General features: G+C 42.3%; 1 protein-coding gene across 1 annotated transcript; it reads right to left on the bottom strand.

The window, feature by feature from the left end:
- Positions 1–25,670: 25,670 nt before the first annotated feature.
- On the bottom strand, positions 25,671–48,412 carry LOC117399315 (diacylglycerol O-acyltransferase 1-like). The gene is made up of 17 exons (XM_033998409.3): positions 48,035–48,412; positions 45,264–45,351; positions 44,190–44,230; positions 42,848–42,933; positions 42,328–42,380; positions 37,450–37,555; positions 36,591–36,719; positions 35,225–35,299; positions 35,026–35,129; positions 34,735–34,773; positions 34,361–34,402; positions 34,018–34,062; positions 33,115–33,227; positions 30,842–30,907; positions 30,423–30,510; positions 29,784–29,846; positions 25,671–26,293 (listed from the first exon to the last, which is right to left on the bottom strand). Exons 1-17 carry the CDS (start codon positions 48,229–48,231, stop codon positions 26,132–26,134), a joined length of 1,497 nt encoding a protein of 498 aa, XP_033854300.3. The 5' UTR covers positions 48,232–48,412; the 3' UTR covers positions 25,671–26,131.
- Between the last annotated feature and the right edge of the window lie 23,677 nt (positions 48,413–72,089).

Genomic DNA, 72,089 nt, shown 5'->3' with positions numbered 1-72,089 from the left:
TCACTTGAAGCCCCTCTCCAAAACTCATAGGCATTCTAGTATTAGGCATAGCATTAATGGGTCATTAGTTCAGTGTCTCATCGGTGTCTCTCGGATGGCTAGATTATTACAGGTTATTTTTAAGCATACAACATACTTGAAGTGTAACCCCAAGTCAATTAAAGCCTATTGGACATTTTAAAAAGTGTTTTTAAAGTGCATAATATATAGAAACATAACATAATAATAATGTTTATTTTATTATATTTCATTGAAACATACTTGAATGCAAAGATTTCTACATATACATCCATATATATTTTTATTAAAAAAAAAAAAAAAATGCATATTACATATATGAGTTGGTGGTCGCGAGCCGGGACCTCTGGATTGAGATTGATTACTTGATCTCACTAAACTTGTAGAGCCACCATGGATCCCACAGTCATAACACAAACATCAACAACATATGGTGCTTTAAGGTGTAATGGTGTGTTTTCAATAGCATAGCAATTTGATATTTATAAATTATATTTATTTTGTTGATGTATCACAATGAAATAATATTGAATTCAAGACTTATTTGACAAAGGTTTGAAAACACATTTTATTAACAATTATTTCTGGAAAACATCTAAAAAAATCATTACATTTATTTTTATAATAATTAACAATAATTAAACTACGTCAATGAAGCATTATTGATTTGAAGTAAAGCGTTGTATTGGTGGTTTGTGTCTTCTTTTGTAAATATACCATCAAAACGTTTCAATAGTGCACATACAACACCGTCAGCAAGATTTTACTCCGTGAGCATGCGTGACTGAATATCCCGAGCGTCTGCAGCTTCAGAGGATCCCTAGAACTGCTGGCGCTTGTGTCACGTGATGTATTGCTTCATGCGAACCAATTGAACCTTCAATCCACAACACTGTTTGCTTCTAATGGTTTGAGACGGGTCGAAGCGGGTGAGGCTTTGTACCCATCACTAGTGTTTTGTTCTGTTTAAATCTTTTGGTTTATTTAGTTAATAAAACGATGAGCGCCGTTGCGTTCAGCTTCACCTGCCATTGTTTTGTTTCTGTTACTTCCTGGTCCGTGACATCACCTCACACGCCACTCAACAGCATATAAGAAATATTGCTTTTACACTTCATTTTTTTATGGAATTTAATCTAGCACATAAAGTCAGTAGATGTATGTCTTTATGATGGTATAGGAGAATCTCAAAGTTACAAACACATGAGGACTGGAAATTGGAAATAGAATGCATTGTTAAGTGGGTAAACCCTGAATCTGGCATAAAAAAATCCATTAATCGATGGTACTGTAACCCACACGATATTCTGTCTTTCATTCTTTCGACAGTGCCAGGGACAAAAAAGTAGACTTAAAATAATTTAATTGCCTTTGTGCCTCTAAGCAAAACAGCCCCCATATTTCCATAATGACACAAGGACTCGCTAGAATTCCCTCTGGCCTTTCATCCTGGAGCAGGATAAGGACACAAGGAGCCACTAGAATTCCCTCTGGGCTTTCATCCTGGAGCAGGATAAGGACACATGGAGCCGCTAGAATTCCCTCTGGGCTTTCATCCTGGAGCAGGATAAGGTCACAAGGACCCGCTAGAATTCCCTCTGGGCTTTCATCCTGGAGCAGGATAAGGTCACAAGGACCCGCTAGAATTCCCTCTGGGCTTTCATCCTGGAGCAGGATAAGGACACAAGGAGCCGCTAGAATTCCCACTGGGCTTTCATCCTGGAGCAGGATAAGGACACAAGGAGCCACTAGAATTCCCTCTGGGCTTTCATCCTAGAGCAGGATAAGGTCACAAGGACCCGCTAGAATTCCCTCTGGGCTTTCATCCTGGAGCAGGATAAGGACACAAGGAGCCGCTAGAATTCCCTCTGGGCTTTCATCCTGGAGCAGGATAAGGTCACAAGGACCCGCTAGAATTCCCTCTGGGCTTTCATCCTGGAGCAGGATAAGGACACAAGGAGCCGCTAGAATTCCCTCTGGGCTTTCATCCTGGAGCAGGATAAGGACACAAGGAGCCACTAGAATTCCCTCTGGGCTTTCATCCTAGAGCAGGATAAGGTCACAAGGACCCGCTAGAATTCCCTCTGGGCTTTCATCCTGGAGCAGGATAAGGACACAAGGAGCCGCTAGAATTCCCACTGGGCTTTCATCCTGGAGCAGGATAAGGTCACAAGGACCCGCTAGAACTCCCTCTGGGCTTTCATCCTGGAGCAGGATAAGGACACAAGGAGCCGCTAGAATTCCCTCTGGGCTTTCATCCTGGAGCAGGATAAGGACACATGGAGCCGCTAGAACTCCCTCTGGGCTTTCATCCTGGAGCAGGATAAGGACACAAGGAGCCGCTAGAATTCCCTCTGGGCTTTCATCCTGGAGCAGGATAAGGACACATGGAGCCGCTAGAATTCCCTCTGGGCTTTCATCCTGGAGCAGGATAAGGACACAAGGAGCCGATAGAATTCCCTCTGGGCTTTCATCCTGGAGCAGGATAAGGACACAAGGAGCCGCTAGAATTCCCTCTGGGCTTTCATCCTGGAGCAGGATAAGGACACATGGAGCCGCTAGAATTCCCTCTGGGCTTTCATCCTGGAGCAGGATAAGGTCACAAGGACCCGCTAGAATTCCCTCTGGGCTTTCATCCTGGAGCAGGAACAAGGAACCTCTAAAGACTTGCTGGGTCAGCTTTTGATTTATTGACGTCAAGTCTGTGGTTTCATTAAAAACAAGATCATGCATTTTCAACATACAGTACAGCTCAATACCACACTGCTTGAGGAATATGGAATTTAAAAGAACATGGGGAACAGGGTTGAGTCAAGGGTGGTCTGATCCAGATGTTAGCAGCATTGCCACAGAAACCCATTCTACACTGCATTTAACTGCATGACTCATCCTTCAACCACAACAGCTTAATAACTAGGAAGGTTATCACTGGTTCATCAATATTAATACACTGTACAGTACTGAAAGCCAGGTGAATTGTTGATGGTAAACTCCTGGAAAGCGATGTGTAAGGTGAGCAACACATTTCACTTTGTCAGGGGAAATGACTGTCTGGCTAGAGAAAGAAGATGAATATTTTTAATGTCATTTGGACCACCATCACAAAGCGCTTTACAAGATGCAGTAACAACAAGAAAATCCATAATACAGTGCAGTCCATTTATAAGAATCACTGATATAAGAATCAACTGCATATAGTGATCAAAACCACTGGGACCAAATCATTCCTATGCCAACCAATGTAAAATACTCTGCTTGTAAGAATCAAGCAATCCGCTTATGAGAATCATTTCGGGTCAAACTGACTGCATGTAATACAATACTGTATGAAGTGCAATGACATGTACAACCTATAAAAGCTGTTTTTAAATTTTAATTGGATCACATCTCGCGTGTTTAGGCACGTACGCAGCGTGGATATTGCAATGATGCAGGAAACACTGCATTGTTTGCAATCAAACATGACGGCACCACTGCATTGTGCAGGTATGTTTTTTGTGTTCTCTCTTAGTGAAAATGTGTTTCAATAAAGTGAATACACGTTCATTGAATACATACTGAGTACAGCAGTGTTATTGTGTGATATGCATGTATAGGGGGGGTTGTGGCACAGTGAGGAGGGGGGGGGGGTTGTGGAGCTTTGAATCTACATTTAATGAAAAATTGTGAGATTTGCATCGCAACAGGAAATAAGTAAGTCATAGATGTTTAAATGCAGTGGTAGCCCTGACAGTAAAATACTGTACTGTAATGTCATTTTAATTCAAAGGCCATTGCAAGTAACACCGCACGGCAGTTAAACTAGGCACCCTCACGGGACGATCGCTTCTCAAGTATACTGTAGTAAAATAGGATTCTGCAGCCTTGAGTTAACATAATTGTGATCATATAACAAGCTGCTTACCCACAAGGACTTGTTTTGAATTGTCCTTAATGATTGAGCACCACTGACATCTGTATACTCTATTTAAACTGCTGATGGCACGCTTTTGTTAATTGTAATGTGACAGAGTGGCCGAGGACAGTGTAAATTATCAGGCTGGAGTCTTGATTTAGAGTTTTAAACTGGTGTGAGTTTTATTTTTCTTACACTGTGGTGGCGAAACAACCGCTAATAAAACAAACACAATAAACCTAGCTCTAGCTGGCGCACTACACTAACTAACAGTACTTCATGTGGAACAAACACTAGATCTCTTACTCGAGTTCTGGTTTCTTTTAGTTCCTTCTGCTTCCTTATGCCTCTATACCCCCCCCCCCATCACAAAGCTATCAGCTAAGCCATTTCTATCGAGGTGTCATTAACTTTAACAAGCAGTTAACCAAAGCTGGGAGAGAGTTCCAGGTTGTTAGTTGCTTATTGATCTCAGAATCTCATCAAGGAGCTTCTTGAAGGATCCCAGGGTGTCAGCTTCAACAACATTACTGGGGAGTTGGTTTCAGACCCGCACAATTCTCTGAGTAAAAAAGTGCCTCCTATTTTCTCTTCTGAATGCCCCTTTATCTAATCTCCATTTGTGACGCCTGGTCCTTGTTTCTTTTTTCAGGTCAAAAAAGTCCCCTGGGTCGACATTGTCTATACCTTTTAGAATTTTGAATAAGATCACAGCGTAGTCTTCTTTGTTCAAGACTGATACGACATGCCTTTTAAACCCAGGATAATTCTGGTCGCTCTTATTTGCACTCTTTCTAGAGCAGCAATATCCTTTTTGTAACGAGGTGACCAGAACTGAACACATTATTCTAGATGAGGTCTTACTAATGCATTGTAAAGATTTAACATTACTTCCCTTGATTTAAATTCAGCACTTTTCACTATATATCCGAGCATCTTGTTGGCCTTTTTTATAGCTTCCCCACATTGTCTAGATGAAGACATTTCTGAGTCAACATAAACTCCTAGGTCTTTTTCATAGATTCCTTCTTCAATTTCAATATCTCCCATATGATAAGGGCAGATTTTTTTTTTCTATTGGAACTACATTATGCAAATTGCCAATCAAATCATGCTGGGATCCAGATTAGCAGCAGGTAGCAAACTTCAGAATCAACCTGTAAGTGAAGGGGCAGTATTATACATCCCAAATCCATGTTATGTGTGTGTGTTATAAACTTGGCATATTTAGAAACGCAACTGCATTCTACTTGCAAAGCTTGTCAGTGCAGACACTGCATTGCAATCCAGGGACATGGTTAAACAGCTTGTCACAATGACAAAGTACAGGGGTCTTTTGTATACTAAGGGCTATAAAAACCCAGATCTCCAACGGTCATCTTTTTAATTGATCTCATTTGTAACACGTGAGGTTTACATGTAGTTTCTTGTCGTATTGTGACCTTGTCATGAACATTCCACATTCCACATTCCACATTCCACATTCCACATGGCATTTTCATAATATGAATATTTTTCATGCTTGGAAGTGGTGGGTAAATTTCCCCTTTTCACTGAGAGGAATGGTAGTTCCTCGAGCCAAGTTATCAGCGAAGCACAAGAACTGCCAGACTCTCTATCCTCCTTTTTCTCCTGTTTTTTTGCAGATTTCTACAGACCCCAGGTACTTTTACCCACACATATGTATATTACAGGACATCCGAGTTTAATGACAATTAACTTGTTTTTGTCAACGTGGCAATATACTAGGGAACACACTTATTGTGACATCTATATCATTTATATAAAATTATTTATTTCAGTTTTAATTTTATATTTTATTTATTTCACTGAAAAGGAATGAAGCATTATTTCTCTTTTGCTTCAGCCTCGTAGGATTGAGCTGGTAAATTTTTTCTCTCTGAGAGATTATTTTCACTGATTGTACTCCTCAGCCTTGAGCTTGAGAAGCTGGCTACTGCCCCTTCTCCGAGTTTATTTCAGTGTTTGCTCTGTTGAGCATTAAAAAAAAAAAAAAAAAAAAATTCATTTTGTGATATATATATTTTTCCTCTCACTTTGCTTCGGCATTGCGTTCTCCTGGCGTCTTCGCGCCCGTCTTTCTTCTTATTATTATTATATTTATTATTGTTGTTGCATATTTTGGGTTTTTTGTATTGTCTATTCTTCCTGTTTTAGTGTAGAATAGAGTTTAGAGGATGCGTTGCGCGTTGGCTTAGGCCGCGCAACTCCTTGCAGCCTCGGTCTTGCATGCTGCTAGACCCAGTGTGTAGTCTGCTCTTGCAATTACTATAAGCACCACCCGCGGATATTCATCGTGTGATCGCTGTAGGGTTTCGCACATATTACAGCTTTGTTACCTAGTGCTACTGCAGTCCTTTGAAAAATAATAATAAATAAAAAAGACGTTTTTTTCCTATATAGTGTATAAGGAAGACGACCGCCAACGTGCACTTTCCTATTGCCCCTTACTGAGACACTGTACTAGCACCTAGCGTCTCCGCTCTGCGGGTCAGCTGACGTTGCGGCGTCTGATGCATATCGTTTCGGCGCTTTCGGTGTCAGTGCCTTGGCGCTTTGGTGTAGTGCTTCGACGCCTAGTGCTTAGTGCTTCGGCACTTGAGGCTCAGTGCATGCACCTCGACGCTCGGTGCTCGGTGCCTCGGTGCCTCGGTGCTCGCACCTCGACGTTCAGTGCCTCGGTGCACGCACCTCGACGCTCGGTGCTCGGTGCCTCGGTGCTCGCACCTCGACATTCAGTGCCTCGGTGTACACACCTTGACGCTTTGACGCTTGGTGCTCAGCGCTTCGACGCTCGGCGCTCGGTGCACGGACCTCGACGTTCTGCTTTTGACGCTCGGCACCAAACGCTTTATCGGCACGGTACGCTTCGGCGACCAACGTGCCGTACCATGTCTGGGTTTCACCGCTGTGTCACCTATGGAACAAAATTGCCGGCGAACGACCCACATGAGGACTGCATGGCCTGCCTGGGGCCGGAGCATGTGGCGTCGGCCTTAGCAGACAGAACGTTCTGCTTGTTGTGTGTGAGTTTTCAAACGCGCACTCTGCGTCGCAGGGTGAGGAAAGCAGTTGGGGATCATTCCCCTTCGTCAGGGTCTTCACACACCCTATCCGCCCCGCCGTCTTTCTTGGCATCCCCGCCAGTGAAGCTGCAGTTGTCCAGGAGTCCGTCTTCCCAGCTCACCGCTGGCCGAAGATCTCCGGACACTAGGCGCACAAGGGAACGCTCCCGCAGTCCACCTATAGCGTGAGGTCCCTCCCCTTGCAAGGAACGCTCCCGCCGGACTTCAAAGTCCCGTTCTGGGTCACCTCAACCGAGAGGACGTTCCCGTTCTCCTCGTCGGGACAGGCGAGGCGGTGACAGGTCGAGCGTCACAGAGCTCACGTCCAAGATGTGCCAGTTTATGGACATGATGATGGGGCAGCAATAGCTGCTCATGTCCCTCGCTACAGCTCGGGCCGCGGATGAACCGGTCGGGCCGGTTACCAACCAGCCGATGGTCCTGCCACAACCCCTGTCCGTTCCAGTTGCGCAACAAGATGCATGGGACGTGGATGCTATCTCTCGGGATGCATCAGAAGGGGAACCTCTCCCTGGAGAGGACAGTGTGGAGGCAGAGTTGGCGTCCCACCACTCAGAGTCTGAGATGGAGGTGCTGGACGTTGATGACTCCTTATGGTCACTGGTGGAGCGGGCAACTCGCCATCTGGGGATCGAATGGCCTGCCGTAGACCAACCTCGGTGGTCTCTCTTTGAGTCGCCTTCGGCGCAATCCCAGCAGTCCAGGGTGCTCCCGGCCTTCCCCGATTTTATTAAGGAGGTGCAGTCCACTTGGGGGACTACGCCGTCCGCCCCGGAAACTTCGCGTAAGGCTTCCGCCTTTACTATGCAGGGAGCGAGCGAGGTGGGTTTGGTGTCTTTTCCACCAGTTGGCGCTGCGTTCGCAGCCTTGGTGAAGACACCAACGCTCTCCGGACTGACAAGGGATCCTGCGTGTCCTAACAAGCAGTGCAGGATCACTGAGGTGCACCTCAGGAAGGGCTATTCAAGCTATCAAGCTGCACTGGTGAAAGACCTCCCGGAGTACCCTTCGGTGTCTCTGCGAACAGAGTTGGGGCTAATTGCTCAGCTCTTGGTTAAGCTAGCCCAGCTCAATGCATGGGCTCAGGGCAGGAGTATTGCGTCCCTGGTAGTGGCCAGGCGACAGCTCTGGCTCTCGCAGGCGAAAGTCAAGGAGCCTGACAAAGCTCCCTTGTTAGATGCTCCTATTGCACCGGGGCACACGTTTGGCCCAGCGGTGGAGGAGATGCTGCAACGCTCGGCTAAGGCTCGAGAAGCATCGCAGCAGTTGGTTAAGATGTGGCTACATAGGCCTTTCCAGCCCAAGCACCCACAAGAGCATCAGTGGCGTAGGACACCACCGCAGCACCAGCCGCGCCCAGGGGGTACTAAGACCTCCTCGGCGAGTACAGCAGCGCACGGCCAATTCCCAATTGGGAGACCGCAGTGCACAGGGTGGCGCCCTAGAGGAGGTGGCATACAGCGTCCTCGTGGCTCTGGCCAGGCCCCTCGCGGATGAGCACAGCCAAAGCAGCCCTGAGGAACCCAGGCAGCTGTTGACCCGCCCTTACACTGTCCCACAGCTCCAGTTCTGGCAACATTGCACCGACGACATCTGGGTGCACAAAACTATATTCACCGGGTACATCCTTCAGTTCCGGTTAAAACCACCCCGTATACTGTGACCTAGTAGAGGGCACTCTCGCACTCTGAATTGTCGATATAACCGCCGTCGAAAGCCCTAAGGCTGACATGCAGCATATGTTGACGGTTATTTTCTCTTTCAGGGAACCGGGGTTCCATCCGCAACCTATCATTTGCAAGCGTGTTGTGTTATACTGTCATCAGTGCTACACGATTAGCTGAGACAAACAGCATTTTGAAAGATAAGAATTCTCGAGATTTATATTTTGGCGATGTTTCGAGTCATCGTCATCATCATCATCATCATCACCATCATCATCATCATCATCATTCTGAGATTCTGATCTTGCTCTGAAAAATGTTGGTTTCCTGTCAGTGTAACGCTCATTGTGGTCCCTATTGGCGGAAGGAAGTCTGGTTCCTCTCGATACTGGTTGATGAGAGTAACGCTATTTGTGGTCCCCACTGGACAAAAAGGAATGTTCATTTCTGAGAATTAGCCTATATATTTGGAAAAAGTAAAACATAAATAAATAAACACATACATTAATAAATATTGAAATAAATTAATACATAAATGAATACATAGGCATGTATTTCTTTATTTATTTATCTTGATATTTATTTATTTTGCACATCATATAAACACTGTCATTTAATACTGTATGAAATGAAAATAAATACTCAACAGTTCTTTTTCAATTGTGTATTAGTGAAGATTTTTGTACATAAAGGTCGTCGTGCTTTCGTATAATGATACTTTCAAATTAAAAAATATATTATAACGACCCGGACAATTGCTTTGTCGCAGGACTTGTTGTCTGTTCCGTTTGTCTCGCCTATCTTTTATGTTACACGTATTGTAAGGGGAACGGGTCACTCACGTCATTACTTAGCATGGGAGGGGGGAGTGAGTGAGTGTGTGTTGCTGTTCTCGGGGGTTGCAGAGCATGGGTGTGACTGGTTGATGCGCCCTACAGCGGTGGGAAACGACGGGTGGTTACATAAGGAGGTGCATGAGCCTGGGGACTGGAGACAGTCCAACGCTGAACTTGAAAGAGAAACTGTGGGTGCGACCGAGCGAGCATGTGAGCTGTGACCGGAGAGAATATGTAGTGAAAGTGCCAAGACTAAAACGCAGGGTTATTATTTTGGTGCCGTGAATTCCAGCCCGACAGGAATTCTCTGTAGTTTCAAATAAAACAAGCATTTTGAGAATTCAACACTGTCTCCTAAACATGAAAACTTTACAATATACTAAATGAACGGATCAAGCTTATTATGATAGTTTGCAAAATCGGAAGAAAGCTTTCAATACAATCGTGATACATAATCATTATTTACAAAATGTTGCTCGTCTCGTTACTTGTTAAAAACTGTAACTTTACTGCTGTACTACTTGCAAATGTTGTAAAATGGAAGGACAAACTTTGTGGCGTGAAAGCTATGGCCTCTGCATTGCAAGCTGCAATAGAAGCAGGTCGTGGGTTCAATGAAAGCGAGGGCGTCTGTATTGCAAGCTGCAATAGAAGCATGTCTTGGGTTCAATGAAAGCTATGGCGTCTGCATTGCAAGCTGCAATAGAAGCATGTCTTGGGTTCAATGAAAGCTATGGCCTCTGCGTTGCAAGCTGCAATAGAAGCAGGTCGTGGGTTCAATGAAAGCGAGGGCGTCTGTATTGCAAGCTGCAATAGAAGCAGGTCTTGGGTTTGATTTCCACACAGGGTTTATATTGCAAACTTAAAAAAAAAAAAAAAAGTATTTTATTTATGTGTAACAAACTGTGACAGGGTCTCATGCCACGTGTGTGGGTCACGCTACTTAAGCAACACAGAGAGACATTGGCGGTGGAGTTGAAACGCCGCACAGGCGCGCATGATTTATTAATAATAAACAGAAAGTAAATAAAGGAGGTCATGTGACATTACCAGCCATGGTAACGCACAGAGGACACATACAGCAAGCTGTACAAAAGGCAAAATAAAACACAGTACAAAAACTACAAATAAAGGGTGCCCCAGAGGGCGAGCGCTTGCCTTATAAACGAGGCGTCCCGCTCCAGGAACCGGCTACACTACGTAACCCTCGCTATACATCACATGGGATCACAATCCCCTAACTAACCTACTCATGAGCCGGTATTCATACAACGACTCGTGCTGCTTCATACGGCCTTGGATGGGCATTGCCTTCACAAGCACCGCTTGCATTCGTAGGGTTGCGTAGCAGTCGTTCCTGCAGAGCGGACCCTCCCCTCTGGCATGGCGTTGCAGTCGCACCGAGCCAGCTCCCTGTGGCAATGTGCCCCGTCCCTGTGTGCATTTGTGTGTATGCGTGCGTGTGTAAATGTTGGTGTATAGATTGGTACACGGGATATAAACGGGTCTGTGTTTCACGTGTATTTAAAAAGTGTAGATTTGTATTTAGGCACGAGGAGAGCACAAATCACTTCACGTGCTGGTTAAATGTAATATGTGAGCACGGGGTTGCACAGAATTAATTCACGTGCTGGGATTCAAGTGAATAATTAATTAGTAATTGAATCCCAGCACAATAGTATATATAGACGCACATTTCTTGCACTCAGGGTTGGGTGTTCGGAAGAGGAGAACGGGTGAGAGAGAGAGAGAGGAGTAATTAAAAGCGTAACTATAATAGTTGTTTGTACTCACCGTGTTTGTTTGTCTCCGTGCACCGTTTGTTAAGTGTTTAGTCCGTTTTGTTTGTCTATTTATTTTGGCGCAAGTGCCGTGTCCTGTTTTTGTACTGTTAAACCTTTTTATTTTGTTAATAAACGCTGAGTGCACCACCGTCTCTGTCTGTGTATTCCTGTCTGGTCTGACGCCACCCACTCTGGCCGTCTTTGTGACACTCCCGCAGATGTTTTTTAATTGACGGACACTCGTTCAAGACCCGCCCACCTGCTGATTGAGGACCAGCACAGCCAATCATTGCTGCCCTTCCCCTCAACCAAGCCGAGCAGGCAGCAAGTCTCAATCGAGCGCCAGTCTGTAAACAATAATTCAATCATACAAATCAACTCCAAAAAGACACACAATAAACCCATTTCCCCAAACAAATTATACCAACACTAATTCCCCATGTGCAGGGCAATCACCCTGCTACACAAACACATTTTTAATGTGAAAAACATTTAGTTGATATGAATGACACTTTCATTGACCATACATACATTTGCACACATAACTTTAACGTGCATATATACGTATCAATATCAGTATTGATTTATGTAATATTATAACAGACCAGATATAATTAAGGGCTGCCTTTTAAAAATATGCATTATTATTAATGGTATATGAAGTGGTCACAAACATTGCATAATAAGTATCTGTTACTACAGTATGTTGGCTAGCGTGTGCTGTTATTGAACGGCCAGGTACTGCACAGTAAATGGAAATAGCAATCGAAACCCTTCGTAAGGAGACAGTAGGAATTGTATCTATGTGATTTTGTGATAGATCTGTGTTATGATGTTCTTTTAAAATACCTCCAGACCAGATGTATTAAGCACAGATATGATTCAGCTTAAAAATGAGCGAAGTTTATTAAGTCATGCTATTTTAGTGAGGTGGCAATGACATCATCATAGCCTAGCTTTGCTCTTTCAAATATTCACTTGTAAACCCCTGTTTTGAGCAAATGAAAATATTTTCATGGTACTCAATTCTTAATAACTCAGACTCATTTGCATAAGATCATGGTAAGCAGCAGAAACGGGGGTCTCCATGGAAAGCAGTTTTATCATGAGAAAGGGATGTATAAAATGAAATGTAGCACTGCAATTCTACTGTTAACCCTCATCAGCAATTAGTGCTTGTAATGAAATCTGTTCAGAGAGCGGCCTGGGCTCTTAACATGGTCCCTGGTAAGTGTCAGAGCGTCAGAGCGGCCTGGGCTCTTGACATGGTCCCTGGTAAGCGTCAGAGCGGCCTGGGCTCTTGACATGGTCCCTGGTAAGCGTCAGAGCGGCCTGGGCTCTTGACATGGTCCCTGGTAAGCGTCAGAGCGGCCTGGGCTCTTGACATGGTCCCTGGTAAGCGTCAGAGCGCCCTGGGCTCTTGACATGGTCCCTGGTAAGCGTCAGAGCGGCCTGGGCTCTTGACATGGTCCCTGGTAAGCATCAGTAATTGGTGCATCATCTTTGATGTCCAGTAGAAGCGCGTTCCCACCGTGTGCTCCTGCAATCCTTTGTTAAAGGATCAGATCTGCTGCCTTGAACAAGGAACCAGATACAGGGCATTACAAACCACTGCCACTGTACTGCCAGTTCAAACAAAGCGGAAGCGAGTATAGTTACAATATGAAGTTGGGTGCCTTATGGGGTGTCAGATCTTAATTCCCTCATCACTAACAACTAACAGCTCCAACAGTTTAAGTAACCTTTTTTCAGTGTATCTCTTTCTGTTACAGCATTAACAGAAATACAGCAAGAAAACACTTCTGGAGCAGTTTTGTTTTTATTGATTTGAATGGAGTGGTATTAAGATCTCCCACTGTTTGGATGGATGACATGTATTAAATCTACCCTCAGTGTGTTTTTGCAAAGCTTTGTTTGTATATGAATGATCTCCGTTGTGTCCCCCCAAAAGCTGCTTTCCAGCTAAAGGGTGAACCTGTGTCAGAATCGAGGCCCCTCCATTATAAGGAACCTGGAGACTTTATCTTCTGATCCAGATGGAACTTGTCAAAGACATTTTCCTTTAAATAAACTATTTAGAGCAGGGAGACAGATGAAGAGAGATGGGAGGTGAAGTGAACAGGATGAAATGTAAATTTTCTCTCAGACACAGACTGGGACGGGCTGACTGCATCAAGAGCTGCATCAGGTAGGAACTAAGAAGGACTTGGAAAACCAGGCCAGTGCTTTTAAATCAAAAAGCTTCCATATAAGGGGATAAGGATGTGCACAATGGGGAAACCTGAATACAATGTGCACAGAGCAATGGGGAAACCTGAATACAATGTGCACAGAGCAATGGGGAAACCTGAATACAATGCGCACAGAGCAATGTGGAAACCTGAATACAATGCGCACAGAGCAATGGGGAAACCTGAACACAATGCGCACAGAGCAATGGGGAAACCTGAATACAATGCGCACAGAGCAATGTGTTCCTGGACAATATTCTTTCTCGACAGAAACACCCCCAGTACTCCACTGTCTGATCGTCCACTTTTTTTCTTTTTTTATTTAAAAATGCTTACTATTCAGAGAACTGAGAGAATTACAGTGGGGTCAGAAATGAAGAAAACCTTGAAAACCTTGTCAAAGAAAAAGCACTGGGCTGGAAGTGCAGAATGAGACCTGAACCCACGGCAAACTAAAATGATACAATGTAACTGCTACTCCAGGGAATACAACAATAAAAACATTATAACAAGATAGGAGGAGTGAGATCTGCTATAACAAGCCCCAGATAGGAGGAGTGAGATCTGCTATAAGAAGCCCCAGATAGGAGTGAGATCTGCTATAAGAAGCCCCAGATAGGAGTGAGATCTGCTATAACAAGCTCCAGATAGGAGAGAGATCTGGTATAACAAGTCCCAGGCAGGAGGAGTGAGATCTGCTATAACAAGCTCCAGATAGGAGAGAGATCTGCTATAACAAGCTCCAGATAGGAGAGAGATCTGGTATAACAAGTCCCAGGCAGGAGGAGTGAGATCTGCTATAACAAGCCCCAGGTAGGAGTGAGATCTGCTGTAGCAAGCTCCAGATAGGAGGAGTGAGATCTACTATAACAAGCCCCAGGTAGGAGTGAGATCTGCTATAACAAGCTCCAGATAGGAGGAGTGAGAACTGCTGTAACAAGCCCCAGGTAGGAGTGAGATCTGCTGTAACAAGCCCCAGGTAGGAGGAGTGAGATCTGCTGTAACAATCCCCAGGTAGGAGTGCTCATAATAGAAACCCTACTCCGAGAGGCCCATCAAACCTTCCTGGGTCCTCTATTCACCTCCAGTTATTAATGCTAGCCCTAAAGCAAGGCCACTTGTTGACGTCAAGCTCAGCTTTAGAACCGAACGCTGGACTGGAGAACGACTCTGTCTACTCCAGTAATCAATCCAGCAAGGCTTTCTTTCTTGGTAACCAGGGTTTCTGGTTTATATCATCGGCTTATAGTTAAAACTTAAAAGACGACACCTCTATCATTTATTTGAAAAAATGTCACACAATTCCTTTCCCAGCCAACCAGGGCGATAAATCTTCAGACATGGATAAAGTGCAACTGCCTTGTTCACACGTCCACATCACTTGCAAGTTTTTACTTTTTTTTTTAATAAAATGTTTTGTGATCCCTATGAGGAAGACTGAATCGGAAGAGATAAGAGTCTAAAACAAAGGGTCTGCTTGTGAACAGTGCCTCAGGATGTTTGCATTAAAATGATCTTTCTTTACCTTTGTTGCATGCAGTTCGAAGGGACCAGTGTACAGAATCCATTCTGAAAGGTTGTAAGGGTTGTGTGGGGGTTGTTTTAAACTCCATATCTGAAACATTGTAAAAAGTTGTATATTTATGATTTATTAGGTGTTTTTTGTTTTCAAGATATGTATTAGGGCTGCCACGATTAAATTGAAAATAGATTTTTCAATCAATTCCATTTCTCATTATATACATTGAGATAAATACTAGATAATCGATTCAATAATTAGAGCCCTGCCTTGCTATTTACAGTATTTCTGCCACACAAGCAGTGGGCGTGCTCTTCTCCTGCTTGTGATAGCTAGCATTTGATTTGCTGGTCAATAGGCTGAGGCAATGCTTGGTATGTTAAAGGATGAGCAACGTCACTTCAAATTACGCTACAGTAATGGCAGAGCATGCCCCCTCGATCGATCTCGTCACACTGATGCAACAGGCGGAGGCAATGCTTAAAGGGTGAGTCCTGTCACTTCAAATTACGCTACAGTAATGGCAGAGCATGCCCCCTCGATCGATCTCGTCACACTGATGCAACAGGCGGAGGCAATGCTTAAAGGGTGAGTCCTGTCACTTCAAATTACACTACAGTAATGGCAGAGCATGCCCCCTCGATCGATCTCGTCAATGCTTGGTATGTTAAAGGGTGAGCAATGTCACTTCAAATTACACTACAGTAATGGCACAGCATGCCCCCTCGATCGATCTCATCAATGCTTGCTATGTTAAAGGGTGAGCAATGTCACTTCAAATTACACTACAGTAATGGCACAGCATGCCCCCTCGATCAATCTCATCAATGCTTGGTATGTCAAAGGGTGAGCAACGTCACTTCAAATTACACTACAGTAATGGCAGAGCATGCCCCCTCGATTGATCTCGTCAATGCTTGGTATGTTAAAGGGTGAGCAATGTCACTTCAAATTACACTACAGTAATGGCACAGCATGCCCCCTCGATCAATCTCATCAATGCTTGGTATGTTAAAGGGTGAGCAACGTCACTTCAAATTACACTACAGTAATGGCAGAGCATGCCCCCTCGATTGATCTCGTCAATGCTTGGTATGTTAAAGGGTGAGTCCTGTCACTTCAAATTACGCTACAGTAATGGCAGAGCATGCCCCCTCGATCGATCTCATCAATGCTTGGTATGTTAAAAGGTGAGTCCTGTCACTTCAAATTACGCTACAGTAATGGCAGAGCATGCCCCCTCGATCGATCTCGTCACACTGATTCAATAGGCTGAGGCAATGCTTGACATGTTAAAGGGTGAGTTTAAACAATACAGTAGGAAACAATATCCATTGTACAAGGGTTAATACTATTTCTAGTACATCACCTTCCTTTATAAGAGTGTTCCATAGCAAGTTCACCCACACGGTAACCATTTACAATGAGCATACTGCTGTATGCTTTTAACATGCTGTACCCTGCTATTTATTTAGCTTTACTTATCTGTGATTTACAACACTTTTACTACTATGCTTAACAATGTTGTCCTTCTACACTGTGCTAAGCTTTTACCATGATATACTGCAGTACACTGTAACAATTATTTCATTTTCCTAACTATGAATCACAGAAAAGATTTAGGTGGTGCTGTTGCCATGTTCAGTGATCCAAGCCAAGCCAATCCTTTCCACTGGGTGGGTCAGCTCAGAGACTAGAATCCCAGAGAGCCAGGCCAGGAGCAGCCACTCATTCCAAGCAGGCAGCAGCTTCCCCAGATAGATAGGGCTGATGATGAGGGGGGAGGGGGGGTCTAGACAGTGGTCAGAATGAAGAGTATCAAGAGGAACATGTGGGACACCAGGTGGCTCATGAACTTCATGATGGGGATCTTGGTGAACCTGTGCTTCAGGGGAAGGGAGAAGACCAGCCAGATCACAAGGCAGAGCAGGAAGCAGAAGATCAGGAGCACTATCTTCCACTGCGCCCACTTCAGGTTCAAATACCAGACCTCCGTCCGGTAATTCTGCACCGCGCCCACTTCAGGTTCAAATACCAGACCTCCGTCTGGTACTTCTGCACTGCGCCCACTTCAGGTTCAAATACCAGACCTCCGTCTAGTACTTCTGCTCTGCCGGGTGGGCCAAACAAGTGAATGATAAAATACAGTAGAAAGCAATTCATGTTTTGCACATTATTTTTTTTCTTGGTATTATGCTCCCATATATTCGGCAGAGGAATATAATATTCTACTTTTGTGTGCACACTTAGAATTGAAACCTTTTATGACACTAGCCTAAGTTATGCTGCCATCTTCTGGTTAAATAAAAAAGGGCAACTTTATTCAGTATCTTTACTTCCAAAACCAATTAAACAGGAAAACATGCAGTATAGACTGTGTATGTACAGGTCAGCTTACTAATGCAGATCTCTCTAATAAAGATTTAATAGAGATAAGGAATTCCACCAATTGCATGTTAATGGTGTTATAATTAACATTTTAAGGCCCCCTCTTATCCTTAATAAGAATCAGCCCCATTTTCACTGCCCCTTTTGACATGGTGAAAGTCAGCTTTTATAGACTGAACCATGAGTTGGATCCCAACACATTTCCTATTGATCCATCTGCACGTCTGCATCAAAATCAGAATAATTTTAAACTGAAAATACATACATTTTTAAATGTAGTGTGCAAATATATTAGAACACCCCATTGCTTGTGCATATGAAATCAAACCACTGTAACTGGAAATCTTGAAACATTGTCATAATAGGCACATTGTCTAATTTAATTGATGACTTTAATTGGCCACACATGCAATTAATTTAAAATAGAAAGAGAAAATGAACACATAGCCACACATGGTAAAATGCATGAGACTTTTTAGAAGTTGTTTAAGATGCCTAATTAAAGCACAAAGTGGGCTAACATTTTCACACACGAGTGCCTATTGTTTCTATATCACTGATTACTGACCAGAAATTGAAATTTTCACACCTTGAGGTTTTCATGCAGGTAGGCATATAAAGAATATAAATGACACATCTTGAGGTGTTCTAATAAATCTGCACACTGCTGTATTTAAAAAAATATAAAAAAATATAAAAAATAAAGCATCGTAAGAAGTTTTGAAAGATTTGATTTCGCGCAGGACTGTGTACCAGGTTAGTTAGTATCTGATTTCTTGCAGGACTGTATCAGGGTGGATAAGAACATAAGAAAGTTTACAAATGAGAGGAGGCCATTCAGCCCATCTTGCTCGTTTGGTTGTTAGTAGCTTATTGATCCCAGAATCTCATCAAGCAGCTCCTTGAAGGATCCCAGGGTGTCAGCTTCAACAACATTACTGTCGAGTTGGTTCCAGACCCTCACAATTCTCTGTGTAAAAAAGTGCCTCCTATTTTCTGTTCTGAATGCCCCTTTATCTAATCTCCATTTGTGAGTATCAGTTAGTATCCGATTTCTCGCAGGACTGTGTACCAGGTTAGTATCTGATGTCTCGCAGGACTGTGTACCAGGTTAGTATCCGATTTCTCGCAGGACCGTGTACCAGGTTAGTACCCGATTTCTCGCAGGACTGTGTACCAGGTTAGTATCCGATTTCTCGCAGGACTGTGTACCAGGTTAGTATCTGATTTCTCGCAGGACTGTGTACCAGGTTAGTATCCGATTTCTCGCAGGACTGTGTACCAGGTTAGTATCCGATTTCGCGCAGGACTGTGTACCAGGTTAGTATCCGATTTCTCGCAGGACTGTGTACCAGGTTAGTATCCGATTTCTCGCAGGACTGTGTACCAGGTTAGTATCCGATTTTGCGCAGGACTGTGTACCAGGTTAGTATCCGATTTCGCGCAGGACTGTGTACCAGGTTAGTATCTGATTTCTCGCAGGACCGTGTACCAGGTTAGTACCCGATTTCTCGCAGGACTGTGTACCAGGTTAGTATCCGATTTCTCGCAGGACTGTGTACCAGGTTAGTATCCGATTTCTCGCAGGACTGTGTACCAGGTTAGTATCCGATTTCGCGCATGACTGTGTACCAGGTTAGTATCTGATTTCTCGCAGGACTGTGTACCAGGTTAGTATCCGATTTCTCGCAGGACTGTGTGTACCAGGTTAGTATCCGATTTCTCGCAGGACTGTGTACCAGGTTAGTATCCGATTTTGCGCAGGACTGCGTACCAGGTTAGTATCCGATTTCTCGCAGGACTGTGTACCAGGTTAGTATCCGATTTCTCGCAGAACTGTGTACCAGGTTAGTATCTGATTTCTCGCAGGACTGTGTACCAGGTTAGTATCCGATTTCGCGCAGGACTGCGTACCAGGTTAGTATCCGATTTCGCGCAGGACTGTGTACCAGGTTAGTATCCGATTTCTCGCAGGACTGTGTACCAGGTTAGTATCCGATTTCGCGAAGGACTGTGTACCAGGTTAGTTAGCATCTGATTCCCAGCCCGTTAGTCTGGGCCACACCAAAAACAACAAACAGTCTTGCACTCTCACAGCAGCACATTCACACAGCAGCTTGTTCTTTCGGCTCTGCCCGTGCTGATGTGGGCACCCCCTGTCCCCACCTCCCTGTTGACGTTTCTGTAGAAACCAAACAAATAAAGCAGAGTCTAATTCATTGTCTTTAGCGCAGCGCACTTCTTTCCTAGAACAGCCCTCTTTGGAGTCAGTCTGATCAAGAAAACCTTAGTTTTGCTTTGTCTTTTAGCCATCCACACAATGTAGATTCTGCAACATTTATAGCTTTTGAAACGACTGCTTGAGTTTTACCTTTTCTGACTGTCCACCGTATCGAGTTTCATTTTAACAGAGAAAGGTTTTTAGATTTTGCTGTCTGCCATGCTTCATACTGTAGATCTGGAACGTTCACACGTTTGAGTCAAATTGCATTATGGGGGAAATGAGACCACAACCTTGTAGGAAGAATTAAGTAAATAAATGTATAATACCCAATCATGAGTAACTAGCTGATGTCTAACAGCTGTAATTAATTAGCACTCTCAATTATTAATTAGCACTCCCAATTATTAATTGTGAATCCCAGTGAAACAACAACACAGCATGGTTATATCGTCTATACATTGTATCAAATTGAGTTCAGTAATACGGTACAGAAGAAAGTTAATTACTGTCAAAATAATCAGAACATTCAGGTTTAGCAATGAATAATATTCAGGTAATACTTCAGCTTCAATGTGGCATGTCAATTATAAGTAAAAGCAAGCATTCATCAACATTTATATTTGTCTTTCTATAATAGCCAGGTTCTTATATCAATAATCAAATAGCATGACTAAAACACGTAAAAAGGATCATACACACATATATACATACATACCAGTCAGGAAAATGATCAAAATAAAAACTGTAAATTCTAATTAACAGGTTGTTATGAAATTGCAATCTGTTTAATTATATATACACACAGTTGTAGTCAAAAGTTTACATATCCCAATGGAAATTTATAATTTCTAGAAATTTCTCAAACAAATTATAGGATAAATCTTTTGTAGCAAAAGTTTTGCTTTTGTGGATGAGGAAAAAAAGTGACAAGAATTAGACAATTTGTTATTTCAGCAATTGTTTTGCAAAACTCCAAGACTGCTAATGCAAAAGTTTTTACACCCTGATAAGGAAAAAGAAATTAATATCTAGTTGAGGCACCTTTAGCAATAATAACCTCTTTTAAACGATTAGGATATTTGTCAATGAGCTTTTGGCACCATTCAAAGCAAAATTGTTCCAATTCATTCAAATTCTGTGAACTTCTCTTGTGCACAGCCTTCTTCAACTCATACCAAAGAGTCTCAATCAGATTTAGATCGGGACTTTGACTAGGTCATTCCAGAACCTTGATTTTATTCTTTTTTAACCATTCTGAAGTAGATTTTGATGTGTGCTTTGGATCGCTGTTGTGTTGGAACGTCCAGCTGCGCTTTAAACCAAAGTTTTGTAGTGGAGGATTTCAGGTGATTGGCCAGTATATTTTGGTATCCTATGGAATCAATTTTACCATGTATTGGAACAAAATTTCCTGTGCCATTAGAGGAAAAACAGCCTCATAGAAGGATATTACCACCTCCATGCTTGACAGTAGGTAGGGCGTTCTTTTCTTTGTATGCTTCACCAGACTTTCTCCAAACTTAACAACTATTACTGTGATCAAATAGCTCGATTTTTGTTTGATCACTCCACAAAACCTTTGACCAGATCTCATATGCATCATTCAAATGCCGTTTTGCAAACTTTAAGCGACTGTCCTTGTGACGTTTTCCTAAGAGTGGCTTCTTCCTTGGCCTGTGACCATTGAGACCTTCACCATGCAATACTCGACCTATGGCTGAAATGGAAACCCCAGTCCCACTTGCAGCCAATTCACTTTGAATATCTTTGGCAGTCAGTCTTGGATTGTTATTAACCTTCCTCACAATTCTTCTACTTGTTCTTGGTGAAAGAACATTCTTTCTTCCAGACCGAGGGAGCGTTGATAGTACCAGGAGTCTTGTACTTCTTGATAATAGAAACAACAGGTGAAATTGGGATACTCAAATGCTTGGAAATCCTTGGAAGCACTCCACTGTTCTGACTCTGCTTGTTAGATATTTATAGCACGCTCCCTTTTCTCTGACTTATTTGCTGCTTGATGCTGAAAGCAAAAATGTATCAATTTTTAGATGGAATATTGTGGTGAATATTCCTAGTCGTCAGAATAAAACCACAGAGGTCCACATCACTTTCTTGGGGTAATAATGTTCTACAAGAAAACAGGTAAAGGCTGGTAATGAAACAAGATGCTGAGGCAGGAACAGGACGCACATCTCCTGAGACAGGAACAGGACGCACATCTCCTGAGACAGGAACAGGACGCACATCTCCTGAGACAGGAACAGGATGCACATCTCCTGAGACAGGAACAGGATGCACATCTCCTGAGACAGGAACAAGATGCACATCTCCTGAGACAGGAACAGGACGCACATCTCCTGAGACAGGAACAGGATGCACATCTCCTGAGACAGGAACAGGATGCACATCTCCAGAGTTGGGCACCAGAATGTGAAGTGGATGGCAGTATTCACACCAATCAAACCTGCCAGCAACCAGCAACAATCATTATCAAAGGAACGCTGGAGTCGGTACTGCAAGCTTTCCTCTTTAGCTACTATATCCTGGGTTTAAAAGGCATGTCGTATGCAGACAGGCTAAAAGAATTGAATCTATTCAGTCTTGAACAAAGACGACTACGTGGCGATCTGATTCAGACATTCAAAATCCTAAAAAGTATAGACAATGTTGACCCAGGGGACTTTTTTGACCTGAAAAAAGAAACAAGGACCAGGGGTGTCGCAAGTGACGCTGAATCAGCTAGGCTGGTCAGTAAAACATTGACATCTTTTGCATGGAGGATCTCAGTAGCTAAGGCTCATGGTTCATCAATTGATTCAGATTCAGTTGTATTGTGTCTGCCAACTGATGATGTGAGGCAGGACAGTAATAGGATACCAGAAAATATGAATAACAGTGAGTTTTGGCCTCCTTCAGTGTTCTGGATGGAAGACGTACCTCGCAAAGTGACTCTGTGCGAACAAAAGGAAATATATAGAAATAATATTTACAGCTAAACGTGTCCAAGTATCTTATAGGAATGAAGTCAGGCCATGGAAATCCACACCTGTGATGGAGAAACATTGGATCAAGGGACTTCTTGTGGAAACAACTGAGCTGAACCCGGCACAGAAGTTGAATCCTGCTGGAAACGTGGGGATATGCTGAATATGTACTAGGCAATTTTAAATATGGAATGTACTTTAACATAACAATGAAGTATTAGAGTTTTTGTAGGAAGGATGGAGAGAGAGTATCCTTGTACCACTAGTAGGTGGCTCTCTTGCTCCATGAAATAGGTCAGTCCTCTCTTGTTTGGAATTACACATGTATTCAATCAAATACTTAGTAGTCTGAGAATCCCTAAGAAAATATATATAATGAACGATTTACCACTAGTATATCTTATCTTCAGAAAGCATGACGCTTGATAAAAAGCACCATTCCGGCTAAAAGTGAACGTTAATCTACAAATTTATGTCCTAAAAACACAAGAAGAGACTCTTTATGACCAAAAGATTAACTAACAATCCAGAGGTCTTGAGAAAAAATCCTGTCTCGGCTGGATTTTGTATGAACAAAGAGAAGGGTCAGGCCTAGTTGAATGCAGTTATACTGGCCTATATTTGGATTTAAATCTTAAGAGGGATTCACCAAAGTAATATTATAGCAACTGATAAACAGAGGTAAATTAATAGAAAGATTATCTTATAATGAAACAGGTTCAGTGCTAATTGACACTGTTTATAGTTCATAACAGTTATTTCATAAGATTAATAATATGTTTTAAGTATTTGCTATAATGAGAAAACATATTATTTAAAACTGACAAGTATTATTGCTTGTTCACGACATTGCTGTAGTGATAAGAAGATTAAATCCTGGAGCAGTATTCGAGTTACTTAAATGGGAAAATTGTACAAGTTTATTCTTCTTTCTATTGAACAATAAGACTTCTAGACATTATGATATCCATTGAATTATAGAAGTTAAAAGGTGTTGTGTTATGTTTTTGTGTTAAGTTTGTAATAATATACTATTATGTACCTTGTTATTAATCCACTATACTATTGTCTAATGATGGTAGATGGATTCCTTATAATGTGGTGATTTGAAACTGCTGCAGTGAAAACAGGGCCTCTCTTCTTATCTAGAAAGAGGGAAAGTCCTTGGGTTCCACTTCAGCAGAGCTGCAAGCCTCATGTAGATGGAGTGTTAAGGTTTATGGAATTAGTGGTTTAGCACAGATAAGAATATATCTTGAAATAATATGCAAAAATTATGGCTTAACAGACCTTTATAGGTCATAAATCTAAAAAGTGTTTGCACAGACTCTGACCTTGGAAAAAAACAAGAGACTGTGGAAACTGCTAGCAGTAACATATTCCCAGAGAGGTTCAGGTCAGAGCCTGGTCAGTGCATCTCTTAATGGATAGATAATTGTAATGAAAACTATTACCACTTAAACTTAGTGAAACTAAATGACTTGAATATTGTATGAGACAAACTTGTGTCAAATACTCTGTTAGACAATGGTATATGGAATCAAAACTGACTCATTAACAAAATGATGAAACAATATGAAGTTAAAAGAAACACATACCTTTAATTTAGCATAATATAATCACTTAGAAGATGATGTCACATATTAAGAACATCTCTCATATATAACACATATAAAATTAGTGTTTTGCATGCAGTAGTGTTTTTATATTATATTATAAACCAAGATCCTGGGAACCTTGGTTCACTTAACTTTTCAGATAAAGGAGGAGCTTGGAGGAAAGCAAAGAAATGAGATGATAGGTTTGGAGTTAGACAAGAAATGAGATATTGAATTTATTTGAGTACATGACACCTATTAATTCTGAAAAGTTAGTCCGGATCTTTTGAAAACTATTATTTGTAAAATGGATAAGAACTGTCTCACCTGATTAATGATTGGATTTAATTGAGGCGTCCCATGTATTCCAATGAGACGAAAAACCTATAAAACTCCAGAGTAATTTCAATGGAGTACCACACTCATCCCAGACAGGGCAAGGTGGTCCATCTTTTGCAAACCGACACAATTGAGCTGATTGAATTCCGTTTCATTTGCTTGGTGAAGACAGCTCTATCCTTTTACGATTTATATTAAAGGGTAAGCATTAAGCAATTATTATTATTATTTTATCTCACATGTATTGCATGTATTGCCATAAGGGACTCACGCTATGTTTTAGAAATAAGAGAGAGTTTTGTTGAATGTGCTGAAATAGACCATTGGGTACTTCAGGTGACGTGTTCTTGGCCTGCTTGTCGGCCTTGATTAACACATATATACATGTATTAAAGTGTTAACGTTGATATCTGTTGAGACACTGGACTGCCCAGTGTGTCTTTCAGCTGGGGATACGACGTAGCCTGTAGCTACTCTATCCAATATTTAACCGTTAATAAACCGAGCGAGTACTGATCATACTCCGATTTGTAAAAAACTTTAAATACATGAGTCTGTCAATTTCTTGAGTTCTATATTAGTCATCTGGATATACTGCGGGTCCAGAGCACGAACTATATCCCACTAGGAGTAATAACATCTCTGTCCTCCTAACGTCTCCCCTGAGATGAGTGTATGCTGAGCAGTTCATAAGAGTACGTAAAGAAATCTGACCACGCGGATTTCGTGACAGGGGTCACAAATGGAGATTAGATAAAGAGGCATTCAGAACAGAAAATAGGAGGCACTTTTTTACTCAGAGAATTGTGAGGGTCTGGAACCAACTCCCCAGTAATGTTGTTGAAGCTGATACCCTGGGATCCTTCAAGAAGCTGCTTGATGAGATTCTGGGATCAATAAGCTACTAACAACCAAACGAGCAAGATGGGCTGAATGGCCTCCTCTCGTTTGTAAACTTTCTTATGCTCTTTCTTCTTATGTACTGCATGCCACACAGATGTACAGACTCCCCACCTCCTTTATGGATATGTTCCTCCATCCTGAGACTGCATTTCAAAAGGCAGTGTTTTACACCATATAAAAGAAAAGCTGATTTGTAGAAAGTTCTAAGGTTTAACAAGGGCACTTTTATCATTTTAATCAAAGTAGTAAAAATAACCAAAAAAGCCATAAAAACAGACACACGCACCAACAGCTTGCTTTGGCTCGGAAGTATTTACAGCACAACATAAGCAAATCAAACAGTAAAGTCATGAAAAACTCGCCCTCTTCTTGTGCTTATTTCCAGATGCTGGTGCACAGGGTCACATTCAAAAGAACCATTTGTTGGAGATGAACTTCCCAACTATCCATCTCAACAAACAGGTACCCGCTGTGTTCCATTGATGCTCCTCTTTGAAAGGATGACACGTTTACCCTCCAAAAATATCCATGATGATTTACCCCCCCCCGTATAAAATAGAAAATATACAAAGCATTATAGTTCTTGCACCCGTGTTCCCAAGTCCTTAACCCATCTTCCTCTTTTCTATTCATGGCTCTCAAGCCATTCCTGCTGCTGGGGTTTCCTCGTAGTTCAGGATGTAGTAGTCATGAACATACATCAGCACTGCGATAGGCTGCCCAATGATGAGAGAAATCCAGACTGCAGCATTGCCATAGTTGCCTCTCAGAAATCTGCCCACAAACCAGGCAAGGGGAATCTGTAGTTCATAAGGGAAAAAGTCAATCAATACTATCGGATCAGGCACAAGCCCTCATTACTGGTTGAGACTTGACTGTACAATGAAACCTTATGTGTGCTAACTAACTATTGATCAACATACAACAAAGTACTAAACAATGCTAAAAACAACACCTATAAGACTTTTCAAATCAGTGATTTGTGGTACCAGCAGTCTGCCTCTCCGAGTAGTTTTCATTGCTGCCTGCTGGTTGTCAGTGCGGGAGCCTTCGTCATGTTGTGACAGAGCACCTGGGCTGACTGCAGCCAGAGTGTTCAGGAGAGAGGCTGTGCTAGCTGATCTTTCAGGTTAATATATACTGTACTGCTGGTATTCTCTGAAATCCGTCTCACACGAATAATAGACCAAACTGCACACGAAACGGGCAAAGTCACCAAAAAGCTTCAATGTACAGACTTTAAAAACATGTATGGCAAATATCAATAGGAATACCCTGCAATACATTAGTTAGTACTGTCTGTAAACAATTCTGGAAGTACTGTAACAATAAAGGTCTCCACACACCGGACGCGATACAACAAGTGTTTGTGGCGTATGACACACTGCACCACGACAAAAAAAAATAAAACATGCATTTTTTATCTGAGACAGTCCTACTGCCTGCGATGCAACGGGCGACACTGAAGCGACACGAAAAAATATGATTGGTGTCTAAGATTGCGATTTTGTTGCGCAGCAGCTTGGGAACTGACCAATGAGGAACAGCTTCCCTTGCGTGCCCTCAGTAAACAATGGCAGAAGAAAAGATCATTTTTGCAGTATCAAAAACACCTGTAGCTGTACAAACAAAAAGGACACAAATTATGAAGACAAGGCAATGAGGGAGAACATCTGAGAGTCCATTTCCAGGGAACTGGACATAGCTAGTGTGCATGATTCATTTGTTGAAAGCATTCTGAAAAGCTGTTATGTATTTATTCTACATTATTATTGGCTGTAAAACAGTACTAACATGTGTGATTTTTTTTCCAGCTGATGATACAAATCAGAGGAGAGTTGCCTATCACACCGTATGAAACAAGAGTAAAAACTCAAATATATTTGAGATTTTTTAATAGTATTTAATCATAATGTTTTTACTTTTCTAGCTTTTGTTCTTTATCATCTCTGGATGCTTTATTACATTGATCTGTGTGTGATTAAATACAGAACTGTTCCAGTTATGGCAGCGCAGATCTCTGTCTGAAAGCAACGTGTTGGGGGTTGGCAGGGATAGAGAAATGTGGGGGTGTGGCTGTAATTAAATGTAATTAATTGCATGTTAAAGTTTAATTTGTGTCACCTGCCTGTAATCAGCAGTCAGGTATAAAGCAGAAAGTTCTTGTTCAGGGCAGATCTACAGTCTGTGTGAAGAGAGGCTGTCACGGAGTGGAAACCGCTGTGGTTTTAATAAGGTACGGTGTGAACCTTTTTGATTTGTCTGTGTGTTTTGCAACCGGTAAACGGCTTAGCTGTCCGGTTTTATAGTTTAGGGTTTTTTCTTTAAAAAGTTTAGTTAGCACTCCATGTGCAAGTTAGGTTTTTGTTTTTGTTTTTGTTTTATTTCTATAATTAATAAAATTGCATGGAAGTGCTTAAAAACACCTCAACCTTGTGTCTGGGTCTTCTGCAAAAGGGCTATTGTACCTTTGAATAAGATAAATATTTCACTCTATCTACCTACCTACCCATCTATCTATTAATAATTGAAACAGATACAGTGTGTTGTGACGAGTCACGGTTCTCCGTGTCTGTCCTTTTAAGAAAATTGAGTGTAATAAATGACACGCCCCCTTGAGCCTTAATAAGGCGCCGGTTTCTTTCTAGAGAGAGCGCGTATTTTCTTTTTTTTTCCTGGACTGGATGCATCTGTGGTTTTTCGTTACTGCTGTTTTCTGGGGTAGTAATCTTTAATTCTAAACGCTGTTCTACGTTTGTCACAATAGTATGAAGCGGCGTTTCAGTAGATGAACAAGATTCGGCTTTCGACTACCTGGGTTGAGGCTGGAAGTGGAACCTTGTGAATATGTAAAAACAATCGTGGAGGACTCTGATGTGGAGGAATTCCTAAATGGGTTTTTCGCGGCAAACACGGATGGATTATATTACACGGGATACAAAATTCATGGAGGTCTCTTCAGTCCTTAGTAGGAGTGGGGTTGGACTGTTAATTTAAATCTACAGAGTGAATGTTGTGTATTGACAAACGCTGACCCAGAAAGTAAATCAGTGGGTACTTGTATTTGTTCTATTTTCGTTGTTTGTTTTTCTGTTTCTTTTTCTTTTTGTAATTATTATGTTTCTAATGACTCCTTCTTTAACTCTTGTCGTTATACTGTGTTAGTTATTATGCACGATTTGAGAGAAAGTATATAGTCCTTCTAAGACTGTTTGTTTGTTTGTTTGTTTGTTTATTTATAGACCTCTCGTTTTCTGCTAACTTTTATATAGTTTATAATGGGTATATTTTTTTGTTTGTATAAATACTTTGTTATTAGGTGTTTAGGTTAAAAACCCAGGTGCTGAATTAAATGTGATTAGGGTTTTTAGTGTGTATTGCTAATTTACCATTACGCTTAATTATTTATTGGTAGTGGTTAGGAGTGTGATGGTGTGGCTTGTGCTGCGGCTCTGATTGAATAATACAACTATTAATTGCTTCAGAACTTTGGTGTCCTGTTTTCTTTATTTCTTGGTATAGTTTTATTAGAGTATGGTACGAAAGGTTATTTCTTATTAGGTGTGTGGGGTTATTGGTGTGCTCTGTATTTCTTTTGGTTTTTGTTATTACAAAAACAGGTATATTTAGTTTTTTGTAATTAATTGTAATCTTTTTTTTGTTTACTTGATAGTAACTCTGCTTCAGGGTGCAGGTCAGGTGGCCCCTGTGTCACTGGTATCTGTAGTCTGGTAATGGTGCTTATTTCATGTTTTTTTATATGTTTTGTTGCTTCTCTGTTATTGTTTGTTTTGATTACTTTTCTATTGGTAAGGGTATTTCCCTTCCTGGCACCCCAAATTTATTTATTCTAGTAGCACCGTTACAGTGTATGTGTATATATATAACACACACACACAGGCACTGTATGTGTGTGTATGTTTACATGTACTCGTAATTCAGTTATTTGTAACATTGTATTGAAAATCCCGAACGTAATTTGAATACATTAACTCATTTTGTCTCATACATACAGACACACCAATAGTGCTGGTTGTTTTAACACATTAATAATGTTGTTTATTTTTATTTATTTTTAATTTTTTTTATAAGCCACTGGTGTGAAAGGTAGTGTTGCAGCAAAAATACCATTTTATCGCCAGACAAATCGCATTGTGTGTGGAGACCTTAACATTTGTAGTAAATCTGCAAACCTGTTCAAAAAAAGGTTAGAAATGAAATCAGTCGGCTTTAATGTTAATAAACTGCATGCAAAGGGTTAATATTGGCATGAAATCAGACAGTGCCTACCTGAGATATCATGCCCATAAATGCCCATGGTCGGAACATCTTCAGGGGAACACTGACCAGATACTGAAAAAGAAAGCTCTCCGTTAAGGGTCAGTCCGATGTGGGGGATTAGAATTTTTTTGCAATAAAGCCAACACAAATGTGTTTTTGAGCTGTCTATCAACCAGCTATTCTAAGGTGCTGAATAGCGTGCTCTGCGTTCGGCAGTGTTATTCTAAGGTGCTGAATAGCGTGCTCTGCGTTCGGCAGTGTTATTCTAAGGTGCTGAATAGCGTGCTCTGCGTTCGGCAGTGTTATTCTAAGGTGCTGAATAGCGTGCTCTGCGTTCGGCAGTGTTATTCTAAGGTGTTGAATAGCGTGCTCTGCGTTCTGCAGTGTTATTCTGAGGTGTTGAATAGCGTGCTCTGTGTTCTGCAGTGTTATACGCACAGGTACGTCTGTTTATTTCACTTTCTTTTCAGTTCATCCTAATCGAGTGAGAAACGTACCTAAACATGCTGATTTAAAAGTATAGTTGTCCGTTTACTGCCTGCAGGAAATACACAGTGTGCATACCGAGCAAAAGAGGGTTTAAAAGAACACACAACCACGGTAAAAGGGTGTGATTAGAGGCTGGTGAACATTTGTATGTATCCTCACCTCGTGAAAGAAAGCTGAAGCCAGGAAAACTGCTGTCTGTGCTGCCCATTTACTCATGCCTCTCTTCAGAATAGGCTTGTAGAAGTGTCTTCACAACAAAACAAAAACATTCATGACAAAATAAACTTGACTATTTCTAGATCTAGATCCAATGTGTGTCTACACACTACAACTCGGTAGCATTAGCCTCCTCAATCCTGAGACCAGGTTGGTTTGTTAAGAGAAAACAAAATTTAGCTGTGAAATGCATTATTTGCTTTACATGAGACCACATTGAGAGAAAATGTTTGTTTACTGAACAAAAGGACAGAAGAGGTTAGCATTAGCCACATAATATCTATTTTCGCAAATCCGCTTTGGCTAGGAAGCGAGGCTGGTGGTTCATGGTTGCAGATCAGCTGGGATTAGCTCCGACTCACCGAATGCACCACTTGTGGACGGGAATATTCCAGTTCTGCCAGAAGTAGGTGACAGTCTCCGAGTTCCTTAAAAAAAAAAAATCATTTGGATGTCAATTTAAAACAAAAGGTTTAAATTATCACAAAATGTATTTGAGGATGCTGTTTCGGACAAAAGTCCTTCAGCTGTGTATTTATCTATCTATAAATAAACAGCAAAAATAACTCCATGTTTTTTTTGTTTATTTTTAATATTCTAGTGTGCATGGCATTTCAATCTTTATATATCAGTTATAGCAACACGTGGGGACGTGTAACGCTATATTTTTCAGAACCCTGCTACTTCAATGCGATTATATGTGAATGAAGACAGGAAACATGCATGTGATGAAGGTGTGATGGAACAGCTCTCATTACCCCAACCCCCAGCAGGTGACTTACTGGTTCCCATATTAGCCAAACTGAATACAGTAAATAAGTGGCTTAAACCATTCAAGTACAGAAAATATTTTTCTTCTAAACAAAATAAATAAATAACCAAATAAAACCAGAATACAAGCTGTAGTCATGTAATTTGATGTATTACCATTTACATTTCACTTTCGTAGGTAACAACATTAATATAAGTTATTACACTATGTAACACAATTTTTGTTCCTGGGTAGTAAGTGTTATTTCCTAATTGCTTATGCCTCAAAAGTATAAAAAATGGCTATTATTCCCCACAAACTTTGCTTTTGTGACCAGGAGTGATATTTTGAAATTTACCTATTTCCAATGAGAAAACGGGCGAATTTGTGTCTTTTCGTTCACATAAGTCAGAAAAAAACAACATATGAATCCAAATTTAACATGTATTTATACTAAAGTAATACAAAAATGACTACAAAAAATTTAGAAGTGAGTAGTTTTTCGAGATTTACGATTATACTGTAAATCACTTTCACGAATCAGCCCCCAAATGTAGTCTCCCATCATGTTCTCGTTATACTGTCCTTCATTGACAGCTCATCCAGGAGCCTCAAAGCCGTGCTGCTCCATAATGGTAACAAGTACCCGTCTCTTCCCCTGGCTCACTCGGTGCACCTCAAAGAGGATTACAACAGCATCAAGACCTTGCTGGACGCCTTGAAGTACGATGAGTACGGCTGGGACCCCCGGAAGGTGCTGATGCCACCACTGCACATCAAATTGGGCCTTATGAAACAATTTGTCAGAGCTCTAGATAAGGAGTCGGCAGCCTTCAAGTACCTTCAAGACTTCTTCCCTAAGCTGTCCGAGTTAAAGGTCAAAGCCGATGTCTTCGTCGGACCACAGATAAAGAAGATCCTGGAGTGCAATGAATTCCCCAAGAAACTCACTAGTAAGGAGAAAGCGGCTTGGAACAGCTTTGTCGCAGTGGTTCGGGGCTTCCTGGGCAATCACAAGGCCGAAAACTATGTGGAACTGGTTGAGACTCTGGTGAAGAACTATGACACAATGGGCTGTAGGATGTCCCTCAAAGTCCATATCCTTGATGCTCATATTGACAAATTCAAGGAGAACATGGGAGCGTACTTGGAGGAGAAAGGCGAGCGCTTCCACCAGGATATACTGGACTTTGAACGCCGCTACCAAGGACAGTATAACGAGAACATGATGGGAGACTACATTTGGGGGCTGATTCGTGAAAGTGATTTACAGTATAATCGTAAATCTCGAAAAACTACTCACTTCTAAATCTTTTGTAGTCATTTTTGTATTACTTTAGTATAAATACATGTTAATTTGGATTCATATGTTGTTTTTTTCTGACTTTATGTGAACGAAAAGACACAAATTTGCCCGTTTTCTCATTGGAAATAGGTACATTTCAAAATATCACTATCCTGGTCACAGAAGCAAAGTTTGTGGGGAATAATAACCATTTTCTATACTTTTGAGGCATAAGCAATTAGGAAATAACACTTACTGCCCAGGAACCAAAAAAAAATAAAAAATTGTTACACGGTGTTATAACACAGTGAAGAGAATTTTATTAACAGGTAGGACATCACTTAAAAATGCTCCAAAAATTACAAAGTAGCCTGTCCTCAAATGAGGACTATGGCACTTAATGGGTTGAGAGGTGCGTGATAGGGCAGTGACAGCTGCAGGGTGTTTAGGGTCAAAAAATAGACCCCATAATCTTAATGTATCCCTTTAAATCAGTCTTCAAACAGCACTGTAGGCATCTGGGGCTGGTGCAGTAATAAACCTCAGAGACAAAAGGGACGGGCACTAGGGTGCTGCTGCTGCTGTCATCCTGTACCTACCACCAGTCTCTGTAGAACTCCCTGTCTCCGAACTGCATGAGCTCGGCCACGAAATTCATCGACGAGTGGAAAAACCAGTAGAAGAAGATCAGCCAGATTAAGTGATTGGGGACCTGGGGGTGGGGGGTAAAGAAGAGCCTATGCTTTTTAAAACTAACAAAATACAAAATTCAGCAGCTAAAACAAACATATATTTTGTAATAAAAACTGTGCTGTAAGCTGCAAGCGGTCCCTTCCGCTCTGTAGCTTACTCAGAGCTCTAATGCACACAGGTGAGCCTCCAGTCTAGGGGTGTGCTGACACTCACACTCCTAATTGAATAAATCCATTCATTAATGTGTTATTTCAAAGCAAGAAAAGCTAACCTTCCCTCCCCTTTACAGTTGAGTAGCACCCAATGCAGCTAGCGTCGGCACGGAGCGTTAGAAAAGCCAACTGGCCGAGGCCATACACTGACCTTTAGAGCTTCAGTACGACAGTAGAAATGTCAGCGCCCAGGATGAGCGGAAAACTTGCTTCCAATTGGGTTTTAAAACACTCCATGCTGAAGTGAGTTGCTGTTGACTGGTACTCAATTGTAAAGGTGAGGGAAGGATTGCTTTTCTCGTTCGTAAACACATTAATGAATGGATTTATTTAACACCTGCTGATAAATACTTCTTAAAATTCGAGCATGAGTGAGTACCAGCACAGCATGAGAAATGATTCAATACAAATAAATAAAAACAAACAAACAAACAAACTCTACTAAACATTAGAAGAGGCCTGTCAGTTTCAATGTGATCCTGTTGGCACACGTAGAACATGTAACCGGCAGTAAGTGTAACCAGCCAGCGCACATCTGCTTTCCTTTGCTGTTTATATGGTCAAGAGGTACTCTAGTTTTATTTCTGCAATACTTACAGCAAGCTTCAAGAGACGCTCTATAAGTCTTGAATAATTCATGTCCTAAAGAAGAAATGACAATATATTTCAATGAGGACTGGATAGCAACCTAGTACTAATGAATTTATATTTATATTTATTTATATATATATATATATATATTTATTATATATATATATATATATATATATATATATATATATATATATATATATATATATATATATAGACACACACACACACACACACACACACAAACAAACACATAGAGAGAGATAATATATAAAATATAATAACAAGACATTTCAGGTTCTAATACAAGTATAAAAACCATTAATTGGACTGTGAAGTTACTGCTTACCTTAAATGGCTTCCTAGAATTTTGAATTGTTGGAACCATCCACTGAAATATATATTAAAAAAAAAGATTCATTAAAAAAAGGTTTGTGATTTATTTATTTATTTATTTATTTATTTATTTAAAAAGATCCCAACCCCCAGAAAGTCTTCTGCTCTGTTAAATACAATTCAAGGAGGCTGACATGAAGGCAATTTCAACGGGGCATGGCATAACTTTACAGAGTGCCAGGAACTGTAAGCAGTTCAGTGCTGGTTTAGATGTGCTTGGATTAAATACAAATAGTCGCACACACACAGAAAGTCTAACATAACCCACAGGGTTAGTCTGGACACAGTACACCTCCACCAGCTTGTGTTCAACCTACACAGACATACCTGTTGTATTAATCCCACCAGCAGCTGTATAAAGAAAAGCTGAAAAAAAACAAACAAGGGGAGAAAATGTTACTTTGGTCCCAAGAGAAAAGTGCCACAAAAATACACAATATTGTAGCCATAACCAGAACAGCCAAGCAGACTTCTGTGGATTACATCGGATAAATACGGTTAGGGTTTGCAATGTCTTATGAGGGTTGTACAGTATTTATATTAAAAAACGCAACTTTGTTCTTATACAAAAATGGAATATTATTATTATTACTTTCTTTTTTATTCTATGGAACTCACCATCTCAAAAAGCCTCCGAAGCAGAAAGCGCTTCCGTATGCGAGGGGACCGTGGGAAATTGAGTTCATAGCAGAGAGTTGGCGCAAATATGAAGTAATATAAATCTGGACAAGAGAGACAGAGAACTGTTGAAGGGTGGGAAGTACTTTCCACATGAAGCTCTTCTGGTTGCAGTGTGTTTCAGGGTTTATACTCTTACCTCTGTGTTTGAGGTTCCCTGGATACGTCACGTGGGCCTGCCCTGCATCACCATTAGATTTGTGGGCCATGGGGACTGTGGAAAGTATAAGAGGTACAAAGATGTATGCGTCGGACAGACAGACAACCAAGTTATCACAATTGCAGACTCTAGATACAATGAAAATATAAACGTCCTAAAGATACGTTTCATGAAGTCTCTGTACAGCCTGTCAATCATTTCTGCTCACAATATTACCGCAGAACCAACACATACATCGGTATCCGCCCAGGTTCTCGGGGAGGGAGTTCAGGGTTCAAGGATAACCTTGCAGGTCTCATGGGACAAAATCGAGCTCTAGGACAATACAGTCAAGGTTGCAAAGTCCTTTATGAATCTGGCACAGAGAAAAGGACTGCTTTTTCCTCCAAGGCCAGCAGGTGAAAGTAATTGTTGCATTCTCAAGTTTAAAGAAAGCAAGCTGAAAAAACACAAGCACCAGTGAAAGAGTACATATTACATCTTCTACTTTGTATCTAAAATACAGTACTCATAATCCTGACGAATGCAATGCTTCACAAAAGGATAAATAAGCGTACCAAAAGTAAGCCATGCATTATGCAAATGGTGACAAGGTTGCCCAGTGGACCAGCAGTGTCATACAACTCCTTTCATCTCTAGTGGTTATGACAGAAGGTTCTTTGAGAAAATATGATTGATCCTAGCCATACAATAATGAAGAAAAAATGCAGTTCTGCTCACTAAAGCAACGCGAGCTAGAGTGAGATGGATCTATTCTTATTAAAAAAGGAGGGTTTGTAAAATCATTAAGTCTTTATTTTATTTTGCATTGTGACTGTTCCTCCAAATTAGTGCTCCATTCTGGTAAGAACTTTATGTTTCAGAGTATAACAGCCACAAGACTAATAAATACACCCTTCAACTAAATGTACGCCATACTGTAGTGCCTAAGGTGGGCACTTATAAAAATGGGGGGGGGGGGGGCAACAGCCACCCAACAAGAGAGGCAATCTCAGACTAAACACTGATAACATCTGCATCTCAGCCTGAAGGGAGGGAGGGAGGGAGAGAGAGAGAGAGAGCGAGAGCGAGTTGTGAAGTTGGGAAAACTAAATGCTAGTGCCTGCTGGTGCGTTCTTTTTGATTTAGCAGCCTCAGCACGTTTATAAGTTGAATGATACATGCAATTAGGTCTTGCTGTTTAATTGTCATACCAACAAAAAAAACTTTGGAAAGACTCAACACACAATCTCCAACATTAAAAAACAGTTTCTGAAATGCCCCATTGTTATTTGTTTGGCTACACAGTTCAACACATACTAAAGGAAGCCAGGGCAGTGTAAATATGAATGTGTAGCACACTTACATGACTGTGATCGGGCCAGAGTGCGAGCTTCAGCCCGTCTGATTTCTCTGCACCACCTATTCACATCTTTGTAGGAGTACAGCTTGAGGAACAGGATTGTGTAGACTGCCAGTGCAAACACACCGCCAACTGCGTCCAAATACAAAGGAAGAACATTAACACATGCAGCAGTAAGTGGAATATTAGAGAGCTGTCATATTCAATTGTGTGCTTACCTGGCACACTAGCATTTTACTAAATCGCATGTGTTTATGTAACAGTATAAATCTGCATTATGCTGGGCTCCATACAATTTACCACTGAAACACAGCCAGATACAGTATATTAAAACACATTACCTTACTGACTAAAATACCCCATTTCCCAGTTATACCACAATCTAGCTCAAACACTGCATCACACCAATTGCAGGCTCTGGCCAAAATCATGTAACAAGGCAAAAGGGCAATTCAATATTTTTCAATAATTATTCATATTTTAAATGAGAACTTGTTCTCAATGTCTTTACCTGTTTAAATAAAGGTTTGAATTGAATTGAATATGCTGTTTTTTTAAAAAAAAGATACAAAGCCCCAATGCTTCTAGATTGCAATACATAGTGCTAACAATGGCAATTAAAAAGCATGCTCCCTTAGGACTGCTTACTTTCAACTACATTTTCATTACAGGGTCATGGATGAGTACTGGAGGAGGTCTTAACATGGCCCAATTAATTAATATATATATATATATATATATATATATATATATATATACACATATACATATGACATTATAGTATGTACGGTATCTGGTTTCATACACATTTAGACACCCCACATCGTGAACCACTGGCTTTTTACAGTATGCACAGGCTTACCTGGAGTCATGGAACTGACCATCAACACTAAAGCCACAGGGAAGCAAAGGATCATGGAGAGGTTGAAGAAGTGAAGCAAAAAACCAACCCTCTCAGAGAAAAAACCCTTCGTGAGAGCAAAAACAACCGCAAATTAGTGCAATACATTAGTGTGCTGTCCCAGTTTCATATTAACTCTATAAAACACTCACAAAACAGAACCGAAAGAATATATCTGTTACTCAAGTGAAGATGCTCTAGATTCTAAAATGTTACATTGCAACGGTGTTACGTAACTCATGCAGCTGACACAACATTATTAATTTGCAGAGAGCAAAAATAAATAATGCATTTGCAATGGTACAATCTGCAAAGAAGTTTTCAATCCAGTTAGTTAAAGGACTTTGTTTCAACATGAAATTATAAGGAAGAGGCAAACCGAGGAGTTAAATCAGGGGTTCCCAAATGCAGCCCGCGATGGCACTGTCTGCGGCACTCAAACGTTTCCAAGAGCTTTCTATATTTTCTTGCAATGAAAATGAACCATTACAAGTTCATTTTCTGCTCAATATCGGTACAAGCAGCACACATCGCAGTGCCACGCTACCGTGGCTTTAAGAACACAAAAACAAGACACACGTGCAGCCGGGGGCGGGGTGGGCATTCGGTGACTACTGTCCCATATGATCAACGAAAAAAAGTCTACTGCATAAATCCCACTCCAGCAGAAACTAGCCAAGTTCCTTAATCTGATAATACTAATTAGTCGTGGGTTTCATTAACATACACACTATAATAAATCACACTAAGCCCTAAAAATAACCTGCTTAATAATGTGGAACGCGCTTAACGTGGCTTAATGTGCTGAATACAAAACAGATATCAAGCTTAATATTTCATACTTCTATCCTAAAATAATTCACACTTTTGTAATTAAACTGCGGATAACCTATATAGTAACAGTATCCTGGGAGACAGACAGCATGGTTTTAGGAAAGGGAGATCGTGTCTAACTAACCTGCTTGACTTTTTTGAGGATGCAACATCGACAATGGATAATTGCAAAGCATACGACATGGTTTATTTAGATTTCCAGACAAAGTCCCGCATAAATGATTAATTCTCAAACTGAACGCAGTAGGGATTCAAGGAAATGCATGCACATGGATTAGGGAGTGGTTAACATGTAGAAAACAGAAAGTACTGATTAGAGGAGAAACCTCAAAATGGAGCGAGGTAACCAGTGGTGTACCACAGGGACCAGTATTGGGTCCTCTGCTATTCCTAATCTACATTAATGATTTAGATTCTGGTACAGTAAGCAAGCTTGTTAAATTTGCAGACGACACAAAAATAGGAGGAGGGGCAAACACTGTTGCAGCAGCAAAGGACATTCAAAATGATCTAGACAGCATTCAGAACTGAGCAGACACATGGCAAATGACATTTAATAGAGAAAAGTGTAAGGTACTGCACACAGGCAATACAAATGTGCATTATAAATATCATATGGGAGATACTGAAATTGAAGAAGGAATCTAGGAGTTTATGTTGACTCAGAAATGTCTTCATCTAGACAATGTGGGGAAGCTATAAAAAAAGGCCAACAAGATGCTCGGATATAAATTTAAATCAAGGGAAGTAATGTTAAAACTTTACAACGCATTAGTAAGACCTCATCTAGAATATTGTGTTCAGTTCTGGTCACCTCGCTACAAAAAGGATATTGCTGCTCTGGAGAGTGCAAAGAAGAGCGACCAGAATTATTCCTGGTTTAAAAGGCATGTTGTATGCAGACAGGCTAAAAGAATGGAATCTAGTCAGTCTTAAACAAAGAAGACTACGCAGCAATCTGATTCAAGCACTTAAAATTCTAAAAGGTATTGACAATGTCGACCCAGGGGACTTTTTTGACCTGAAAAAAGAAACACGGACCAGGGGTCACAAATGGAGATTAGATAAAGGGGCATTCAGAACACAAAATACACTTTTTTACACAGAGAGTCTGGAACCAACTCCCCATTAATGTTGTTGAAGTTGACACCCTGGGATCCTTCAAGAAGCTACTTGATGAGATTCTGGGATCAATAAGCTACTAACAACCAAATGAGCAAGTAAACTTTCTTATGTTCTTATAACAGGGAGAGTCATGTTGATTGTGACATACAATGTTGTGGAGTTATTTATTTTGGCACTGGCTTGTAATAAATTCAGATGACTGAAGAAAAAAAAAAAGGCATTTTCTTTAATTTGAAAACATATGCATTAAAAAAAAAAAAAAAAAAGTAATCCCAATAGGTGTCACTAAACTGCAGTAAACATAATGAATAACTTCATTAAGGCTTAACATTACTATGTTAATGAAAATCACGACGTATTGGGAAGTGTTAAGCCTGACATTGGCAAAATCTGTAAGCATTTGTTTTTCATTGAAGCACATTAAGCCACAGTAAGCGTTTTACGAAGTCCCATAAACACAAATATGCATGGCTGCTTTCACAGACCCTGATTAGCACTAGTCTGGGACAACCAATTTAGCTTGTCCTAGTATAAAATTTGGATGGATGGATTTTCTTTTAAATGAGCGGTTCCTAAGTGCAATGTTCAATATTTGTATACATGCAAGTACAGTAATCCATCTCGTATCTGTTTGTATGCAAGCACAGCAATCCGTCTCGTATCCGTTTGTATATATGCAAGTATAGTAATCCGTCTCGTATCATTTTGTATGCAAGCACAGTAATCCGTCTCGTATCTGTTTGTATGCAAGCACAGTAATCTATCTCGTATATGTTTGTATGCAAGTACAGTAATCTCTCGTACCTGTTTGTATGCAAGTACAGTAATCTCTCGTACCTGTTTGTATGCAAGCACAGTAATCTATCTCGTATCTGTTTGTATGCAAGCACAGTAATCCATCTCGTATCTGTTTGTATGCAAGCACAGTAATCCATCTCGTATCTGTTTGTATACATGCAAGCACAGTAATCTATCTCGTATCTGTTTGTATGCAAGCACAGTAATCTATCTCGTATCTGTTTGTATGCAAGCACAGTAATCCATCTCGTATCTGTTTGTATACATGCAAGCACAGTAATCTGTCTCGTATCTGTTTGTATGCAAGCACAGTAATCCGTCTCGTATCTGTTTGTATGCAAGCACAGTAATCCATCTCGTATCTGTTTGTATGCAAGCACAGTAATCCATCTCGTATCTGTTTGTATGCAAGCACAGTAATCCATCTCGTATCTGTTTGTATACATGCAAGCACAGTAATCTGTCTCGTATCTGTTTGTATGCAAGCACAGTAATCCGTCTCGTATCTGTTTGTATGCAAGCACAGTAATCCATCTCGTATCTGTTTGTATGCAAGCACAGTAATCCATCTCGTATCTGTTTTTATACAAGCACAGTAATCCATCTCGTATCTGTTTGTATACATGCAAGCACAGTAATCCATCTCGTATCTGTTTGTATGCAAGCACAGTAATCCATCTCGTATCTGTTTGTATGCAAGCACAGTAATCCATCTCGTATCTGTTTGTATACATGCAAGCACAGTAATCCATCTCGTATCTGTTTGTATACATGCAAGCACAGTAATCTATCTTGTACCTGTTTGTATGCAAGCACAGTAATCTGTCTCGTATCTGTTTGTATGCAAGCACAGTAATCCATCTCGTATCTGTTTGTATACATGCAAGCACAGTAATCCATCTCGTATCTGTTTGTATACATGCAAGCACAGTAATCTATCTTGTACCTGTTTGTATGCAAGCACAGTAATCTGTCTCGTATCTGTTTGTATGCAAGCACAGTAATCCGTCTCGTACCTGTTTGTATACAAGCACAGTAATCCATCTCGTATCTGTTTGTATGCAAGCACAGTAATCTCTCGTATCTGTTTGTATACATGCAAGTACAGTAATCCGTCTCGTACCTGTTTGTATGCAAGTACAGTAATCCGTCTCGTACCTGTTTGTATGCAAGTACAGTAATCCGTCTCGTACCTGTTTGTATGAAAGCACAGTAATCCGTCTCGTATCTGTTTGTATGCAAGCACAGTAATCCGTCTCGTACCTGTTTGTATGCAAGTACAGTAATCCGTCTCGTACCTGTTTGTATGCAAGCACAGTAATCCGTCTCGTATCTGGTTGTATGCAAGCACAGTAATCCGTCTCGTATCTGTTTGTATGCAAGCACAGTAATCAGTCTCGTATCTGTTTGTATGCAAGCACAGTAATCTATCTCGTACCTGTTTGTATGCAAGCACAGTAATCTATCTCGTATCTGTTTGTATGCAAGCACAGTAATCCGTCTCGTATCTGTTTGTATGCAAGCACAGTAATCCATCTTGTATCTGTTTGTATGCAAGCACAGTAATCCGTCTCGTATCTGTTTGTATACATGCAAGCACAGTAATCTATCTCGTATCTGTTTGTATACATGCAAGTACTCACAGGGGCAGCTGTTCATCAGATCAGTTTGGTAACAACAAACCAAGGCATTAATTTATTATTATTATTTGTTTTTTTTAAAGATACAATCTGTTATGCAACGTGATGCATGGGATTCGCAAACCAAAAGCATTTCTTATTTGACAGAATTTATAAACAAACAGGCGAATATGCTGCTAATATCAAAAACAAAGAGGAGTTAAACTGTAGCTCAGTGGTTTAAGTCAAGGACTGAACTTCGACCCTGCAGTCCCAGTTATTTCAGATGCAGTACCAACAGGACCCAGTAAAAAAAAACATTTTACAAATTCAGATTATCCAACCCATATGTGGTTCTTCGACATCCTCCTGTGGAGTAAAAACACTTTAAAATTCCCGATGTGCCCTGACTTACTGCATGACATTAGAACATTAGGGGCATGTGTATGCTGAGAATACTCACCACTGACAGCCTTTTTTCTATGTACAAAGCCGCTAGTATGAATACGTTGGACACTGGAAAAAAAACAAAACAAACAAACAAAAAAGTTAGAACACATGTTGATTTCTAAATTAAAAAGGCAAGGTTGACAACCTACAAAATATGTATAGACGGGAGAATGTTTCACATTTAGAAGCTTTGCTCCTCTACCTCAATATAATCCACTGAAACTGCATAAAGTGCACCAGTACATGACAGCAGGCAGAGATCAGCTTTATTTTGAGTATTTATTTCAGAGAAGACTGCACAACTAATACATTAATGATTGTATGATTTAAAAAGAAACAGGTCAGCAAGGGTATTTAACAAACATCCACAGATGTACACTACCAGGCACAATTGATAAAGAACAGTAAAGGGAAACACAGGTATTAAATGAACATGAGGTTCAACCAATTGTAAACATGCACCACTCTGGTTTGGAAATCTGTTTGACCACAATAACGCTTCCCCCTCCCCCAAAGGAGGCCACAATGCATACCAATAATAAGACACATGGCAGGCCAGCTATATGGGTCCTTTAGGAAGAGTGAAACCACTTGGATTGGATCCACCAATATGCCATACCTGTAATAAAGAGAAGAATGTGTAACAGTGTGCACGTTCAAGATTAGACAAGACTGACTCCCAATAGCGCTGTATGTGGTCCTGATCAGGGTTATGCCCTTCATGATTTTGCATACGTTCAATGCTCTTTTCACGCTATACGGTTCTTTTTCACAGCTTTATCACGAGCATCAGAATAGCTTGCTATGTTCTTATGGGTCTGGGGTAGAAGGGGCATGACTTCCCTTGAAATCTCAATGCATGTACAGCAGCATCTCAGCAGATTTCCAGCCATGCAAATTGAGCTTAGAGATCAGTGACTTCCAGCCGTCTCAGAAGATAGTCTGAAGTGTTATGGTTTTGTTTGCATGAACCCTGAGGACCCCAATGTAAATATTCACAATGTTGAAACACATGTTTACTGCTCAGTAAACGATTACAACCCCATTCAGCATTGTCCTGTTATTTACTTGTGTGCAGGTGTTTTGGGAGGGTGAAGAGTGTGCTCCCTCACAGATTACCATCTTTACAAGTGCTTTACTCAGTCTGGGTACACCTGTTTATGTCATTGCCTTGGTGGCACTCTGAAGAAGTGCTTTTTTTTTGTTCAGTTGAGTTGAAGACATGCATTCTGTTCAGATTTCTAGTCATTGGTTAAAATGTTAGTTTAATCAAGCAAGCATACATTACATGCACCAAGGCTTTTAAAGCCAACGACGACATCTGCTAACTGATCCTAATACCACCAATCTAAAATGTATCAATCGAATATGTTTCTGTTTCAACTGCTACTGCATTCCTAATTTTAGAGAGAACATTTGGACTACAGTATTTAGTGTCATTTCTTTGGCATATGAAATGTTGTAGTGAAGAGAGTGTTTACTAGAGCAAACATGTTTCAGCAGAGTGTGACTAAGGTCAGGTTATTAGACTACACTGTATAGCCACCTCGCCTTGGAAAGAGCCCATTATTAAGGCACAGCACTGTGGTGCTGAAGCGGTAAACACAGCACACACCACCAGGAACAAACAGGTATGATAGCAAGTGCTACAATAAATAGCCTATCAACGTGGTCCTCTGACAGGCTGACAGGCACTTCCTCCTTATAGCCCAAGAATGGCATTTACAGCCCCAAGTTTCATCACAACTGAAACTGTTCTCTGGACACAACAAACTGCAAAGTGAGATGCAGGTACAGCCACCTCCACTATATTGCCATTGCAAAGGCTATGAATTGCTGTCTAGGAGAGAATACTGTACATGACTCATTACTTACTTTATAAGGTTTTCTAAGAAAAGGCGTGCATTGCTCAAGACCTGGAAGAGAGAGAGAGAGAAGCTTCAGTTAGTAACTGTACCGATAATCCTACAGTAATAGAGATTGGGACGTGAGAAAGCAGTCTCTCTGCAGATACTGTAGGAATTTTTATTGTGTACAGTCCACTGGACAAATAAGTGGCCCTTCATTGTCCCAGTAGCACACATTTTTAAATGTACCCGTGTCGCCAGGAGCTGTCCTGAGGCCATCAAGGGGAAAAAGATGTTACATCAAGAAAGCGAAACACACCGTGCAAACAGCACAGCAGTGTCGTCGCAGCAACAAATTCCTTTTGTACCAGTTTCTAATCCCCTCACTGATAAACTAGCTTTAAAAATAATTATTATTAACATAATTATTATTTGTAGTAGTAATAGTTATTTGTATAATATTAACATGCGTGTGGAAATATTATTACAGTACATTAAGTGTTTCATATGCAATATTAAGCAGTGTACATTTTAAAATACACTATTAAGTGCTGGTTGGATTAAAAACCTGGACTGTTGGGTGTCCCCAAGGACCAGATGAGAGGCCTTGCCTTGAGCAACGACACAGCTGACTAGCTGGAAAGTCTCATTCTTTGGCCTGGACGTCTCACTCTTTGGTATAGTCAACCCTCTCTGCATTTATTGATTTGTCAAAGAAAGTGTTCTGTAATATGCCAGTATAACAAAATGAAAGAGAGCAATCAATGCCTATGATCTGTCTAATGACTACTATCATTTTATAGAAAATAACAATTATTATTAATAAATCAACTGAACACACCCCAACAGTAACTGTTAATGAAGACATGAACAGCTCCAGCAGGCAAAAGCATTGAACCCACAATTTAGAGATTAGCAGACACAAAGTAGTAACGTGGTCTGGTTTGTTTCACAGAATTAGCCACATTGAGCAGGGACTGTAGGAGTAACGAGCAGCTCAATAAACTACATCTACAGGTGTGTTCGCTTGTATTTTGAGTTTAAAACAGCACTTCGGTTTAGGTACAGTTCTCTATAGCAGTGCTATGAAACCTGTACTCACCAGCATGACCACACACCAGTTGAGGATTCCACGGTAGTTGCTGTAGCCACTGGCTGAGCTGAGCAGGGACTCCTGCAGCCTGTGGCAGCTGTGGAATGAGAGAGAGAGAGAGAGAGAGAGAGAGAGAGAATTGAAAAACTGCGCTTAAGAGACTTGCAGAGTTGAGTACCTGAATGAACAGTAAGATTGTGGAAATAATTTCCACTAGGATGTAGCACTACAGAATGAAAAACAAACAAACAGGTTTGCCATTATTCAAATGCAAACTAGAAACAAAGAACACAATGTACTGTAGGTTTATAGCATATGCTTCGATTGAGCTTTTAAGGTTGATATAAATGCCGTAATTCACACAGGTAATTTCTTCACTGAAAACATACACTACATATGGCTAACAACCCCACTACTCCTGGGGTGGTTTTGCAAACCCAGGAGGTAATACTATTTCTTTTGACACTGCTTTTTAAAGTAAGATTAAAAACATGTTTATCATTTTAATAGATGTAATTTAAAGGGCCATTTCCTATTCTTATATTTGACTATTCCTCAGTTGTTTTGTACACTTTTTATTTTGAGTTATTTTATATCTGTATAGCACGTTGGTGATTCATGACGAAAGGCTCTACAAGAAAAAGATTGACTGATTGAAAACAAAACAAAAATGGCAGCACAAATCAAAGAGACTAATAACAATACAGCTGTTATTAAACTGCTTTCAAAGCCTTGGTTACTGCTTTCCTTTAAAACACTTCAAAAAGTCTATGCACCTTACAGTACATCATTTTATATCACCTATAAAAGATACTGGGGCTGACCACTTTCCTAACTTAAAACCTGACTGAAGTGAACAACGGGCCCTAATTTCACCAGGCCTTAATAATAATAATAATAATCCAGTGCAAACACGGAGACCTCATTCTTTGGTGTGCTCTGTACTTTGCTCTTGCACTGCACCTGCGTTGTTAAAATGCCCCACTTCCTTAACAGGTATCTCCTGTGACCTTTATACTTTCAACATTGCACAATAGGGTCTAGTGTGGTGGCAGGCCGCATTATTTATTTAAGCAACAGACTAATTCACACAGCTCATACTCCTGCATCACTTAACATTAAACGTGCAGGTGAATTTACAGTTACTAATAACTGGAAGGATTTCATTTTCGCAGTGACTTCCCAGCCATTGTAAAAGGCAATATGTCTTTCTCACTGTATGTACCCTTTGCTGTAAAACAGAGATTAGGAGACTAAAAAGAAACACACTGGCATATAGGCTTGATACAAGCTCATAACTGTAAATGATAGAGTTAAAAACCCATTATCTTTAAAATTACTTAATTAAACTGCCAATGGCTTGAGTTGCCATTTGTTTTATAGGCCAGTTCTGGTGCTGTTTATCAATCCGCTCATCAATGACGTGGAGAATGAACAAAGTCGAGTTCATGTCCTGAGTGCGCGGCAGCTCTGCTCACCTTAACCCAGGGTTGGGTAACTAACTGCTGGGGAGTACTATGGTAGCATGATCATACATGTTACACGGGTAACTAATGCTGGGGAGTACTATGGTAGCATGATCATACATGTTACACAGGTAACTAACTGCTGGGGAGTACTATGGTAGCATGATCATACATGTTACACAGGTAACTAACTGCTGGGGAGTACTATGGTAGCATGATCATACATGTTACACGGGTAACTAACTGCTGGGGAGTACTATGGTAGCATGATCATACATGTTACATGGGTAACTAACTGCTGGGGAGTACTATGGTAGCATGATCATACATGTTACACGGGTAACTAACTGCTGGGGAGTACTATGGTAGCATGATCATACATGTTACACGGGTAACTAACTGCTGGGGAGTACTATGGTAGCATGATCATACATGTTACACAGGTAACTAACTGCTGGGGAGTACTATGGTAGCATGATCATATATGTTACACGGGTAACTAACTGTTGGGGAGTACTATGGTAGCATGATCATACATGTTACACGGGTAACTAACTGTTGGGGAGTACTATGGTAGCATGATCTTACATGTTACACTTTCTACTCAAATCAGACATTTCATATATAATATTACGGGAAGGTGCCTCAGTCTTTCAGTAGAACTTCGTATACAGAAATGTTATTTACAGCAGTCCGAAAACCTATGAATGAATAATGATGAAAAAAAGTCAGTGTGCGTTTCTGTGAAGCTTCTGTGGTTTGCCCCGCACCGAACATCATAATTTACAAGGAAGGGTTCTGACGGGATTTTAAGTAAACGCCCAGTGTTTAATACTAGCAGCAAGGTGAGAATTTTAGCAGGACACACCCAACTTCACGCACTACCTGTCTGTTCAATAAGTCAGTGAAGTTTACGGTATTTCATCTCTGAGTTCATTTTAATTGGTACAGCCTGTTTGGAGTAAGGTGCTTAATTACTACTTGATAAAAACATTGTCAACAGAAACGTGTAATAAAGGTTATAAAGAAGAACTTCTCAGGCATCCCGGAATGCAGAATTTAGCCCTAAATTTAAAATCTTCTTAAAAATAAATTAAACATTAATGTGGTAGTACTACAGCAAACAGAACAATTAAAATAAAGAGATATCGAGGGCCATGTTTGATTGACACAAAATAAAACACTTCACATGAGTAATGTTGATTTTGGAGTTCATAATGCGAGCTCGACAATACATACCCCCGACATACGCTATCATTTACAGTCAAAACGTGTGCATTGTATATACGGTATGCCATCGGCGTTCAATCTTACCGGAGTCTGTCGTACACCGGCTTCACGGTGACTGGCGCTTGCGCTGTTTTCTCATCGTTTGTCTTGTTAATGACTTTGTGGCTCGTGTTTTTATCGTTATTCTCTACACCACCAGACTTCTTGAACCCATTCGTTTTCAAACCAGAGATCGGGGTTCTCCTTTTACGACCGACGGGGACCTCCAGTTTATCCCCCATTTTCTTTAAAACACTTAAAAGCTCTGCAGTTGTAATGCAAGTGTTCCCTAACTGAACTCAGCCGCTTTCTATTCATGACATGGGCAGCTGCTTTAGCACCTTGGCAATACCCACTCTCTCGGTATGCACTGTAGCAAGACGTCGTCTACGTGCTAGTACCGTACGCGTCGCAAAGACTGCCTTTTCCCTGTGTATCATGGGAGTTGTAGTTTTATTAGTGTTTACAGTAAAGACGCGGAGACCTCTAAGAGTTGAAGTGCTTCTACCTTTAAAAGACAGAGTCAAACGTTAGATGTTTGGTCCTGCGGGATTAGGGTGTGTTATAGTTAGTGACCCCACCTCAAAACATATTTTAATGTTTTAATAGTGGTGATTGTTTAACCCTTTCAGTCCTGCATATTTTTTTTTGTCCAGCTAAGAATTTGTTTTGTTTGTTGGTTGCATGTTAAAAGCCTGCTTGTTCTTATTGACTCTCTAAAAATGTAAAGTTAACACTCCAGCGTCAGTAACATGCTGTTTTGGGCAGAGTACAGAACTGGAGCAGCTTTGACAGACGAATCTATAATATCATAAAACAAGACTTACTCCCATTGTCTGACACAGCAGCCCTGAACCATGCTGTGTACTGATCTGACACAGCAGCCCTGAACCATGCTGTGTACTGAACCTACACTGTGGCCCTGAACCATGCTGTGTACTGATCTGACACAGCAGCCCTGAACCATGCTGTGTACTGATCTGACACTGTCATTGGTGACCGAATGCCAGTTAGTCTTCATCAAGCTCCCATCTCCTGACAGAGGTCCACATCCCTGTCTGCAGCTTTGCTGAAGAGTCAAGCACTCAAAGCCTGTACGTTTTCACCATTCAGTGGACGGCCCCTAGAGGGCAGCTTTGAGACAGGTTAGCAGCAGCGTGTACTTGCAGGCAGAGAAACATGCTGCTTTTTCACAGAAGCAAACAAAAAATATGAATTGTTTTGAGATTTGCAGCCATATTTGAACTGACTTATCAACTGGAGGATTACTCCCCAAGTAATTTAACTGCCAGAAAATGTCCCTTTTGTCCTTTTTTCCCCATCATATATATACAGGTATATTATATGCAAAAAACTTTAATGCATCAGTTAGGGTTGATATTAAAACGACAAAAGTAGGGAAATGCTAGTAGGGAATCCCACCCCTTTACAAGCAGTGGAAGGGGCAAGGCAACACAAGCAACCACAGACAGCCATCATCAGTTAAGACGAACAACATACAAAACTCTGCAGATAACACAAGAGACATCCATCGTCATGGCCCACTAGGTGTATGACCTGAGTGCTCCCTAGAGACCTACTGAGAGGCTGCATGTGTGTGCTATCTGCCAACATAGTCCTAAAACACAGGAGAATGCAGAACATACTGGTATTACAGCACAATGTATACAGCCCAACTGTGACGGTGAGGCCATCCCTCCCATTAAACTGTATTCTGTTGCTCATCCAGTATGACACTGAAAAACTCTTGGTTGATCCGTGTAGTTGGTGCTGCCCTCTCAAAGTGACATGACACAGCACATTTCACTCACCCACGTAAACACAGTTTCATAACAGTGTACCTCATTGTCAGATTCACACATACTCTTTATATATATATATATATATATATATATATATATATATAGTCTGAGAACACTCTTATACTTAGGAGAGATGTTCAAGGAGGACAGAGATGTTGCTGCTCTAGAAAGAGTTCAAAGAAGAGCAACCAGAATTATCCCGGGTTTAAAAGGCATGTCGTATGCAGACAGCCTAAAAGAATTGAATCTATTCAGTCTTGAACAAAGGAGTCACCCTGGACCCCTGCCTCTCTTATTCCCAGCACATCTCCACTCTGGCACGCACTTGCCGATTCTTCCTGAGCAACATACGAAGAATCCGACCCTTCCTCACCAACTACACTACCCAGCTCCTGGTCCAGGCCTTGGTACTCTCCCGCCTAGACTACTGCAACTCCCTCCTGGCAGGCCTCCCTGCGTCTGCCACCCGTCCGCTCCAGCTCATACAGAACTCTGCTGCCCACCTGGTGTTCTCTCTGCCTCGCTTCGCCCACGCTACTCCACTACTCCGCTCGCTCCACTGGCTCCCGATCACCGCTCGCATCCAGTTCAAGACTCTTGTACTAGCCTACAGATGCCTTGACCAGACTGCACCCAGCTTCCTCCAGACCCTCATCTCTCCCTACACCCCCACTCGACCTCTCCGCTCCGCTTGCACTAGAAGACTGGCTCTGCCTCCGCTACGCTCCCCTGCCTCCAGAGCCCGCTCCTTCTCCACCCTTGCTCCGCAGTGGTGGAATTACCTTCCTACAGATGTCAGGACTGCCCAGTCCCTGACCACATTCCGGCGCCTCCTCAAGACTCACCTCTTCAAACAGCACTTGTAGAACTCCTCTGTTTGTATCCTGGGACACTATCACCCTTCATTTAAATGTGCTTTATTTTGCTCTTATCTGCCCCCTATTTTACTGCATTTAATCCTGTACTTCAGAATACTGTAATCTGCCAAGTGTTTAACCTGTAGTATTTTGTATTTAATCATATCCTGATGTAACTATCACTATTTAATCATTTCCTGATGTAACTATCACTATTATCTGCTGTATTATTGAATTGTGGTTTGTCACACTTGAAAAAAAGTTATTGTATTTCTTGCTCTTATTGTATTACTTGTATTGTAACACTTGAAATGTATTTGCTTACGATTGTAAGTCACCCTGGATAAGGGTGTCTGCTAAGAAATAAATCATAATAAATAATAATAATATGCGGCGATCTGATTCAAACATTCAAAATCCTAAATGGTATAGACAATGTCGACCCAGGGGACTTTTTTGACCTGAAAAAAGAAACAAGGACCAGGGATCACAAATGGAGATTAGATAAAGGGGAATTCAGAACAGAAAATAGGAGGCACCTTTTTACACAGAGAATTGTGAGGGTCTGGAACCAACTCCCCAGTAATGTTGTTGAAGCTGACACCCTGGGATCCTTCAAGAAGCTGCTTGATGAGATTCTGGGATCAATAAGCTACTAACAACCAAACGAGCAAGATGGGCTGAATGGCCTCCTCTCCTTTGTAAACTTTCTTATGTTCTTATGTTCTTATGTTTTAAACTCCTGTAGTGGTTTTGTTCGTGCACTGGGCAGGCTATATGTCCAGACAACTTTTTAATGTTCAAGAAAATCACACAGACTCATTTCATTTGAAGTTTTAACGAATCAGAGCATTATTTGTACCCTTTCAATTTATTAAATGCTTAAAAATGTGATTGGTTGGTTGCGCAGACCACCGTAAATCCCAAGTAATAAGGTGGGTGATCCAGTGCCTTTACAGGTTTAATAGCAGTGGTACTTCAATACAGTAATACAGATATAGTTATCATATGCTTAGCCCTTAACAGAAACATAGAATAAAAGTAAACAGCAACTGTTTTTCCTGCCTGACGTCACAAATGCATTTACTGTCCCGGATGTACATTATTTGCTCAAAATACTTACCTGTGGAACAGGAAACCTGTACCTAATAAAACGTTACTGTATGTATTAAACTGTACGCATTAATCACAAAAGACTTGCCTGTAGAACATGACAACTGTAAGTATTAAACGGTATATACGTTGTAAACAAGTCTGTTTTTCCCCATTAAAACCTCTGTTGTCTGGCAGGGACATGCCTCCTCAATACGTTGTGTGTTTGTGTATTTCTACCCAGGGCAGAGTCTGGTACACTCTGGTACGGACACGTCCTCTCAGATTTCCGTCACGTCCTCCGGCTCTATGACTTCTTTCTGGCCTCCCACCCTCTAATGGCCATTTACTTTGCTGCAGTGGTATGAATCCATGTCCTTACTACAGTACAGTCTCTTCTCCTTTACTCTGCTCCCTGTGTGTATAACGCGTGGTGGTTCCATTGTTTCGCCCCCTTCTCTTTAGATCATTTTGCACAGAGAGAAGGAGGTGAAGCCCTGTGATTGTGACATGCCCAGCGTCCACCAGCTTCTCTCCCAGATCCCACAGAATCTCCCTTACGAAGAGCTTATCTCCAGAGCAGAGGAGCTGCTCAACCACTACCCTCCAACCCTGCTGGACAAGACAGCAGCTATCCAGCCCCGCAAGAGGTGACCGATGAAACAAACCACTGGGCATGAGTGGGTCACACAGTGCACGGCACACTGGTGTGTCTAAAATAGAGAATATGTGATGATTCCATGTGGGTGACTGTAGCAGGGCGATCGCCCTGCATGTGTGTTTTTAGTGTTGGTATAATTTGTATGGGGAAATGGGTTTATTGTGTGTTGTTTTGGAGTTGATTTGTTTAATTGAATTATTGTTTTACAGACGGGTGCTCGATTGAGACTTGCTGCCTGCTAGGCTTGGTTGAGGGGAAGGGCAGCAAGTGATTGGCTGTGCTGGACCTCAATCAGCAGGTGGGCAGGTCTTGACTGAGTGTCCGTCAGTTCAAAAGCATCCACGGGAGATGGTTCGAGGAGACTGTAACGCCATGCCAGAGGGGAGCTGCGCATACTCGGGAGGAGAGGGTCCGCTCTGCAGGAACGACAGCTACGCAACCCTGAGACTGCAAGCGGTGCTTGTGAAGGCAATGCCCAGCCAAGGCCGTATGAAGCAGCACGAGTTGTTGTATGAATACCGGCTCATGAGTAGGTTAGTTAGGGGATAGTGATCCCATGTGATGTATAGCGAGGGTTACATAGTGTAGCCGGTTCCTGGAGCGGGACGCCTCATTTTAAGGCTAGCGCTCGCCCTCTGGGACACCTTTTATTTGTAGTTTTTGTACTGTGTTTTATTTTGCCTTTTGTACAGCTTGCTGTATGTGTCCTCTGTGCGTTACCATGGCTGGTAACGTCACATGACCACCTTTACTTTCATTTCTGTTTGTGTTAATAAATCCTGCGCGCCTGTGCCGGCGTTTTCAACAACACCACGTCTGTCTCTCTGTAGTTTGTAAACAGTGGCTATCCACGCAAGTGACGTAAGACCCGGTCACATATGGTGTCGGAAGGGGATTCCGCTGCATCCTGCCGAAGCAAGGCTAGATCGCTACAGAGAGACATGGAAGAGCAAGCCTCTGAAATTTTTTGGGGGGGACAAGGGCAGACCGCAGGTAACCCTCAGGGGCTACTGACGATGGATGGAGCCGCAAGATCCCGAACGTCAGTGAGGCTGAGGGAGGTCCGCCCCCGAGAGCTGCAGAAGGAGGAGTTCCAGTCCTGGAAGCTGGCGAGGTAGGAGCCGGAGAGACTGCCTGCCCGGAAGCCAGCGGGAGGAGCTGCCTGGCGAGCGTCAGCGAAGGAGGACCTGTCGTTCGTGGGAGATCATCTCAGAAGGAGGCAGGGCAATCCTCCGGAGAGGAGCCCCATGAAGGGACACTGAGTTTAGGGGGTAAGCGGGGTTGAATGGGCGCCCCCTCATAGAAGCCCAGGGGTGAGAATAAGTGTTGGTGATAAGTTGTAAATTAATTATTGGTAAATGTTAGTTGATTATTGGTAAATGATTTATGATATGAATGATAGTTATTGGTAATGTGAAATGATTATTGTAGTGATAATTAGTAATTATAGGAATGATAAATTAAGGTTAAATGATAATAGTTAAATAGTGATAATAATGATGATAAATTATAATGATAATAGTAAACTAGTGATGTGTATGGTGAAGGTAATAGTAATAAGGATTATGGTTAAATTTATAGTAATACTTGTGGTGATGGGAATATTGATAAATGATAATGATGGTAAATAATAGTGAATGATAAAGTATAGTTATAATTGTGATGATTAACATTGGAGCCAGTTAGCTGTCTGGTGGCTGGCTGGGCTCAAATGTTCCCTCCCACCCGCCCATATGTGTTAGAATAGTATATTTAAAAAAAAAAAAAAAAAAAAAAAATTGGGGTGAAGGGGGAGTAGATATACAGAGTAATTTTTTTTGTTTTTGTTTAGACTGTGTGGGTTTTGTAAGATGTCTGTTAATGTATATGTAATGATAGTGATAGTAAATAGTGTGTTTTTAGTGTTGGTATAATTTGTATGGGGGAATGGGTTTATTGTGTGTTGTTTTGGAGTTGATTTGTTTAATTGAATTATTGTTTTACAGACGGGTGCTCGATTGAGACTTGCTGCCTGCTAGGCTTGGTTGAGGGGAAGGGCAGCAAGTGATTGGCTGTGCTGGACCTCAATCAGCAGGTGGGCAGGTCTTGATCGAGTGTCTGTCAGTTCAAAAGCATCTGCGGGAGATGGTTCGAGGAGACTATAACGCCATGCCAGAGGGGAGCTGCGCATACTCGGGAGGAGAGGGTCCGCTCTGCAGGAACGACAGCTACGCAACCCTGAGACTGCAAGCGGTGCTTGTGAAGGCAATGCCCAGCCAAGGCCGTATGAAGCAGCACGAGTCGTTGTATGAATACCGGCTCATGAGTAGGTTAGTTAGGGGATTGTGATCCCATGTGATGTATAGCGAGGGTTACATAGTGTAGCCGGTTCCTGGAGTGGGACGCCTCGTTTATAAGGCTAGCGCTCGCCCTCTGGGACACCTTTTATTTGTAGTTTTTGTACTGTGTTTTATTTTGCCTTTTGTACAGCTTGCTGTATGTGTCCTCTGTGCGTTACCATGGCTGGTAACGTCACATGACCACCTTTACTTTCATTTCTGTTTGTGTTAATAAATCCTGCGCGCCTGTGCCGGCGTTTCAAATCCACCTCCCAGTTGTCTCTCTGTAGTTTGTAAACAGCGGCTATCCACGCAAGTGACGTAAGACCCGGTCACAGTGACACACAAGTATTGTCAGGAAAGCCATAACCATGAAGGGACAAAGTCACATGTTAAAACATCATGTTTTCTACTCAAATTCAGTGCTTACTCCAACGACATTAGCTGGCAAGAAGATGCTTTGATTCAATTTGCCCATTGAAACTGAGCTGGGTAGATGTTCATGCACATTAAAGTTTGAGGACTGCAGCTAAAATAGTTCTCAAGTGCAAATGTGTAAACACTTGATGCAGAAAAGCCAAAGGTGTAATGACGCTGTAAGTAGATTACTGTGATGCCGTGCATTGGGCAAGCAGCATTCTTTCAGAGGAAGACGGGCCCTAGCAGCTGAACTGGTATAAAGGATAATCACAACACATAAAACAAAGCTATTAACCTGACACAGAATACAATCGTTTGTACACATGATGGTGTTTAGCCAGGAGGTGGTGCTGTTGAGTATTAAAAAAGAATCATTGCATACAAAATCCAGCTGGTCTTTTCTCCACTGGTGTTTAATAAATATATGGAATGGCTGTGACAGTCAGGCTTGCTAGTTTGGAGATTGATTTCGCACCGTAGCTGCGAAGCTGATGGTGCTGCGTGTGCATGTATATGATCTTCAGCAATTGAAATCTGTTGTGTAATAATCTGCATTTGTGTTTACAGTACTGCTCTCCCCTTTTGGGATAGCAACCTCAATTCCCCCCCCCCCAGCATCGTGAGGCTGTCTGCCCTCCCCAGCATCGTGAGGCTGCCTGCCCCCCCCCCCCCCCAGCATCGTGAGGCTGCCCCCCCAGCATCGTGAGGCTGCCTGCCCTCCCAGGATAGTGAGGCTGCCCCCCAGCATCGTGAGGCTGCCCCCCCCAGCATCGTGAGGCTGCCTGCCCACCCCAGCATCGTGAGGCTGCCTGCCCTCCCCAACATTGTGAGGCTGCCCCCCCCCAGCATCGTGAGGCTGCCTGCCCTCCCCAGCATAATGAGGCTACCCCCCAGCATCGTGAGGCTGCCTGCCCCCCCCAGCATCGTGAGACTGCCTGCCCCCCCAGCATCGTGAGGCTATCCCCCCCAGCATCGTGAGGCTGCCTGCCCCCCCCAGCATCGTGAGGCTGCCTGCCCTCCCCAGCATCGTGAGGCTGCCTCCCCCCCAGCATCGTGAGACTGCCTGCCCTCCCCAGCATCGTGAAGCTGCCTGCCCTCCCCAGCATCGTGAAGCTGCCTGCCCCCCCCAGCATCGTGAGGCTGCCTCCCCCCCAGCATCGTGAAGCTGCCTGCCCTCCCCAGCATCGTGAGGCTGCCTGCCCTCCCCAGCATCGTGAGGCTGCCTGCTCCCCCCAGCATCGTGAGGCTGCCTGCCCCCCCAGCATCGTGAGGCTGCCTGCCCCCCCCAGCATCGTGAGGCTGCCTGCCCCCCCCAGCATTGTGAGGCTGCCTGCCCCCCCAGCATCGTGAGACAGCCTGCCCCCCCCAGCATCGTGAGGCTTCCTGCCCCCCCCAGCATCGTGAGGCTGCCTGCCCCCCCCAGCATCGTGAGGCTGCCTGCCCTCCCCAGCATCGTGAGGCTGCCTCCCCCCCAGCATCGTGAAGCTGCCTGCCCTCCCCAGCATCGTGAGGCTGCCTGCCCTCCCCAGCATCGTGAGGCTGCCTGCCCCCCCCAGCATCGTGAGGCTGTCTGCCCCCCCAGCATCGTGAGGCTGCCTGCCCCCCCCAGCATCGTGAGGCTGCCTGCCCCCCCCAGCATTGTGAGGCTGCCTGCCCCCCCAGCATCGTGAGACTGCCTGCCCCCTCCAGCATCGTGAGGCTTCCTGCCCCCCCCCCCCAGCATCGTGAGGCTGCCTGCCCACCCCAGCATCGTGAGGCTGCCTGCCCTCAGCAGGGAGCCGGGGGCTGAGGAGCTCCAGCGCTCATTGTTCCTTTCAGAGGTGATGAAATCTAGCAAGCCTGGCACTTAGACCCTTTTCTATTATACAGTGCACTGCAGCCCAGGAATACTGACACAATGAGTAAATCTCTGTCATGTATGTGACTGAATCCTCCCCAGAAACACATATTTATGAACACATAGCTCATTGCTGCACAGATCTCAAGGATGACATATTGAAAATATATATACATTTATGAACACATAACTCATCGCTGCAGATCTCAAAAGGATGATATATTGAAAGGATATATACATTTACGAACACATAGCTCATCACTGCAGATCTCAAAAGGATGATATATTGAAAAATATATATATATATATATTTTAAAGGGAAGAAGGGTTAAATATCCATTTAACAAATGTAAAAGGTATAATGTGTCATTTTAGAATCCATTAGGGAATAAGACTGCTGTCCTATTGGATTTGAAATACTGCACACTTAAAGGATCTGGCAAATAGCAAAGGCAGCAATTCTATAGGCATTCTCCCATTTCCAAGGTCAGGTGGAGCACAGGTAACAGCAACAGGAAGACTCCTTGTTTACTGCTCTACCAAGGAGCTTCCATCCCACACCTGTTATAATATCATTTACATCCCACTACGCTCACACACACACACACACAGGCACACACATGCACACAAACACAAACACACATGCACACACAGGCACACACACACACACACAGGCACACACACACACACACAAACACACACACACAAACACTGACACACAAACACGCACACACACACACAGGAACACACACACACGCACACACACACACGCACACTGACACACACACACACACACACAGGCACACTGACACGCACTGACACATGCACAGGCACACTGACACACACACACACACACACACAGGCACACAAACACAAACACACGCACACTGACACACACACGCACACACAGGCACACTGACACACACAGGCACACGCACACATCACACACACATTGGCACACTGACACACACGCACACATAGGCACACTGACACACACTGACACACGCACACACAGACACACGCATACAGGCACACTGACACACACAACACACTGACACACACACACATGTTTGTTTGTAGTGTTTATGAGGACTTTGCATTGACTCTCATACACTCTATCTTAAAGTCCAGAGGAGGGGGTGGATCTACACAATAATACAGTAATGAAAGTCCATCCATCTATTATCTGTAACCATGCCACCATGCCACCCAGTAATGAAAGTTCAGGGCCTAAACAAAATACTACTGCATTTGTATGTTTGAAATACCTGGTTAAACATCACAGGGACTTAGCCTGTGTCCTCATAAGGTAGGTTTTGTCAGTTTCCTTCCTTGTAGGGACTTCTCTGATCCAGCAAGCAGTATAAACGAGCACACACAGAAAGATATTTATCTCATGAGGGCCTTGAATACCAGTCAGATACAAATTACTTGATAGCAGTCATCCTGCTAGCCCATAAGCCTGGCTGTTTTTTTCCATTTCAGTTTGTGCTGAATCAATGCGGGCTGTTCCCCACTGTGCCCCTCTGGTATTTCATACATGTGAGCCGTCCTGCACTTTCTGTGTGCTGCAATTCAGGAAGTAGCTCGTAGACACGAGGTCCAGGGCATGAAACCTCAAAGCAGGAGACACACCTAACGTAGAGGCAGCTCCCTGAAGAAATGCCTGGAATATTCATCTCATTAGAGGGAACTCTATAAGGTACGCACGTGGATGAGTGAAGTGCTTTAATTATTTAGAAATAGTCAAAGGGAAAGATTCATTAGAACATATTGATAAGATGAAAGCAATGTAAAGCATCTTATATTTTATATGATTAGTTAATGTGGTAATACATTGTGAAAGAGTTCAATTCTTACCTTGTGAGTTTATATATTATTTGTTCGTATTCTTCAGATGATTGGCTGGTCATAATCTCAAACACTACTTTACTCTTAAATTGTTTGAATTTATTTGTTTTAAATTCATCTATACACATTTACATGCATTTAAATTTACATTTACAGTGCATTTCCAATTTCTCTCCATCAGCGCTTTTAAAGTCATTATCTTCCAAATGTTTTTTTTTTTTTACTTGAACTGACCTACCACTGGAAGAGGCAACTTTTTCCTCTTTTTTTTAGAATACTAATGATGTCATTTGCAAAACAAGATAAAAATCAGTCATCAGTCAGAAGAGCAGCACATTTACACAGTGTGAGCCCTCTGAGGATGGGAGCTCTGAATTCTGAGCTCTCTATGATGAGGATGGGAGCTCTGAATTCTGAGCTCTCTATGATGAGGATGGGAGCTCTGAATTCTGAGCTCTCTGAGGGTGGGAGCTCTGAATTCTGAGCTCTCTCTGATGAGGGTGGGAACTCTGAATTCTGAGCTCTCTGAGGGTGGGAGCTCTGAATTCTGAGCTCTCTCTGATGAGGGTGGGAGCTCCGAATTCTGAGCTCTCTCTGATGAGGGTGGGAGCTTTGAATTCCGAGCCCTCTGAGGGTGGGAGCTCTGAATTCTGAGCTCTCTGAGGGTGGGAGCTCTGAATTCTGAGCTCTCTATGATGAGGGTGGGAGATCCGAATCCTGAGCTCTCTCTGATGAGGGTGGGAGCTCTGAATTCTGAGCTCTCTGAGGGTGGGAGCTCTGAATTCTGAGCTCTCTCTGGCGAGGGTGGGAGCTCTGAATTCTGAGCTCTCTCTGACGAGGGTGGGAGCTCTGAATTCTGAGCCCTTTGAGGGTGGGAGCTTTGAATTCTGAGCCCTCTGAGGGTGGGAGCTCTGAATTCTGAGCTCTCTGAGGGTGGGAGCTCTGAATTCTGAGCTCTCTCTGGCGAGGGTGGGAGCTCTGAATTCTGAGCTCTCTCTGACGAGGGTGGGAGCTCTGAATTCTGAGCCCTTTGAGGGTGGGAGCTTTGAATTCTGAGCCCTCTGAGGGTGGGAGCTCTGAGTTCTGAGCTCTCTCTGATGAGGGTGGGAGCTTCAAATTATGTTCAAAATTGAGAACATAAGAACATAAAAAAGTTTACAAACGAGAGGAGGCCATTTGGCCCATCTTTCTCGTTTGGTTGTTAGTAGCTCATTGATCACAGAATCTCATCAAGCAGCTTCTTGAAGGATCCCAGGGTGTCAGCTTCAACAACATTACTGGGGAGTTGGTTCCAGGCCCTCACAATTCTCTGTGTAAAAGAAGTGCCTCCTATTTTCTGTTCTGAATGCCCCTTTATCTAATCTCCATTTGTGACCCCTGGTCCTGGTTTCTTTTTTCATATCGAAACATTGGGCAGCTTGCTCTTTGATCTAATATATATTTGGTAATATAATTGGTTCCTGAAAGTCGCCTTGTAAGTCGAAGCACATGTTCCCATAAGCCGGGCTTACACTGCACGATTTTTGCTGATTGCTGACGAGCTGAGGAGTCGGCGACTAATTTCTTAAAATCTGGGACAAAAAGAGGTTGTCGGGGACACAATGGTCGATAAGTGTGAGAGGGTCTACGATGCCCCGATAATGGCTTCTGCGATCTCCTGACGCTCTTACGACATCCCGACAAATTTCTAACATGTCAGAAAACTTTAGTCCCCGACAAAGCAATTCGTGGAATGTGTGAGGGGCTACGGGCTGATTTCTTGACAAATGCTGCCAGTAGCCAATAGGACAAGCTAGCAACAATGGCGACGAAGAGAAAGGTTGTGCCCTGCAAGGTGTGGAGCCTCTAAATTGAGGAAAGGATGTTGGAGATGTGGCAGGAACACCCGTGTCTCTTTAACATAAGTGACATTTCCTATCATGATCGCTCATTGAAGGAACAAAGATGGAGGGAAATTGCTTTGGAACTTCAGGTATCGGTAAGTGTGAGTGGCGCTGAGTCTCCCGATTGCAAAAATCGTGCAGTGTAAGCCAGAGTTCAAAATGAATCTGCATCAAAGCAGTCTGTCAAATGAAAGTTAGATCTGCAAGGTATAATAATCCCTGAATTAATTAATGTATAATGTGAAATAATGTGATATCTTGTAACAATTGTAAGTCGCCCTGGATAAATAATAATACAAAATGTACACATAGTATTGCTATTTATTTTAAATATATACTTATGGTATATATATGGTATAACTGTTTTTTATTCCACATAAACCACTCGCCCCTGTCAGTGCTTGTGATTTACTGGGACATCCTCCTGCGGTGAACAAAAACTGTATACCACGAACGTATATCATTCCATATTTTTTCTCTCTCTTTCTTTCTCTCTCTCTCCATCCTCACCATCAGTTCATTCAAAGACTTTCAGAGGGCCAGGCTGCAGCAGTGCCAGGATGCGGTGCTCAGACGGCAGCTCCAGGAGAGACCCCCAGCTGAACTGACTGCCGTCGAGGATGCTGCAGCAACAGAAACCAGCCACCTGGTGAAAATTGCCTTATGGGGGATATTGGCAACACTAGGGGCAGCAGCGCTGGCTGTGGCTCAGACTGCTTTAGAATATGCGCCAGAGTTTTTACTCCAGCTCTTTTAACATGAAAATAAGGTGCCAAAACCAGGAAATGTGACTATGCATGTAAAACACACATCAGTAATCCTGCCCAAGCCAAAGCCAAAGCCAAGAACAAGAAAAGAAAGTAATAGAAAGTTGCACAAAAATGTTGAGCCGAATTGAAGAAGCAAGTAAAAGGGTGATTGTCAAATCACTGCTCACTGATTAAAGACTGTGCAAGGTAATGCTCTGCAATAAAGGCTTTTGAAAACACACAGATTAACTCACAGTTGTAGGTGGGGATGTCTCCACAAAGCAGCTTGTTGCATCAGATCCTTAGTCTGGCCATTGTCGACACCTTTTCTTTCTGAAGAGCTGCCTCTGATTTCTCCGTTTGTCTGGGGTGTCTACAGTACACTTTGGGAATTGCAGGAGACGGTGGTGTGCACGTTTCAGTGTATTGCTCTTTTTAGAGCTCTTGAGGTAAAGAGGGGAGAACCAGTCTGACACAGTTGTAGTATGGCTTGATGACTGTATCAGCAAATCCTCCCAGAATAGCTTTGACTTGAATATGTTGCTTCCTCAAATAAGGAATTCCAAGTTTGAGCAGGCAAGTATTATTAGAAATTGGATCTCCTACTTTAGGAAGCTTACCTAATACGAACACAATATCATAAAATAGATTTTCTGTACAATAATTATGTACATGTAAGCATTTCTTTTTTGGGGGGGCAATAATTGACTTGCAGTCTTGTTCCTTACTACTGCACAGAGTGGCAATTTACATCTAAAACTCAAAGTGCAGCACAATCCCTCCTGCCAGCTACATACTATATGCACAGTATATGTGTGTGCATTCATCTGTGTGTGTGTGTGAGTGTGTGTGTGTGTGTGTGTGTGTGTGTGTGTGTGTGTGTGTGTGTGTGTGTGTGTGTGTGTGTGTGTGTGTGTTTTGCTTGCTTTTTTTTTCTTTAGAGTTTATTACATTTAGAAATCTGACCTAAATGGTTTTAAATTTGTCTGTGGTGCCATGATGCTTCCAAATTCAGCTTTGGCAACTCAAAGCGTTAAGCATACAGCAGAATAGTCTTGAATAACCTACAATTCAATAATGCAAGAATTAGAAATTGTTTTCCTTGCATCAAGTACAATTGTTTGTATTTCACCTATATTCTTTTTTTTGTATAATAATGTTCTTTTAAAAGGTGCTGTGTTGCTGACACTGGAGGCAGCAGCTACAGTATGTAAAGCTCTCTGTTTTTGCCAGTGTGACCTTACACTGAGAGTACCACTCTCTTTGACAGTGTGACCCTACACTGAGAGTACCACTCTCTTTGACAGTGTGATCCTACACTGAGAGTACCACTCTCTTTGACAGTGTGATCCTACACTGAGAGTACCACTCTCTTTGACAGTGTGATCCTACACTGAGAGTACCACTCTCTTTGACAATGTGCCAATGTGACCTTACACTGAGAGTACCACTCTCTTTGACAGTGTGCCAATGTGACCCTACACTGAGAGTACCACTCTCTTTGACAGTGTGACCCTACACTGAGAGTACCACTCTCTTTGACAGTGTGACCCTACACTGAGAGTACCACTCTCTTTGACAGTGTGATCCTACACTGAGAGTACCACTCTCTTTGACAGTGTGACCCTACACTGAGAGTACCACTCTCTTTGACAGTGTGACCCTACACTGAGAGTACCACTCTCTTTGACAGTGTGACCCTACACTGAGAGTACCACTCTCTTTGACAGTGTGACCCTACACTGAGAGTACCACTCTCTTTGACAGTGTGACCCTACACTGAGAGTACCACTCTCTTTGACAGTGTGACCCTACACTGAGAGTACCACTCTCTTTGACAGTGTGACCCTACACTGAGAGTACCACTCTCTTTGACAGTGTGATCCTACACTGAGGGTACCACTCTCTTTGACAATGTGCCAATGTGACCCTACACTGAGAGTACCACTCTCTTTGACAGTGTGATCCTACACTGAGAGTACCACTCTCTTTGACAGTGTGATCCTACACTGAGAGTACCACTCTCTTTGACAGTGTGACCCTACACTGAGAGTACCACTCTCTTTGACAGTGTGACCCTACACTGAGAGTACCACTCTCTTTGACAGTGTGATCCTACACTGAGGGTACCACTCTCTTTGACAATGTGCCAATGTGACCCTACACTGAGAGTACCACTCTCTTTGACAGTGTGACCCTACACTGAGAGTACCACTCTCTTTGACAGTGTGACCCTACACTGAGAGTACCACTCTCTTTGACAGTGTGACCCTACACTGAGAGTACCACTCTCTTTGACAGTGTGACCCTACACTGAGAGTACCACTCTCTTTGACAGTGTGATCCTACACTGAGAGTACCACTCTCTTTGACAGTGTGCCAATGTGACCCTACACTGAGAGTACCACTCTCTTTGACAGTGTGACCCTACACTGAGAGTACCACTCTCTTTGACAGTGTGACCCTACACTGAGAGTACCACTCTCTTTGACAGTGTGATCCTACACTGAGAGTACCACTCTCTTTGACAGTGTGACCCTACACTGAGAGTACCACTCTCTTTGACAGTGTGATCCTACACTGAGAGTACCACTCTCTTTGACAGTGTGCCAATGTGACCCTACACTGAGAGTACCACTCTCTTTGACAGTGTGACCCTACACTGAGAGTACCACTCTCTTTGACAGTGTGATCCTACACTGAGAGTACCACTCTCTTTGACAGTGTGACCCTACACTGAGAGTACCACTCTCTTTGACAGTGTGACCCTACACTGAGAGTACCACTCTCTTTGACAATGTGCCAATGTGACCTTACACTGAGGGTACCACTCTCTTTTGGGGAGAGAGGGTTTTTTCCCTCTATATTCACACCTGGTCCTCGAGATACTGCTTGCTTGTTGGTGTGCATTCAAAGATGAAGTGCTTCTGTCTGACAATCCACAGAACTAACAGCTCCTCCTTTGCTGCATCCTGTTGACAATGTAAGTGTTCTATGGAAGCACTTACAGGTGTCAGCTGTTCATGCTCATTATTAAAAGGCCAGGGTAAAAGGTTTCCAGCCTGTGGGGTCATAAAGCTCTGGGATTGTAGATCCTCCCTGCAATGGTTCATGTAGTGCACACTGCTGGACTGATAGGCATGGCAGGAATGTGACTAGTCTTTAGAGGTGTCACTACTTAGCAGCAGTGCTTCAGTATTCCTATTATAGGGAAGGGGAGTAAATGGGAAGAGAATATCAATACATACTATACTAGGAAATGAAAGAATGGATCAGTTAAATAAATATTAGATTAAAAAAAACTGTTTTATAGATCAGAGGCTGCAAGTTTCTTATCGCCAAGGACACATTTCTGCTTGACTGTAATAACTGGGAAATACATTAAAAAAAAAAAGTAATTTAAGAATTTACCTTAACTTGTGGTTCACGTGAATAATGGATTTTTAGATGTCAGTATATAAGAACATAAGAACATAAGAAAGTTTACAAACGAGAGGAGAGGAGGCCATTCAGCCCATCTTGCTTGTTTGGTTGTTAGTAGCTTATTGATCCCAGAATCTCATCAAGCAGCTTCTTGAAGGATCCCAGGGTGTCAGCTTCAACAACATTATTGGGGGTTTGGTTCCAGACGGGTCCATGACAATTTGCCCCTGTCAATTCGTCCCGTGACAATTGGTCCCCAACAATTGGTCCCCATGATAATTGGTCCCAGCAAAAATTAGTCCCGCTGACAACTGGTCCCGCCAACAATTGATCCCCGCGACAATAGGTCCCCATGATAATTGGTCCCGATGACAATTGGTCCCCACGATAATTGGTCCCGATGACAATTGGTCCCCACGATAATTGGTCCCAGTGACAATTCGCCCCTGTGACAATTGCTCCCCAAAAGCTATTCTCCTTATGGACATTTGTAACCATGTGCAAGTGTTTAAAGCTGTTGGAATATCATTGCAAATTGTAAGAATTAATTGTGAAGCACTTGTATGAACGGGGCATGCTGGGAAACGCGGGTTGTGTATGGTTTATGTCTCTTTCTCCTCTCGCTGTTGCTTCAGCTGTCAGGTCTCTGTCCCTCCCTGCTGTGCATGATCAGCCGCTATGCGTAGCACACTGGTCTGAGTTCACGTGGTCTGGTTGGTAATATGCAAATTGAGACTGCAAATATAAGCCAATAAGTGTGTCCGCTAAAACACTTTTATGATTAATGTATTTGTGTCTGTTGTTGTTATTGGGGAAGAGGGTGTGTTGGCTTTCCCTCTCTGATTGCTCGGTCCATAAGTACTGCGCTTGGTTATGCATTCGGGTGGCCGGAGAGAGGATACCCAGTGACGCTGGTGGAAGACGCCAGTGCAAACAAAGACCAGGCAAGCAAGGCTGAGGGAGACAGCCTGCCTTAAAATAAACCAAGAAGTAAAATAAATAATTATGTACCTGAGGGGACGTGTGTAGTTATACGGGGAACTCTGGAATCTCATCAAGCAGCTTCTTGTATAGAAAATAGCTGAGCATAGGTTGGAGACCCGTACTGACCGGCTTAGCGGCAGTGGGGGCACTGCGTAAGCAGCACTTTGTGTTGTAGTTTTATTACTGTGTTTTATTTTCCCTTTTTCCTTTCCCCTTTGGTTTTCATTATTATTTTTGAGCACCTGTGAGTGCACCTGCCAGAACCTGTATTGGTATTACTGTGGACCTGACTACCGTTGTCTGTATTCAGGCCACAGACAACAGCCCCCTGTGTGGGCTAAAGAAAATAAAGCCAAAAGAAAATAATAAAACTGGGCACCAGTGCAGTGTTGCAAATAAAACTTCTGTCTCCTGTGTGTGTCAGTGCCCACCACCCTTCCACAAGGACCAATTGTCACAGGGGCGAATTGTCACCGGGACCAATTGTCGTGGGGACCAATTATCATGGGGACCAATTGTCGGCGGGACTAATTTTTGCCTGGGCCAATTGTCGCGGGGACCAATTGTCGGGAAAGAATTGATGGGGGCAAATTGATGTGCTCCCGCTCCAGACTTTCACAATTCTGTGTAAAAAAAGTCCCTCCTATTTTCTGTTCTGAATGCCCCTTTATCTAATCTCCAATTGTGACCCTTGGTCCTTGTTTCTTTTTTCAGGTCGATAAAAAGTCCTTTGGGTCAACATTATCAATACCTTTTAGAATTTTGAATGGTTGAATCAGATCACCATGTAGTCTTCTTTGTTCAAGACTGAATAGATTAAGTTCTTTTAGCCTGTCTGCATACAACATGCCTTTTAAACCTGGAATAATTCTGGTCGCTCCTCTTTGCACTCTTTCTAGAGCAGCAATATCCTTTTTGTAACGAGGTGACCAGAACTGAACACAATATTCTAGATGAGGTCTTACTAATGCATTGTAGAGTTTTAACATTACTTCCCTTGATTTAAATTCAACACTTTTCACAATATATCCGAGCATCTTATTGGCCTTTTTTATAGCTTCCCCACATTGTCTAGATGAGGACATTTCTAAGTCAACATAAACTCCTAGGTCTTTTTCATAGATTCCTTCTTCAATTTCAGTATCTCCCATATGGTATTTATAATGCACATTTTTATTGTCCATTGTCGATGTTACATCCTCCAAAAAATCAAGCAGGTTAGTTAGACACGATCTCCCTTTCCTAAAACCATGCTGACTGTCTCCCAGGATACTGTTAACATATAGGTAAAGTTTACTGTGTGCAGATCTGTGGGAAGTGTTAGTAGAGTTTACTGTGTGCAGATCGTGAAGTGGGTGCTTGCAATAAAAGGGCTCTACTGTATTATAACGGAATATTGCCAACAAAGACAGTAGCTGTGTGTTACTGTAATCGCTCTGCTAAGCGTAACAGCATAACAGGCAACAATATTATTATTATTATTATTTATTTCTTAGAAGACACCCGTATCCAGGGCGACTTACAATTGTTACATCACATTATTTTTACATACAATTACATTATTTTTTATACATTATTTTTCAATACAATGACCCATTTTTACAGTAGGGTTTTTACTGGAGCAATCTAGGTAAAGTACCTTGCTCAAGAGTACAGCAGCAGTGTCCCCTACCTGGGATTGAACCCACAACCCTCCGATCAAGAGTCCAGAGCCCTAACCACTACTCCACACTGCTGCGTTTCATAGAGCTGTGTGCTTCAAAGAAATACGATTTCAGTGGGGTTGGATACTTGTGAACTGTGCAATTGTTCATTAATTAACCAGACGAAGAAATACGACTTCAGTGTGGGGTTGAATACCTGTGAACTGTGCGATTGTTCATTAATTAGCCAGACGAAGAAAAACCACAGAAGAACGATGTTTGAAACACAGGACTGTTTTATTGGTTCAAGGAAGGGACTGTGGCCGTCAGGCTTGGATTACAATTATTTCTACAAGGAAGAAGAGCCTTGGGTTGGATATACAATTTGTCAGTGCTTCGGTGCTTAACCAGCAGGACAAGTTTCATTGTTCAGGAAGTGCGATACTAGGATCCACCAGGAGGTGTCTCCAGAACCCAAATATTAACCTCACCTGCTGATATACCTCTACCTTTCTGTGGATGGAGAAAAGATACTTACCGGTGTGCTCTCCAATGTTTCCCTGTGGACGAAGGGAAATAAATGAGTGCATGGACTGCAGTAATAATAAGAGTTCTAAACACTCCAGGGGGAGTAGAACACATCACTCACCTTTACTGTGTGCTGTGTGAAGAACCTCAAGTGCTGGTTTTATTCGTGTAAATTGTTGTAATTATACAGACAGTATCTTTTGAATTGTGTTTGGGTTTAGCCCAACACAATTGGCTAGTTAGGGACTGAAAAAGTGAGTCAGTGCCCTGAATGAGGGTTAGGTTTTATTTTCTTTATTGAAGCCTGTGTTGAAAATAAATAAATACGCCCTCTGCTGGCTAACCAAAGTTACGGGCAGCAGTGTGGAGTAGTGGTTAGGGCTCTGGACTCTTGACCGGAGGGTTGTGGGTTCAATCCCCAGTGGGGGACACTGCTGTTGTACCCTTGAGCAAGGTACTTTACCTAGATTGCTCCAGTAAAAACCCAACTGTATAAATTGGTAATTGTATGTAAAAATAATGTGATACCTGTATAATGTGAAATAATGTATAATGTGATATCTGTATAATGTGAAATAATGTATAATGTGAGATCTTGTAACAATTGTAAGTCGCCCTGGATAAGGGCGTCTGCTAAGAAATAAATAATAATAATAATAATACTGTTGCCTGTTATGCTGTTACGCTTCATACCACAAGTTTGGAATCCTGCAAATACAGTAGCGTTTCTTACAACATATATATATATGCTGTAAGTCTGTGTGTGTGTGTCATTATAGAATCTCTGGTAGCAATTTACTGCGCCTTAACAACAACGTCCAACAGGTAGTGTGGTGCAGGTGTGCAGATCACCAGCCATTAATATATCACAGACATGCCATGGATCAGCATCGCTCACCAGCCATTAATATATCACAGACATGCCCTGGATCAGCATCGATAACCAGCCGTTAATATATCACAGACATGCCCTGGATCAGCATCGATCACCAGCAGTTAATATATCACAGACATGCCCTGGATCAGCACACTGATCACCAGCAGTTAATATATCACAGACATGCCCTGGATCAGCACACTGATCACCAGCCGTTAATATATCACAGACATGCCCTGGATCAGCATCGATCACCAGCCGTTAATATATCACAGACATGCCCTGGATCAGCACACTGATCACCAGCCGTTAATATATCACAGACATGCCCTGGATCAGCACACTGATCACCAGCCGTTAATATATCACAGACATGCCCTGGATCAGCATCGATCACCAGCCATTAATATATCACAGACATGCCCTGGATCAGCATCGATCACAAGCCGTTAATATATCACAGACATGCCCTGGATCAGCACACTGATCACCAGCCGTTAATATATCACAGACATGCCCTGGATCAGCACACTGATCACCAGCCGTTAATATATCACAGACATGCCCTGGATCAGCACACTGATCACCAGCCGTTAATATATCACAGACATGCCCTGGATCAGCACACTGATCACCAGCAGTTAATATATCACAGACATGCCCTGGATCAGCATCGATCACCAGCCGTTAATATATCACAGACATGCCCTGGATCAGCATCGATCACCAGCCGTTAATATATCACAGACATGCCGTGGATCAGCACACCGATCACCAGCCATTAATATATCACAGACATGCCCTGGATCAGCATCGATCACCAGCCGTTAATATATCACAGACATGCCCTGGATCAGCACACTGATCACCAGCCGTTAATATATCACAGACATGCCCTGGATCAGCACACTGATCACCAGCCGTTAATATATCACAGACATGCTCTGGATCAGCATCGATCACCAGCCGTTAATATATCACAGACATGCCCTGGATCAGCATCGATCACCAGCCGTTAATATATCACAGACATGCTCTGGATCAGCACACCGATCACCAGCCGTTAATATATCACAGACATGCCCTGGATCAGCATCGATCACCAGCCGTTAATATATCACAGACATGCCCTGGGACAGCACACTGATCACCAGCCGTTAATATATCACAGACATGCCCTGGATCAGCATCGATCACCAGCCGTTAATATATCACAGACATGCCCTGGATCAGCATCGATCACCAGCCGTTAAAATATCACAGACATGCCTTGGATCAGCACACTGATCACCAACCGTTAATATATCACAGACATGCCCTGGATCAGCACACTGATCACCAGCCGTTAATATATCACAGCCATGCCCTGGATCAGCACACTGATCACCAGCCGTTAATATATCACAGACATGCCCTGGATCAGCATCGATCACCAGCCGTTAATATATCACAGACATGCCCTGGATCAGCACACTGATCACCAGCCGTTAATATATCACAGACATGCCCTGGATCAGCACACTGATCACCAGCCGTTAATATATCACAGACATGCCCTGGATCAGCATCGATCACCAGCCATTAATATATCACAGACATGCCCTGGATCAGCATCGATCACAAGCCGTTAATATATCACAGACATGCCCTGGATCAGCACACTGATCACCAGCCGTTAATATATCACAGACATGCCCTGGATCAGCACACTGATCACCAGCCGTTAATATATCACAGACATGCCCTGGATCAGCACACTGATCACCAGCCGTTAATATATCACAGACATGCCCTGGATCAGCACACTGATCACCAGCCGTTAATATATCACAGACATGCCCTGGATCAGCATCGATCACCAGCCATTAATATATCACAGACATGCCCTGGATCAGCATCGATCACCAGCCATTAATATATCACAGACATGCCCTGGATCAGCATCGATCACAAGCCGTTAATATATCACAGACATGCCCTGGATCAGCACACTGATCACCAGCCGTTAATATATCACAGATATGCCCTGGATCAGCATTGATCACCAGCAGTTAATATATCACAGACATGCCCTGGATCAGCATCGATCACCAGCCGTTAATATATCACAGACATGCCCTGGATCAGCATCGATCACCAGCCGTTAATATATCACAGACATGCCTTGGATCAGCACACTGATCACCAGCCGTTAATATATCACAGACATGCCCTGGATCAGCATCGATCACCAGCCGTTAATATATCACAGACATGCCTTGGATCAGCACACTGATCACCAGCCGTTAATATATCACAGACATGCCCTGGATCAGCACACTGATCACCAGCCGTTAATATATCACAGACATGCCCTGGATCAGCACACTGATCACCAGCCGTTAATATATCACAGACATGCCCTGGATCAGCATCGATCACCAGCCGTTAATATATCACAGACATGCCTTGGATCAGCACACTGATCACCAGCCGTTAATATATATCACAGACATGCCCTGGATCAGCATCGATCACCAGCCGTTAATATATCACAGACATGCCCTGGATCAGCATCGATCACCAGCCGTTAATATATCACAGACATGCCCTGGGACAGCACACTGATCACCAGCCGTTAATATATCACAGACATGCCCTGGATCAGCACACTGATCACCAGCAGTTAATATATCACAGACATGCTCTGGATCAGCATTGATCACCAGCCGTTAATATATCACAGACATGCCCTGGATCAGCATCGATCACCAGCCGTTAATATATCACAGACATGCCCTGGATCAGCATCGATCACCAGCCGCTAATATATCACAGACATGCCCTGGATCAGCACACTGATCACCAGCCGTTAATATATCACAGACATGCCCTGGATCAGCATCGATCACCAGCCGTTAATATTTCACAGACATGCCCTGGATCAGCATCGATCACCAGCAGTTAATATATCACAGACATGCCCTGGATCAGCATCGATCACCAGCCGTTAATATATCACAGACATGCCCTGGATCAGCATCGATCACCAGCCGTTAATATATCACAGACATGCCTTGGATCAGCACACTGATCACCAGCCGTTAATATATCACAGACATGCCCTGGATCAGCACACTGATCACCAGCCGTTAATATATCACAGACATGCCCTGGATCAGCACACTGATCACCA

This window comes from Acipenser ruthenus, chromosome 4, assembly GCF_902713425.1.
Source record: "Acipenser ruthenus chromosome 4, fAciRut3.2 maternal haplotype, whole genome shotgun sequence".
NCBI classification, from domain to species: Eukaryota; Metazoa; Chordata; class Actinopteri; order Acipenseriformes; family Acipenseridae; genus Acipenser; species Acipenser ruthenus.
The sequence above is the reverse complement of the archived record's forward strand: the minus strand, read 5'-3'. Positions and strand labels throughout refer to the sequence as shown.

Bases quoted from the DNA above. Each gene is read 5' to 3' on its own strand.
- LOC117399315 (XM_033998409.3), bottom strand. From the start codon at position 48,231: ATGGGGGATAAACTGGAGGTCCCCGTCGGTCGTAAAAGGAGAACCCCG. The intron at 37,556-42,327 runs GTGAGTATTCTC...GCTCTCACGAAG, and splicing joins TAGAAAAAAGGCTGTCAGTG to GGTTTTTTCTCTGAGAGGGT. The intron at 36,720-37,449 runs GTAAGCCTGTGC...ATTTGGACGCAG, and splicing joins GGTCAGTTCCATGACTCCAG to TTGGCGGTGTGTTTGCACTG.